Source organism: Lactuca sativa, chromosome 7, assembly GCF_002870075.4.
Source record: "Lactuca sativa cultivar Salinas chromosome 7, Lsat_Salinas_v11, whole genome shotgun sequence".
NCBI classification, from domain to species: Eukaryota; Viridiplantae; Streptophyta; class Magnoliopsida; order Asterales; family Asteraceae; genus Lactuca; species Lactuca sativa.
The window spans coordinates 197,822,958-197,895,046 of record NC_056629.2 but is presented as its reverse complement, the minus strand read 5'-3'; positions in this window follow the sequence as shown (position 1 = coordinate 197,895,046).

Sequence of the window (72,089 nt, the reverse complement as noted above, 5' to 3'; positions counted from 1 at the left end):
TCTCCATGGCTTGGTATTCGGATTCACAGCTACATCTTATAATGTTAGTTTTTTTTTCAAACTCCCAGACCCAATATTTGCACGAAAGAAGATCGTATACCCATAGGTGGAACGTCTGGTTTCAATAGAACTCGTTAAATTTGCATTTGAGTAACCAATGATCATAGATTTGGAGGACACAAAAATTGAAGACCATGATTGAGAGTGTCCATGATGTATCGCATGATCCTTTTTACTAAGGTGAGGTGTTCATGTGTAGGAGGGTGGAGGAACTGACCTGCTTGATTAACAATGTATAAGATCTCTGGATTGGTGATAGCCAAATACTAAAGAGCGCCAACAAACGATCAGTAGAGAGTTGAGTCATGAAATGGAGTTTTGTTTATAGAAAAAACATCGTTTGTGGCAAGTGGCATTCCAGCATGTTTAGAAACAAGAAGACCGGCCCGACATAGAACATCATGACCATACTTTGTTTTGTTTAGAAACAAACCATTGGAAGTGTAATGGTTTGTTGAAAGTGTAAGCCGCCTAAAGCTTAGTAGTAAGAAATTTCATATGCATTTTTTCGAACAATACAAGTTCTCGAACGAAATGGTGATCAATGTCGATATGTTTAGCTCTCTTGTGTGCTACCGGGTTTTCAGAAAGGAAGATGGCACTTAAGTTGTCACAAAGTGACATTAGGCGTTCAGTTGGCAATGCATTTAAGTCACGGAAAGGATGAGGAATCTATATGAGCTCGGCAGTGCTGTTCGCCATGGCTTGGTATTCGGATTCACAGCTACATGTTAAAAAGTGAGTTTTTTTTTGAAAACTCCCAGACCCAAGATTTGCACCAAAGAAGATCGTGTAGCCATAGGTGGAACGTCTGGTTTCAATATAACACGTTAAATCTGCATCAGAGTAACCAATGGGCATTGATTTGGAGGACACAAAATTTAAAGACCAAGATTGAGAGTGTCCTTAATGTATCGCGTGATCCTTTTTACTAAGGTAAGGTGTTCATGTGTTGGAGGGTGGAGGAAAAGACCTGCTTGATTAACAATGTATGAGATGTCCGGGTTGGTGATAACCAAATAATAAAGAGCATCAAAAAACGATCGGTAGAGGGTTGTGTCGTTCAAAGGAGTTTTGTTTATAGAAAAAACATCATTTGTGGCCAGTGGCGTTCCATCAGGTTTAGAAAAAAGAAGACCAGCCCGACATAGAATATCATGACCATACTTGGTTTGGTTTAGAAACTAACCATCGGAAGTGCAATGGCTTGTTGAAAGTGTAAGCCGCCTAAAGCTTGGTAGTAACAAATTTCATATGCAATTTTTCGGACAATACAAGTTCTCGAACGAAACGGTGATCAATGTCGATATGTTTAGCTCTCTTGTGTGCTACCGGGTCTTCACTAAGGAAGATGACGCTTAAGTTGTCACAAAGTAACAGTAGGCGTTTAGTTGGAAATGCATTTAAGTCACGGAAAGGATGAGGAATCCATGTGAACTCGACAGTGCTGTTCTCCATGGCTTGGTATTCGGATTCACAGCTACATCTTATAATGTTAGTTTTTTTTTCAAACTCCCAGACCCAATATTTGCACGAAAGAAGATCGTATACCCATAGGTGGAACGTCTGGTTTCAATAGAACTCGTTAAATTTGCATTTGAGTAACCAATGATCATAGATTTGGAGGACACAAAAATTGAAGACCATGATTGAGAGTGTCCTTAATGTATCACATGATCCTTTTTACTAAGGTGAGGTGTTCATGTGTTGGAGGGTGGAGGAACTGGCCTGCTTGATTAACAATGTATGAGATGTCCGGGTTGGTGATAACAAAATACTAAAGAGCGCCAACAAACGATCGGTAGAGGGTTGAGTCGTTCAAAGGAGTTTTGTTTATAGAAAAAACATCATTTGTGGCCAGTGGCATTCCAACAGGTTTTGAAAAAAGAAGACCGGCCCGACATAGAATATCATGACCATACTTGGTTTGGTTTAGAAACAAACCATCGGAGGTGCAATGGTTTGTTGAAAGTGTAAGCCGCCTAAAGCTTGGTAGTAACAAATTTCATATGCAATTTTTCGGACAACACAAGTTCTCGAATGAAATGGTGATCAATGTCGATATGTTTAGCTCTCTAGTCTGCTACCGGGTTTTCACTAAGGAAGATGGAGATTAAGTTGTCACAAAGTAACATTAGTTGTTCAGTTGGTAATGCATTTAAGTCACGTAAGGGATGAGGAATCCATGTGAGCTCGGCAGTGCTGTTCGCCATGGCTTGGTATTCAGATTCACAAATACATCGTAAAAAGGTAGGTTTTTTTTCAAACTCCAAGACCCAAGATTTGCACCAAAGAAGATCGTGTAGCCATAGGTGGAACGTCTGGTTTCAATATAACACGTTAAACCTGCATCTGAGTAACAAATGAGCATAGATTTGGAGGACACAAAAATTGAAGACCATGATTGAGAGTATCCATGATGTATCGCATGATCCTTTTTACTAAGGTGAGGTGTTCATGTGTAGGAGGGTGGAGGAACTGACCTGCTTGATTAACAATGTATGAGATCTCTGGATTGGTGATAGCCAAATACTAAAGAGCGCCAACAAACGATTAGTAGAGAGTTGAGTCGTGAAATGGAGTTTTGTTTATAGAAAAAACATCGTTTGTGGCAAGTGGCATTCCAGCATGTTTAGAAACAAGTAGACCGGCCCGACATAGAATATCATGACCATACTTTGTTTGGTTTAGAAACAAAACATTGGAAGTGTAATGGTTTGTTGAAAGTGTAAGCCGCCTAAAGCATAGTAGTAACAAATTTCATATGCATTTTTTCGAACAATACAAGTTCTCGAACGAAATGGTGATCAATGTCGATATGTTTAGCTCTCTTGTGTGCTACCGGGTTTTCAGTAAGGAAGATGGCGCTTAAGTTGTCACAAAGTGACATTAGGCGTTCAGTTGGCAATGCATTTAAGTCACGAAAAGGATGAGGAATCTATATGAGCTCGGCAGTGCTGTTCGCCATGGCTTGGTATTCGGATTCACAGCTACATGTTAAAAAGTGAGTTTTTTTTTAAAACTCCCAGATCCAAGATTTGCACCAAAGAAGATCGTGTAGCCATAGGTGGAACGTCTGGTTTCAATATAACACGTTAAATCTGCATCAGAGTAACCAATGGGCATTGATTTGGAAGACACAAAATTTAAAGACCAAGATTGAGAGTGTCCTTAATGTATCGCATGATCCTTTTTACTAAGGTAAGGTGTTCATGTGTTGGAGGGTGGAGGAACAGACATGCTTGATTAACAATGTATGAGTTGTCCGGGTTGGTGATAGCCAAATAATAAAGAGCATCAAAAAACGATCGGTAGAGGGTTGTGTCGTTCAAAGGAGTTTTGTTTATAGAAAAAACATCATTTGTGGCCAGTGGCGTTCCATCAGGTTTAGAAAAAAGAAGACCGGCCCGACATAGAATATCATGACCATACTTGGTTTGGTTTAGAAACTAACCATCAGAAGTGCAATGGCTTGTTGAAAGTGTAAGCCGCCTAAAGCTTGGTAGTAACAAATTTCATATGCAATTTTTCGAACAATACAAGTTCTCGAACGAAACGGTGATCAATGTCGATATGTTTAGCTCTCTTGTGTGCTACCGGGTTTTCACTAAGGAAGATGACGCTTAAGTTGTCACAAAGTAACAGTAGGCGTTTAGTTGGCAATGCATTTAAGTCACGGAAAGGATGAGGAATCCATGTGAACTCGGCAGTGCTGTTCTCCATGGCTTGGTATTCGGATTTACAGCTACATCTTATAATATTAGTTTTTTTTTCAAACTCCCAGACCCAATATTTGCACGAAAGAAGATCGTATACCCATAGGTGGAACGTCTGGTTTCAATAGAACTTGTTAAATTTGCATTTGAGTAACCAATGAGTAACAAATGAGCATAGATTTGGAGGACACAAAAATTGAAGACCATGATTGAGAGTGTCCTTGATGTATCGCATGATCCTTTTTACTAAGGTGAGGTGTTCATGTGTTGGAGGGTGGAGGAACTAGCCTGCTTGATTAACAATGTATGAGATGTCCGAGTTGGTGATAACAAAATACTAAAGAGCGCCAACAAACGATCGGTAGAGGGTTGAGTCGTTCAAAGGAGATTTGTTTATAGAAAAAACATCATTTGTGGCCAGTGGCATTCCAACAGGTTTAGAAAAAAGAAGACCGGCCCGACATAGAATATCATGACCATACTTGGTTTGGTTTAGAAACAAACCATCGGAGGTGCAATGGTTTGTTGAAAGTGTAAGCCGCCTAAAGCTTGGTAGTAACAAATTTCATATGCAATTTTTCGGACAACACAAGTTCTCGAACGCAATGGTGATCAATGTCGATATGTTTATCTCTCTTGTCTGCTACCGGGTTTGCACTAAGGAAGATGGCGATTAAGTTGTCACAAAGTAACATTAGTTGTTCAGTTGGTAATGCATTTAAGTCACGTAAGGGATGAGGAATCCATGTGAGCTCGGCAGTGTTGTTCGCCATGGCTTGGTATTCAGATTCACAACTACATCGTAAAAAGGTAGGTTTTTTTTTCAAACTCCAAGACCCAAGATTTGCACCAAAGAAGATCGTGTAGCCATAGGTGGAACGTCTGGTTTCAATATAACACGTTAAACCTGCATCTGAGTAACAAATGAGCATAGATTCTGAGGACACAAAAATTGAAGACCATGATTGAGAGTGTCCATGATGTATCGCATGATCCTTTTTACTAAGGTGAGGTGTTCATGTGTAGGAGGGTGGAGGAACTGACCTGCTTGATTAACAATGTATGAGATCTCTGGATTGGTGATAGCCAAATACTAAAGAGCGCCAACAAACGATCAGTAGAGAGTTGAGTCGTGAAATGGAGTTTTGTTTATAGAAAAAACATCGTTTGTGGCAAGTGGCATTCCAGCATGTTTAGAAACAAGTAGACCGGCCCGACATAGAATATCATGACCATACTTTGTTTGGTTTAGAAACAAAACATTGGAAGTGTAATGGTTTGTTGAAAGTGTAAGCCGCCTAAAGCATAGTAGTAACAAATTTCATATGCATTTTTTCGAACAATACAAGTTCTCGAACGAAATGGTGATCAATGTCGATATGTTTAGCTCTCTTGTGTGCTACCGGGTTTTCAGTAAGGAAGATGGCGCTTAAGTTGTCCCAAAGTGACATTAGGCGTTCAGTTGGCAATGCATTTAAGTCACCGAAAGGATGAGGAATCTATATGAGCTCGGCAGTGCTGTTCGCCATGGCTTGGTATTCGGATTCACAGCTACATGTTAAAAAGTGAGTTTCTTTTTTAAAACTCCCAGACCCAAGATTTGCACCAAAGAAGATCGTGTAGCCATAGGTGGAACGCCTGGTTTCAATATAACACGTTAAATCTGCATCTGAGTAACCAATGGGCATTGATTTGGAGGACACAAAATTTAAAGACCAAGTTTGAGAGTGTCCTTAATGTATCGCATGATCCTTTTTACTAAGGTAAGGTGTTCATGTGTTGGAGGGTGGAGGAACAGACCTGCTTGATTAACAATGTATGAGATGTCCGGGTTGGTGATAACCAAATAATAAAGAGCCTCAAAAAACGATCGGTAGAGGGTTGTGTCGTTCAAAGGAGTTTTGTTTATAGAAAAAACATCATTTGTGGCCAGTGGCGTTCCATCAGGTTTAGAAAAAAGAAGACCGGCCCGACATAGAATATCATGACCATACTTGGTTTGGTTTAGAAACTAACCATCGGAAGTGCAATGGCTTGTTGAAAGTGTAAGCCGCCTAAAGCTTGGTAGTAACAAATTTCATATGCAATTTTTCGGACAATACAAGTTCTCGAATGAAACGGTGATCAATGTCGATATGTTTAGCTCTCTTGTGTGCTACCGGGTTTTCACTAAGGAAGATGACGCTTAAGTTGTCACAAAGTAACAGTAGGCGTTTAGTTGGCAATGCATTTAAGTCACGGAAAGGATGAGCAATCCATGTGAACTCGGTAGTGTTGTTCTCCATGGCTTGGTATTCGGATTCACAGCTACATCTTATAAAGTTAGTTTTTTTTTTCAAACTCCTAGACCCAATATTTGCACAAAAGAAGATCGTGTACCCATAGGTAGAACGTCTGGTTTCAATAGAACGCGTTAAATTTGCATTTGAGTAACCAATGATCATAGATTTGGAGGACACAAAAATTGAAACCTTGATTGAGAGTGTCCTTGATGTATTGCATGATCCTTTTTACTAAGGTGAGGTGTTCATGTGTTGGAGGGTGGAGGAACTGACCTGCTTGATTACCAATGTATGAGATGTCCGGGTTGGTGATAAAAAAATACTAAAGAGCGCCAACAAACGATCGGTAGAGGGATGAGTTGTTCAACGGAGTTTTGTTTATAGAAAAAACATCATTTGTGGCCAGTGGCACTCCAACAGGTTTAGAAAAAAGAAGACCGGCCCGACATAGAATATCATGACCATACTTGGTTTGGTTTAGAAACAAACCATCGGAAGTGCAATGGTTTGTTGAAAGTGTAAGCCGCCTAAAGCTTGGTAGTAACAAATTTCATATGCAATTTTTCGGACAATACAAGTTCTTGGTCGAAATGATGATCAATATCGATATGTTTAGCTCTCTGGTGTGCTACCGGGTTTTCACTAAGGAAGATGGCGATTAGGTTGTCACAAAGTAATATTAGGCGTTCAGTTGGTAATGCATTTAAGTCACGTAAGGGAATCCATGTGAGCTCGGCAGTGCTGTTCGCCATGGCTTGGTATTCAGATTCAATACTACGTCTTAAAAAGGTAGGTTTTTTTTCAAACTCCAGGACCCAAGATTTGCACCAAAGAAGATCGTGTAGCCATAGGTGGAACGTCTGGTTTCAATATAACACGTTAAACGTGCATCTGAGTAACCAATGAGCATAGATTTGGAGGACACAAAAATTGAAGACCATGATTGAGAGTGTTCATGATGTATCGCATGATGCTTTTTACTAAGGTGAGGTGTTCATAGTAGTAACAAATTTTATATGCATTTTTTCGAACAATATAAGTTCTCGAACGAAATGGTGATCAATGTCGATATGTTTAGCTCTCTTGTGTGCTACCGGGTTTTCACTAAGGAAGATGGTGCTTAATTTGTCACAAAGTGACATTAGGCGTTCAGTTGGCAATGCATTTAAGTCACGGAAAGGATGAGGAATCCATGTGAGCTACATGTTAAAAAGTGAGTTTCTTTTTTCAAACTCCCAGACCCAATATTTGCACGAAAGAAGATCGTATACCCATAGGTGGAACGTCTGGTTTCAATAGAACTCGTTAAATTTGCATTTGAGTAACCAATGAGCATAGATTTGGAGGACACAAAAATTGAAGACCATGATTGAGAGTGTTCATGATGTATCGCATGATCCTTTTTACTAAGGTGAGGTGTTCATGTATAGGAGGGTGGAGGAACTGAACTGCTTGATTAACAATGTATGAGATGTCCGGATTGGTGATAGCCAAATACTAAAGAGCGCCAACAAACGATCGGTAGAGGGTTGAGTCGTGAAAAGGAGTTTTGTTTATAGAAAAAACATCGTTTGTGGCAAGTGGCATTCCAATAGGTTTAGAAACAAGAAGACCAGCCCGACTTAGAATATCATGACCATACTTTGTTTGCTTTAGAAACAAACCATTGGAAGTGTAATGGTTTGTTGAAAGTGTAAGACGCCTAAAGCTTAGTAGTAACAAATTTCATATGCATTTTTTCGAACAATACAAGTTCTCGAACGAAATGGTGATCAATCTCGATACGTTTAGCTCTCTTGTGTGCTACCGGGTTTTCACTAAGGAAGATGGCGCTTAAGCTATCACAAAGTGACATTAGGCGTTCAGTTGGCAATGCATTTATGTCACGGAAAGGATGAGGAATCCATGTCAGCTCGGCCGTGCTGTTCGCCATGGCTTGGTATTCGGATTCACAGCTACATCTTATAAAGTTAGTTTTTTTTTTCAAACTCCCAGACCCAATATTTGCACGAAAGAAGATCGTGTATCCATAGGTGGAACGTCTGGTTTCAATAGAAGACGTTAAATTTGCATTTGAGTTACTAATGAACATAGATTTGGAGGACACAAAAATTGAAGACCATGATTGAGAGTGTCCTTGATGTATCGCATGATCCTTTTTACTAAGGTTAGGTGTTCATGTGTTGGAGGGTGGAGGAACTGACCTGCTTGCTTAAGATTGTATGAGATGTCTGGGTTGGTGATAACCAAATAATAAAGAGAACCAACAAACGATCGGTAGAGGGTTTAGTCGTTCAAAGGAGTTTTGTTTATACAAAAAACATCATTTGTGGTCAGCGGCATTCCAACAGGTTTAGAAAAAAGAAGACCGGCCCGACATAGAATATCATGACCATACTTGGTTTGGTTTAGAAACAAACCATCGGAAGTTCAAAGGTTTATTGAAAGTGTAAGCCACTTAAAGCTTGGTAGTAACAAATTTCATATGCAATTTTTTGGACAATACAAGTTCTCGAACGAAATGGTGATCAATGTCGATATGTCTAGCTCTCTTGTGTTCTACCGGGTTTTCACTTAGGAAGATGGCGATTAAGTTGTCACAAAGTAACATTAGGCATTCAGTTGGTAATGCATTTAAGTCACGTCAGGGATGAGGAATCCATGTGATCTTGGCAATGCTGTTCGCCATGGCTTGGTATTCAGATCCACAACTACATCTTTAAAAGGTAGTTTTTTTTTTTCAAAATCCAAGACCCAAGATTTGCACCAAAGAAGATCATGTAGCCATAGGTGGAACGTCTGGTTTCATTATAACACGTTAAACCTGCATCTGAGTAACCAATGAGCATAGATTTGGAGGACACACAAATTGAAGACCATGATTGAGAGTGTCCTTGATGTATCGCATGATCCTTTTTTACTAAGGTCAGGTGTTCAGGTGGAGGAGTGTGGAGGAACTGACCTGCTTGAATTACGTTGTATGAGATGTCGAGATTGGTCATAGCCAAATAGTAAAGAGCGCCAACAAACGATCGGTAGAGGGTTGAGTCGTGAAAAGGAGTTATGTTTATAGAAAAAACATCGTTTCTGGAAAGAGGCATTCCAACAGGTATAGAAACAAGAAGACCGGCCCGACATAGAATATCATGACTATAATTGGTTTGGTTTAGAAACAAACCATTGGAAGTGTAATGGTTTGTTGAAAGTGTAAGCCGCCTAAAGCTTGGTAGTAAATATTTTCATATGCATTTTTTCAGACAATACAAGTTCTTGAACGAATGGTGATCAATGTCGATATGTTTAGCTCTCTTGTGTGCTACCGTGTTTTCACTAAGGAAGATGGCACTAAAGTTGTCTCAAAGTAACATTAGGCGTTCAGTTGGCAATGCATGTAAGTCACGGAAAGGATGAGGAATCCATGTGAGCTCGGCAGTGCTGTTCACCATGGCTTGGTATTCGGATTCACAACTACATCTTAAAAAGTTAGTTTTTTTTTCAAACTCCCAGACCCAAGATTTGCACCATCGAAGATCGTGTAGCCATAGGTGGAACGTCTGGTTTTAATATATCACGCTAAATCTGCATCTGAGTAACCAACGAGCATTGATTTGGAGGACACAAAAATTGAATACCATGATTGAGAGTGTCCTTGATGTATCGCATGGTCCTTTTTACTAAGGTGAGGTGTTCATGTGTTGGAGGGTGGAGGTACTGACCTGCTTGATTAACAATGTATGAGATGTCCGGGTTGGTGATAACCAAATACTAAAGAGCACCAACAAAGGATCGGTAGAGGGTTGAGTCGTTCAAAGGAGTTTTCTTTATAGAAAAAACATCATTTGTGGCCAGTGACATTCCAACAGGTTTAGAAAAAAGAAGACCAACCCGACATAGAATATCATGATGATACTTGGTTTGGTTTAGAAACAAACCATCGGAAGTGCAATGGTTTGTTGAAAGTGTAAGCCGCCTAAAGCTTGGTAGTAACGAATTTCATTTGCAATTTTTCGTATAATACAAGTTCTCGAACGAAATGGTGATCAATGTCGATATTTTTAGCTCTCTTGTGTAGGGTTTCAAAGCACTCCATGGATGATGGCAATGGGCCCCTTTGATGAATTCTAGGTTAAAAGCCCAAGACTTGTCTTTTCCCTATAAATATTTATGTATTATTCCCAATTAGGGTTAAGAGTGAGGCAAAATATAGCCGCCACGTGAGGTTTCTTATGTAGTGTTAGATTCTTTAGTCTATGTTGAAAGTGTAATTTATTCCTCATATTGAATAAATCGAGTGATCATTCGACATAATCTTCATTATTTGTGTTTGTTCTTATTTTCCGCATCTTGTTCATCAAATCACAATTAGGGTTTTAATCCCAACAAGTGGTATCAGAGCGGGTCTTTGAAGATCTATTGATTTTTGAAGAATCGGTTCTTGATTTGGTGATTTTCTGCACAAATTATTGAAGATTATTGGTGTTTTGGTGGTATGGAATCAAAATTCTGTTCAAGCTACTGTTCATGAAGATTTACAAAGCTCTTACTGTTCGTCGTGGTAATATGATCCAATTCTCTTTTTAATTCATTATTTTCCGTTGGATCTAATATGATTTTTGATCAAAATCTTTTGATTTAATAGATCTTTGTTTTACCCTAAGTCACGTGTTCCTACTGTTCACCGCTTGTATTTGGATATGAAACTCAATTTTTCCAATCGATATTAAGCCCAGTTTGTTACTGTTCATCGTTTTTTTCCTTGGGTCCAAATCGATTTTGTCCATTTGTTCAATCTGTTACTGGGTGTCTCAATTTTCGTTGACCTAAAGCTTTGACGATTGTTTCCTATTTTCTGTTCTTTAGTCCTCGTCGCATCCTTTATTCACAGAATCGAATCCATGAATAAAAAAAATCGTTATTATGAAGAATCGAAATCAAGCATTTTTTTACATCGATTATCGAATTCTAGTATTTCACTCTTGACTATTTGATTTTGAAGTTTGGTGTGTATCGTCTTCCGAATGGTGAAGATCTTCTAATCGGAATGAATATCTTGTTGTGATGAAACCAATCTTGTGATCGGATTTGGAATGATGCATTTGATGCTCAGAATGAGTCGATGTGGAAGGAACTAGAACTGAATTTGATATTGTGACTTATATTTGCAATCAGAATCAAGCCTTTGATTTGGAAATGTTTGTCTGCGTAAATGGCTTATTTGGAATGCAATCGGAACCAGAAGGATTGTGATGAAGAATGAAAGAATGATGAGTTCCTACGAACGAATGAAATCAAAATTGTTACTACAATCGGGAATGTAATCTGGGTGGTTGTGTGCTTATTCGCAATTGAAAGTCAAAGGCTCATTCAGAAAAGTCAAAATTGCTGTGAACCTCTCTTACCTGTGAAAGTCCGTAATTTCAGTAAAATGAATCATCTTGGATTCGGAGTTACTATTGATTCACGATCGGAATAGTGATCGATGTGAAAGGTATTGGAATCGGGACTTATGACAAAATCGATTGTTTGATGCAAACAATATCAGATTCGTAACTGGAATGGGCAATGGTCGAATTGTTGGCCAAAACGAAAAGTCAAAATTGTGACTGATTTGGAACGAATGTTCTTACCTGCAAAAATTATCGGTTTCGTAGCTCCCTCAAACATCAGCAAAAGTGAACCTGGAACGAACTTGAGGTTGTTTGTTAGTGGTTGGAGCGAAGGAAGGAAGGACCGAAAGCGAAAGGTGATTCGCCTGATCAAGCTTGTCTCATATGGAAACGAATGGAACCGAACGTTCGGTTGGGTTCGCTTCGGGTGTATAATTGACGATCTTGGAACGAACTTAGATTCAGTCGGTTGTGCTCGGAACGAAAGTAGATGAAACTAATTAAATTCGTATTTGTAGGTTCATCTGTGACCATTTGTTTAAAATCACCATTCCAGTCGCATCCTTTTATCAGGTGTCAAATGAAGAAGATAACTCAAAGTTTCACACTTGGTCCCTGCAACTTCAAGAACTTGACGATCTGGTCCTTATACTTTTCATGCCTTGGCAGTTTTGGACCATTTCCAGATTTTGTTACAAATAAAGGGGTATATTGATGCTGTATTACAATTCCAGCCCCTAAGTTTCTAGAAAGTGACAGTTTCTGTCCTATATTCAGAAAAGTTTACAAATTTAAGGGCCGGTGAACAGTTTTGATTCTTCAAAACAAGCATCTAGCAAATAAAAAGATCTGCAACGAGGAATATATGAAGCAATCCACGAATCTTGATTCTTCAATAGTCTTCAAACACGGGCTCTAGGATATATAAATCAAGTACTGAAGTAATGTCTTTAAACTTCATTTTCGAATGTAATCCCAAAAAATCTTCATGAAAACAAAACCCGCCATAAAAACCCATTTCAGAACAAAGAGACCGAATCACCTCTTGTCTTTGAAGAGCTCCCCCTCTAAGTCACAATGATCTTCAAATAAGCTAATGATATAAGCCATCAAAAAATATCATGTAACAACCCAAACTTTAAGATTCGTAACGCCACTTGATCGAGAAAATACAAGAAGTCAGAGATATAACAAGTCCTTCGCAGAGCTCGATAAAGAAATTCCGCTATAAAGGATACTTCTCTATAAAAGCTTTAGCAGAGCTCGATGAAGAACTTCCGCTGTAAAAGCTACCTTCATAATTCTACCACAAGCTTTATAAAAAATCATCAACTTTGAAAAGTCACAAATCCAATTTCGAATGGCCATACCAAATTCTCCCCCGATTTATAATCAAAAACATGATTATAAAGCCTTCAAATGGTCATGAGAATGATCTTGAATGGATAAAAAATTACCACGCTCCCCCGTGACAAAATGATATACACAATAATGTGTAAAATCCAAAAAAAGTCGTGAAAATTTGACGTTATCATGAAAAGCGACTTTCCGAACCGCCAAGACTTGATGGAATCTTTATTTTTCTGTTCACGAAAAAATGTGTGCGTTAAAGAATTCAAAACTGTTCATAGGCCCTTAAATTTGTAAACTTTTTCTGAATATAGGACAGAAACTGTCACTTTCCAGAAACTTAGGGGCTGGAATTGTAATACAACATCAATATACCCCTTTATTTGTAACGAAATCTGGAAATGGTCCAAAACTGCCAAGGCATGGAAAGTATAGGGACCAGATCGTCAAGTTCTTGAAGTTGCAGGGACCAAGTGTGAAACTTTGAGTTATCTTCTTCATTTGACACCTGATAAAAGGATGCGACTGGAATGGTGATTTTAAACAAATGGTCACAGACGAACCTACAAATACGAATTCAATTAGTTTCATCTACTTTCGTTCCGAGCACAACCGACTGAATCTAAGTTCGTTCCAAGATCGTCAATTATACACCCGAAGCGAACCCAACCGAACGTTCGGTTCCATTCGTTTCCATTTGAGACAAGCTTCATCAGGCGAATCACCTTTCGCTTTCGGTCCTTCCTTCGTTCGCTCCAACCACTAACAAACGACCTCAAGTTCGTTCCAGGTTCGCTTTTTCTGATGTTTGAGGGAGCTACGAAACCGATAATTTTTGCAGGTAAGAACATTCGTTCCAAATCAGTCACAATTTTGACTTTTCGTTTTGACCACCAATTCGACCATTGCCCATTCCAGTTACGAATCTGATTTTGTTTGCATCAAACAATCGATTTTGACATAAGCCCCGATTCCAATACCTTTCACATCGATCACAATTCCGATCGTGAATCAACAGTAACTCCGAATCCAAGATGATCCGTTTTACTGAAATTACGGACTTTCACAGGTAAGAGAGGTTCACAGCAGATTTGTGACTTTTCAAAGTTGATGATTTTTTATAAAGCTTGTGGTAGAATTATGAAGGTAGCTTTTACAACGGAAGTTCTTCATCGAGCTATGATAAAGCTTTTATAGAGAAGTATCCTTTATAGCGGAAGTTCTTTATCGAGCTCTGCTAAGGACTTGTTATATCTCCGACTTCTTGTATTTTCTCGATCAAGTGGCGTTACGAATCTTAAAGTTTGGGTTGTTACATGATATTTTTCGATGGCTTATATCATTAGCTTATTTGAAGATCATTGTGACTTGGAGGGGGAGCTCTTCAAAGACAAGAGGTGATTCGGTCTCTTTGTTCTGAAATGGGTTTTTATGGCGGGTTTGGTTTTCATGAAGATTCTTTGGGATTACATTCGAAAATGAAGTTTAAAGACATTACTTCAGTGCTTGATTTATATATCCTAGAGCCCATGTTTGAAGACTATTGAAGAATCAAGATTCGTGGATTGCTTCATATATTCCTCGTTGCAGATCTTTTTATTTGCTAGATGCTTGTTTTGAAAGTTAAAGCATTGTCATCCATTCCATACTTTGAGGGGGGAGAATTTAGGGTTTCAAAGCACTCCATGGATGATGGCAATGGGCCCCTTTGATGAATTCTAGGTTAAAAGCCCAAGACTTATCTTTTCCCTATAAATAGTCATGTATTATTCCCAATTAGGGTTAAGAGTGAGGCAAAATGTAGCTGCCACGTGAGGTTTCTTATGTAGTGTTAGATTCTTTAGTCTATGCTAAAAGTGTAATTTATTCCTCATATTGAATAAATCGAGTGATCATTCGACATAATCTTCATTATTTGTTTTTGTTCTTATTTTCCGCATCTTGTTCATCAAATCCCAATTAGGGTTTTAATCCCAACATCTTGTGTTCTACCGGGTTTTTCACTAAGGAAGACGGCGCTTAATTTGTCACAAAGTAACATTAGGCGTTCAGTTGGCAATGCATTTAAGTCACGTAAGGGATGATGAATCCATGTGAGCTCGGCAGCGCTGTTCGCCATCGCTTGGTATTCGGATTCTCAACTACATATTAAAAAGGCATATTTTTTTCAAACTCAAAGACCCAAGATTTGCACCAAAGAAGATCGTGTAGCCATAGGTGGACGTCTGGTTTCAATATAACACGTTAAATCTGCATCTGAGTAACCAATGATCATAGATTTGGAGGACACAACAATTGAAGACCATGATTGAGAGTGTCCTTGATGTATCGCATGATCCGTTTTACTAAGTTGAGGTGTTCATGTATTGGAGGGTGGAGGAACTGGCCTGCTTCATTAACAATGTATGAGATGTCCGGGTTGGTGATAACCAAATACTAAAGAGCGCCAACAAACAATCGGAAGAGGGTTGAGTCGTCAAAAAGAGTTTTGTTTATAGAAAATATATCGTTTGTGGCAAGTGGCATTCCAACAGGTTTACAAACAAGAAGACCGGCCTGACATAAAATATCATGACGATACTTGGTTTGGTTTAGAAACAAACCATCGGAAGTGTAATGCGTTCTTGAAAGTGTAAGCCGCCTAAAGCTTGGTAGTAACAAATTTCATATGCAATTTTTCATACAATACAAGTTCTCGAAGGAAATGGTCATCAATGTCGATATTTTTAGCTCTCTTGTGTGCTACCGGGTTTTCACTAAGGAAGATGGCACTTAGGTTTTCACAAAGTAACATTACGAATTTAGTTGGCAATGCATCAAAGTCACGTAAGGGATGAGGAATCCATGTGAGAACGACAGTGTTGTTCGCCATGGCTAGGTATTCAGATTCACAACTACATATTAAAAATGTAGGTTTTTTTTCAAACTCCAAGACCCAAGATTTGCACAAAAGAAGATTTTGTAGCCATAGGTGGAACGTCTGGTTTCAATATAACATGTTAAATCTGCATCTGAGTTGCCAATGATCATAGATTTAGAGGACACAAAAATTTAAGACCGTGATTGAGAGTTTCCTTGATGTATCGCATGATCCTTTTTACTAAGGTGAGGTGTTCATGTGTTGGAGGGTGGAGGAACTGACCTGCTTGATTAACAATGTATGAGATATTTGGGTTGGTGATAGCCAAATACTAAAGAGCACAAAGAAAAGATTGGTAGAGGGTTGAGTCGTGAAAAGGAGTTTTGTTTATAGAAACAACATCGTTTGTGGCAAGTGACATTCCAACAGGTTTAGAAACAAGAAGACCGGACTGACGTAGAATATCATGACCATACTTGGTTTGGTTTAGAAACAAACCATCGGAACTGTAATGGTTTGTTGAAAGTGTAAGCCGCCAAAAGCTTGGTAGTAAAAAATTTCATATGGAATTTTTCGGACAATACAAGTTCTCGAACGAAATGGTGATCAATGTCGATATGTTTGGCTTTCTTGTGTGCTACCGGGTTTTCACTAAGGAAGATGGCGATTAAGTTGTCACAAAGTAACATTAGGCGTTCAGTTGGTAATGCATTTAAGTAACGTAAGGGATGAGGAATCCATGTGAGCTCGACAGTGTTGTTCGCGATGGCTTGGTATTCAGATTCACAACTACATCTTAAAAAGGTAGGTTTTTTTTTCAAACTCCAAGACCCAAGATTTGCACCAAAGAAGATCATGTAGCCATAGGTGGAACGTCTCGTTTTATTATAACGCGTTAAACCTGCATCTGAGTAACCAATGAGCATAGATTTGGAGGACACAAAAATTGAAGACCATGATTGAGAGTGTCCTTGATGTATCGCATGATCCTTTTTACTAAGGTGAGGTGTTCAGGTGGACGAGGGTGGAGGAACTGACCTGCTTGATTAACAATGTATGAGATGTTGAGATTGGTGATAGCCAAATACTAAAGAGCGCCAACAAACGACTGGTAGAGGGTTGAGTCTTGAAAAGGAGTTTTGTTTATAGAAAAAACAATGTTTCTGGCAAGAGGCATTCCAATAGGTTTAGAAACAAGAAGACCGGCCCGATATAGAATATCATGACCATACTTGGTTTGGTTTAGAAACAAACCATTGGATGTGTAATGGTTTGTTGAAAGTGTAAGCCGCCTAAAGCTTGGTAGTAAATATTTTCATATGCATTTTTTCGGACAATACAAGTTCTCGAACGAAATGGTGATCAATGTCGATATGTTTAACCCTCTTGTGTGCAACCGGGTTTTCACTAAGGAAGATGGCACTTAAGTTGTCACAAAGTAACATTAGGCGTTCAGTTGGCAATGCATGTAAGTCACGGAATGGATGAGGAATCCATGTGAGCTCGGAAGTGCTGTTCGCCATGGCTTGGTATTCGGTTCACAACTACATCTTAAAAAGTTAGTTTTTTTTTCAAACTCCCAGACCCAAGATTTTCACCAAAGAAGATCGTGTAGACATATGAGGAACGTCTGATTTTAATATAACACGCTAAATCTGCATCTGAGTAACCAATGAGCATTGATTTGGAGGACACAAAAATTGAATACCATGATTGAGAGTGTCCTTGATGTATCGCATGATCCTTTTTACTAAGGTGAGGTGTTCATGTGTTGGAGGGTGGAGGTACTGACCGGCTTGATTAACAATGTATGAGATGTCCGAGTTGGTGATAACCAAATACTAAAGAGCACCAACAAAGGATCGGTAGAGGGTTGAGTTGTTCAAAGGAGTTTTCTTTGTAGAAAAAACATCATTTGTGGCCAGTGGCATTCCAACAGGTTTAGAAAAAAGAAGACCAGACCGACATAGAATAGCATGACCATACTTGGTTTGGTTTAGAAACAAACCATCGGAAGTGCAATGGTTTGTTGAAAGTGTAAGCCACCTAAAGCTTGGTAGTAACGAATTTCATTTGAAATTTTTCGTATAATACAAGTTCTCGAACGAAATGGTGATTAATATCGATATTTTTAGCTCTCTTGCGTGCTATCGAGTTTTTCACTAAGGAAGATGGAGCTTAAGTTGTCAAATAGTAACATTAGGCGTTCAGTTGGCAATGCATTTAAGACACGTATGGGATGATAAATCCATGTGAGCACGGCAGTGCTGTTCGCCATGGCTTGGTATTCGGATTGACAACTACATATTAAAAAGACAGTTTTTTTTCAAACTCGAAGACCCAAGATTTCCACCAAAGAAGATCGTGTAGCCATAGGTGGAACGTCTGGTTTCAATATAAAACGTTAAATTTTCATCCGAGTAACTAATGATCATAGATTTGGAGGACACAAAAATTGAAGACCATGATTGAGAGTTTCCTTGATGTATCGCATGATCCTTTTTAATAAGTTGAGGTGTTCATGTGTTGGAGGGTGGAGGAACTGACCTGCTTCATTAACAATGTATGTGATGTCCGGGTTGGTGATAGCCAAATACTAAAGAGTGCCAACAAACAATCGGAAGAGGGTTGAGTCGTCAAAAAGAGTTTTGTTTATAGAAAAAATATCGTTTGTGGCAAGTGGCATTCCAACAGGTTTACAAACAAGAAGACCGGCCAGACATAAAATATCATGACGATACTTGGTTTGGTTAGAAACAAACCATCGAAAGTGTAATGCGTTGTTGAAAGTGTAAGCCGCCTAAAGCTTGGCAGTAACAAATTTCATATGCAAATTTTCAGACAATACGAGTTCTCGAAGGAAATGGTCATCAATGTCAATATGTTTAGCTCTCTTGTGTGCTACCGGGTTTTCACTAAGGAAGATGGCACTTAAGTTGTCACAAAGTAACATTACGAATTCAGTTGGTAATGCATCAAAGTCACGTAAGGGATGAGGAATCAATGTGAGTTCGGCAGTGTTGTTCGCCTTGGCTAGGTATTCAGATTCACAAGTACATATTAAAAATGTAGGTTTTTTTTTTCAAACTCCAAGACCCAAGATTTGCACAAAAGAAGATCGTGTAGCCATAGGTGGAATGTCTGGTTTCAATATAACATGTTAAATCTGCATCTGAGTTGCAAATGATCATAGATTTAGAGGACACAAAAATTGAAGACCATGATTGAGAGTTTCCTTGATGTATCGCATGATCCTTTTTACGAAGGTGAGGTGTTCATTTGTTGGAGGGTGGAGGAACTGACCTGCTTGATTAACACTGTATGAGATATTTGGGTTAGTGATAGCCAAATACTAAAGAGCGCAAAGAAAAGATCGGTAGAGGGTTGAGTCGTGAAAAGGAGTTTGGTTTATAGAAACAGCATCGTTTGTGGCAAGTGACATTCCAACAGGTTTAGAAACAAGAGGACCGGACTGACATAGAATATCATGACCATACTTGGTTTGGTTTAGAAACAAACCATCGGAAGTGTAATGGTTTGTTGAAAGTGTAAGCCGCCAAAAGCTTGGTAGTAAAAAATTTCATATGCAATTTTTCGGACAATACAAGTTCTCGAACGAAATGGTGATCAATGTCGATATGTTTGGCTCTCTTATGTGCTACCGGGTTTTCACTAAGGAAGATGGCGATTAAGTTGTCACAAAGTAACATTAGGCGTTCAGTTGGTAATGCATTTAAGTAATGTAAGGGATGAGGAATCCATGTGAGCTCAACAGTGTTGTTCGCCATGGCTTCGTATTCAGATTCACAACTACATCTTAAAAAGGTAGGTTTTTTTTTCAAACTCCAAGACCCATGATTTGCACCAAAGAAGATCATGTAGCCATAGGTGGAACGTCTGGTTTTATTATAACGCGTTAAACCTGCATCTGAGTAACCAATGAGCATAGATTTGGAGGACACAAAAATTGAAGACCATACTTGGTTTGGTTTAGAAACAAACCATTGGATGTGTAATGGTTTGTTGAAAGTGTAAGCCGCCTAAAGCTTGGTAGTAAATATTTTCATATGCATTTTTTCGGACAATACAAGTTCTCGAACGAAATGGTGATCAATGTCGATATGTTTAACTGTCTTGTGTGCTACCGGATTTTCACTACGGAAGATGGAACTTAAGTTGTCACAAAGTAACATTAGGCATTCAGTTGGCAATGCATGTAAGTCACGGAAAGGATGAGGAATCCATGTGAGCTCGGAAGTGCTGTTCGCCATGGCTTGGTATTCGGATTCACAACTACATCTTAAAAAGTTAGTTTTTTTTCAAACTCCCAGACCCAAGATTTGCACCAAAGAAGATCGTATAAACATAGGAGGAACGTCTGGTTTTAATATAACACGCTAAATCTGCATCTGGGTAACCAATGAGCATTGATATGGAGGACACAAAAATTGAATACCATGATTGAGAGTGTCCTTGATGTATCGCATGGTCCTTTTTACTAAGGTGAGGTGTTCATGTGTTGGAGGGTCGAGGTACTGACCTGCTTGATTAACAATGTATAAGATGTCCTAGTTGGTGATAACCAAATACTAAAGAGAACCAACAAAGGATCGGTAGAGGGTTGAGTCGTTCAAAGGAGTTTTCTTTATAGAAAAAACATCATTTGTGGCCAGTGGCATTCCAACAGGTTTAGAAAAAAGAAGACCAGACCGACATAGAATATCATGACCATACTTGGTTTGGTTTAGAAACAAACCATCGGAAGTGCAATGGTTTGTTGAAAGTGTAAGCCACCTAAAGCTTGGTAGTAACTAATTTCATTTGCAATTTTTCGTATAATACAAGTTCTCGAACGAAATGGTGATCAATGTCGATATTTTTAGCTCTCTTGCGTGCTATCGGGTTTTTCACTAAGGAAGATGGAGCTTAAGTTGTCAAAAAGTAACATTAGGCGTTCAGTTGGCAATTGATTTAAGACACGTAAGGGATGATGAATCCATGTGAGCTCGGCAGTGCTGTTCGCCATGGCTTGGTATTCGGATTGACAACTACATATTAAAAAGACAGTTTTTTTTTTCAAACTCGAAGACCCAAGATTTGGACCAAAGAAGATCGTGTAGCCATCGGTGGACGTCTGGTTTCAATATAACACGTTAAACCTGCATCTGAGTAACCAATGATCATAGATTTGGAGGACACAAAAATTGAAGACCATGATTGAGAGTGTCCTTGATGTATCGCATGATCCTTTTTACTGAGTTGAGGTGTTCATGTATTGGAGGGTGGAGGAACTGAGCTGCTTCATTAACAACGTATGAGATGTCCGGGTTGGTGATAGCCAAATACTAAAGAGTGCCAACAAACAATCGGAAGAGGGTTGAGTCGTCAAAAAGAGTTTTGTTTATAGAAAAAATATTGTTTGTGGCAAGTGGCATTCCAACAGGTTTACAAACAAGAAGACCGGCTTGACATAAAATATCATGACGATACTTGGTTTGGTTTAGAAACAAACCATCGGAAGTGTAATGTGTTGTTGAAAGTGTAAGCCGCCTAAAGCTTGGCAGTAACAAATTTCATATGCAATTTTTCAGACAATACAAGTTCTCGAAGGAAATGGTCATCAATGTCAATATGTTTAGCTCTCTTGTGTGCTACCGGGTTTTCACTAAGGAAGATGGCACTTAAGTTGTCACAAAGTAACATTACGAATTCAGTTGGCAATGCATCAAAGTCACGTAAGGGATGAGGAATCCATGTGAGCTCGGCAGTGTTATTCGCCTTGGCTAGGTATTCAGATTCACAACTACATATTAAAAATGTAGGTTTTTTTTCAAACTCCAAGACCCAAGATTTGCACAAAAGAAGATCGTGTAGCCATAGGTGGAACGTCTGGTTTCAATATAACATGTTAAATCTGCATCTGAGTTGCCAATGATCATAGATTTAGAGGACACAAAAATTGAAGACCATGATTGAGAGTTTCCTTGATGTATCGCATGATCCTTTTTACGAAGGTGAGGTGTTCATTTGTTGGAGGGTGGAGGAACTGACCTGCTTGATTAACACTGTATGAGATATTTGGGTTGGTGATAGCCAAATACTAAAGAGCGCAAAGAAAAGATCGGTAGAGGGTTGAGTCGTGAAAAGGAGTTTTGTTTATAGAAACAGCATCGTTTGTGGCAAGTGACATTCCAACAGGTTTAGAAACAAGAAGACCGGAATGACATAGAATATCATGACCATACTTGGTTTGGTTTAGAAACAAACCATCGGAAGTGTAATGGTTTGTTGAAAGTGTAAGCCGCCAAAAGCTTGGTAGTAAAAAATTTCATATGCAATTTTTCGGACAATACAAGTTCTCGAACGAAATGGTGATCAATGTCGATATGTTTGGCTCTCTTGTGTGCTACCGGGTTTTCACTAAGGAAGATGGCGATTAAGTTGTCACAAAGTAACATTAGGCGTTCAGTTGGTAATGCATTTAAGTAACGTAAGGGATGAGGAATCCATGTGAGCTCGACAGTGTTGTTCGCCATGGCTTGGTATTCAGATTCACAACTACATCTTAAACAGGTAGGTTTTTTTTTTCAAACTCCAAGACCCAAGATTTGCACCAAAGAAGATCATGTAGCCGTAGGTGGAACGACTGGTTTTATTATAACACGTTAAACCTGCATCTGAGTAACCAATGAGCATAGATTTGGAGGACACAAAAATTGAAGACCATGATGGAGAGTGTCCTTGATGTATCGCATGATCCTTATTACTAAGGTGAGGTGTTCAGGTGGAGGAGGGTGGAGGAACTTACCTGCTTGATTAACAATGTATGAGATGTCGAGATTGGTGATAGCCAAATACTAAAGAGTGCCAACAAACGATCGGTAGAGGGTTGGGTCATGAAAAGGAGTTTTGTTTATAGAAAAAACATTGTTTCTGGCAAGAGGCATTCCAATAGGTTTAGAAACAAGAAGACCGGCCCGACATAGAATATCATGACCATACTTGGTTTGGTTTAGAAACAAACCATTGGATGTGTAATGGTTTGTTGAAAGTGTAAGCCGCCTAAAGCTTGGTAGTAAATATTTTCATATGCATTTTTTCGGACAATACAACTTCTCGAACGAAATGGTGATCAATGTCGATATGTTTAGCTCTCTTGTGTGCTACCGGGTTTTCACTAAGGAAGATGGCACTTAAGTTGTCACAAAGTAACATTAGGCGTTCAGTTGGCAATGCATGTAAGTCACGGAAAGGATGAGGAATCCATGTGAGCTCGGCAGTGTTGTTCGCCATGGCCATGTATTCGATTCACAGCTACATCTTAAAAAGTTAGTTTTTTTTTTTCAAACTCCCAGACCCAAGATTTGCACCAAAGAAGATTGTGTAGCCATAGGTGGAATGTCTGGTTTTAATATAACACGCTAAATCTGCATCTGAGTAACCAATGAGCATTGATTTGGAGGACACAAAAATTGAAGACCATGATTGAGAGTGTCCTTGATGTATCGCATGATCCTTTTTACTAAAGTGAGGTGTTCATGTGTTGGAGGGTGGAGGTACTGACCTGCTCGATTAGCAATGTATGAGATGTCCGGGTCGGTGATAACCAAATACTAAAGAGCACCAACAAAGGATCTGTAGAGGGTTGAGTTGTTTAAAGGAGTTTTGTTTATAGGAAAAACATCATTTATGGCTAGTGGCATTCCAACGGGTTTAGAAAAAAGAAGACAAGCCCAACATAGAATATCATGACCATACTTGGTTTGGTTTAGAAACAAACCATCGGAAGTGCAATGGTTTGTTGAAAGTGTAAGCCACCTAAAGCTTGGTGGTAACGAATTTCATTTGCAATTTTTCGTATAATACAAGTTCTCAAACAAAATGGTGATCAATGTCGATATTTTTAGCTCTCTTGCATGATATCGGGTTTTTCACTAAGGAAGATGGAGCTTAAGTTGTCAAAAAGTAACATTAGGCGTTCAGTTGGCAATGCATTTAAGACACGTATGGGATGATAAATCCATGTGAGCTCGGCAGTGCTGTTCGCCATGGCTTGGTATTCGGATTGACAACTACATATTAAAAAGACAGTTTTTTTTCAAACTCGAAGACCCAAGATTTCCACCAAAGAAGATCGTGTAGCCATAGGTGGAACGTCTGGTTTCAATATAAAACGTTAAATTTTCATCCGAGTAACTAATGATCATAGATTTGGAGGACACAAAAATTGAAGACCATGATTGAGAGTTTCCTTGATGTATCGCATGATCCTTTTTACGAAGGTGAGGTGTTCATTTGTTGGAGGGTGGAGGAATTGACCTGCTTGATTAACACTGTATGAGATATTTGGGTTGGTGATCGCCAAATACTAAAGAGCGCAAAGAAAAGATCGGTAGAGGGTTGAGTCGTGAAAAGGAGTTTTGTTTATAGAAACAGCATCGTTTGTGGCAAGTGACATTCCAACAGGTTTAGAAACAAGAAGACCGGACTGACATAGAATATCATGACCATACTTGGTTTGGTTTAGAAACAAACCATCGGAAGTGTAGTGGTTTGTTAAAAGTGTAAGCCGCCAAAAGCTTGGTAGTAAAAAATTTCATATGCAATTTTTCGGACAATACAAGTTCTCGAACGAAATGGTGATCAATGTCGATATGTTTGGCTCTCTTGTGTGCTACCGGGTTTTCACTAAGGAAGATGGCGATTAAGTTGTCACAAAGTAACATTAGGCGTTCAGTTGGTAATGCATTTAAGTAACGTAAGGGATGAGGAATCCATGTGAGCTCGACAGTGTTGTTCGCCATGGCTTGGTATTCAGATTCACAACTACATCTTAAAAAGGTAGGTTTTTTTTTCAAACTCCAAGACCCAAGATTTGCACCAAAGAAGATCATGTAGCCGTAGGTGGAACGATTGGTTTTATTATAACACGTTAACCTGCATCTGAGTAACCAATGAGCATAGATTTGGAGGACACAAAAATTGAAGACCATGATTGAGAGTGTGCTTGATGTATCGCATGATCCTTATTACTAAGGTGAGGTGTTCAGGTGGAGGAGGGTGGAGGAACTTACCTGCTTGATTAACAATGTATCAGATGTCGAGATTGGTGATAGCCAAATACTAAAGAGCGCCAACAAACGGTCGGTAGAGGGTTGGGTCATGAAAAGGAGTTTTGTTTATAGAAAAAACATTGTTTCTGGCAAGAGGCATTCCAATAGGTTTAGAAACAAGAAGACCGGCCCGACATAGAATATCATGACCATACTTGGTTTGGTTTAGAAACAAACCATTGGATGTGTAATGGTTTGTTGAAAGTGTAAGCCGCCTAAAGCTTGGTAGTAAATATTTTCATATGCATTTTTTCGGACAATACAACTTCTCGAACGAAATGGTTATCAACGTCGATATGTTTAGCTCTCTTGTGTGCTACCGGGTTTTCACTAAGGAAGATGGCACTTAAGTTGTCACAAAGTAACATTAGGCGTTCAGTTGGTAATGCATGTAAGTCAAGGAAAGGATGAGGAATCCATGTGAGCTCGGCAGTGTTGTTCGCCATGGCCATGTATTCGATTCACAGCTACATCTTAAAAAGTTAGTTTTTTTTTCAAACTCCCAGACCCAAGATTTGCACCAAAGAAGATCGTGTAGCCATAGCTGGAACGTCTGGTTTTAATATAACACGCTAAATCTGCATCTGAGTAACCAATGAGCATTGATTTGGAGGACACAAAAATTGAAGACCATGATTGAGAGTGTCCTTGATGTATCGCATGATCCATTTTACTAAAGTGAGGTGTTCATGTGTTGGAGGGTGGAGGTACTGACCTGCTTGATTAGCGATGTATGAGATGTCCGGGTTGGTGATAACCAAATACTAAAGAGCACCAACAAAGGATCTGTAGAGGGTTGAGTTGTTTAAAGGAGTTTTGTTTGTAGAAAAAACATCATTTATGGCTCGTGGCATTCCAACGGGTTTAGAAAAAAGAAGACCAGCCCAACATAGAATATCATGACCATACTTGGTTTGGTTTAGAAACAAACCATCGGAAGTGCAATGATTGGTTGAAAGTGTAAGCCACCTAAAGCTTGGTAGTAACGAATTTCATTTGCAATTTTTCGTATAATACAAGTTCTCGAACGAAATGGTGATCAATGTCGATATTTTTAGCTCTCTTGCATGATATCGGGTTTTTCACTAAGGAAGATGGAGCCTAAGTTGTCAAAAAGTAACATTAGGCGTTCAGTTGGCAATGCATTTAAGACACGTATGGGATGATAAATCCATGTGAGCTCGGCAGTGCTGTTTGCCATGGCTTGGTATTCGGATTGACAACTACATATTAAAAAGACAGTTTTTTTTCAAACTCGAAAACCCAAGATTTCCACCAAAGAAGATCGTGTAGCCATAGGTGGAACGTCTCGTTTCAATATAAAACGTTAAATTTTCATCCGAGTAACAAATGATCATAGATTTGGAGGACACAAAAATTGAAGACCATGATTGAGAGTTTCCTTGATGTATCGCATGATCCTTTTTAATAAGTTGAGGTCTTCATGTGTTGGAGGGTGGAGGAACTGACCTGCTTCATTAACAATGTATGAGATGTCCGGGTTGGTGATAGCCAAATACTAAAGAGCGCCAACAAACAATCGAAAGAGGGTTGAGTCGTCAAAAGGAGTTTTGTTTATAGAAAAAACATCGTTTGTGGCAAGTGACGTTCCAAGAGGTTTAGAAACAAGAAGACTGGATTGACATAGAATATCATGACCATGCTTGGTTTGGTTTAGAAACAAACCATCGGAAGTGTAATGGTTTGTTGAAAATGTAAGCCGCCTAAAGCTTGGTAGTAACAAATTTCATATGAAAATTTTCGGACAATACAAGTTCTCGAACGAAATGGTGATCAATGTCGATATGTTTAGCTCTCTTGTGTGATACCAGGTTTTCACTAAGGAAGATGGCGATTAAGTTGTAACCAAGTAACATTAGGCGTTTAGTTGGCAATGCATTTAAGTCACGTAAGGGATGAGGAATCCATGTAAGCTCGGCAGTGCTGTTCGCCATCGCTTGGTATTCAGATTCACAACTACATCTTAAAAAGGTAGGTTTTTTTTTCCAAACTCGAAGACCCAATATTTGCACCAAAGAAGATCGTGTAGCCATAGGTGGAACGTCTGGTTTCAATATATCATGTGAAACCTGCATCTGAGTAACCAATGAGCATAGATTTGGAGGACACTGTAAGTCCCTAATCTGCTTGTGTATCAATCAGATCCGTTTGATGGTGCAGAATCCCAATCAAACGGATGATGTCAGATCAAATAGAAGAGAAGGAGAAGAAGAAATCAATGAATCTATGATGTATTCAATGAAATGATTGAAGCTCCATACGCATAGTTCACACACACTCTTCTCTCTCTAGTTTCTCTCACACCTTAGAATGCATACACTTAAGCTCCTTGGTGTTCATCACTTTTTTCCTCACACCCCTCACTCCTATATATATACACACGGGAAACATGGGCCGTAAACAGGGTTGACGGCCGTAAACCTATTTACGGCCGTAAACACCCCCGTGGCCAGAAACTTGACCGTAAACACATAAGATAATACATAAAAATATAATTTCCTAGAAAAGCAAAGTATAAACCATAATATTGACCCAACAATCTCCCGATTGGTTTATAGCTTTCTTTTCTTTTCTTAAATGACCCAACAAGCTCCCCTTAAGAAGTAGCTGGGTTTTCTTGTTAATCTTCATTGGGAACTTGGCTTCAGCATTAATCTTCAAATTCTTCACGACTTCAACATGAACTTGATTAGTCTTCAATGAATGACTTCATATTGAGAGGTTGGGCTTTTCTTTAGGGTTTGGCTTTGAACGCACGTCGGGTGAGGAGGCTTGACGTACTGATTCTTGAAAGATAGCACTTTCAGCTTGAGAATCTTCAGAGAGAACATCAGAGAGAACTGAAGTTCTAGATCACTTTAGCAGGTACAAAGATAGCAGCAGACTGATTGAGGAGGCTTCAATGCAATCCGTCACATAATCTTCAATTGCAACTTCACCTTGCTTCTGGGGTTGAAAGATTTAATGTCGAAAGAATAATCTTCATTTCTTGCTCGTTTGAATGTGAATTCTTCGGTGCTCACGGACGAGGCTTTGGCTCAGAAATCTTCAACACAAACTCCATGAGTCTTATCTATACCTAAAATCAGTTTTCAAGACAAAACAAAACTAAAAAGAAAACTTAGCACACAAATTAAAATAGAAACAAAAATATTTTTGGATTTGTTAATTATTTATTTTTTTGATTTTTTTTTATTTTTGAATTTTTTTGATTTTTTTTCATTATTTTTAATTTTTAATTCTCCCCTAATACTTAAATTAGAAGAAACTATGACAAATTTAACAAAAATAAAAATGATATCTAACTTTAAGAGTGATTTGGGATCAAAGTTTTTAGACAGCCTAAATCCACTTGTCGGTACTTTCTATCTTCACGTCTTTTTCTGGTCGATCGCCTGTATTGTTGTCCACTTAAACACGAAAAATTGTGACAGATTCAGGACATACTATTTGTTACAAGACAAGGTAAACTTAAGTTCCTAAAAATTATATCTGATCCTAATTCCTTAGATATTATATCTTAAGGACCATTCATCTGACGACGACCAGGGATATTGTTGTCCACCTAAATTGAGCAGCGATATCTATAGACAATCTTTGAATGTTCAATTTTAATTTTATTGGAACATGTTTCCTGCTTCCTGATATGCCCCAGCCATCAAGAACTTCCAGAGTACTCCTTACACCGGGTGAGCAGACAATCATTCATAGGGAGAACAGATTCAAAATGCTATTACTTATTATTTCAGAGGGGTTGAGAAGTAGAAGGTTGCATATGCTGTGTACCAGGTCGGATTGGAAGTCACGCAAAGGAGACAACATATGACTAACAAACAGAAAGAAAGAAAACGATTTTCTACAGAGCTAATTTACCGGAATTTACCAGTCGCCCTATCCAACTGGAATTAAGGACATATCTGCACATCGAGAAAAAGTTAAAACACGGTTCCAAGTACAGGTTCATTTAATCTGACGAGTGGATTCCCATATATATCTCCCTGCTCAACCTATCCAAGTGTCGTATTGTTAGGCTAAATGTATCTAACTAGGTCAAGATTTGTCAAGTCTATAAATTTCCTAAGTTCAACTCTGCCTAGTCATGTCCATTTATAATCTTTCGTGTCTACCGACGCATCAAACCAGAGCATAGACCCTTCAACTTTCGGTACGTTACGCAGACTTAGATTGCCTGTTATCACTAGATAATATCACTTCCCAATACATCTCCCTCAAGCACATTTCATAACCAACATATTTTTTTGATTTTTTGATTTTCTAATGTTTTTGGATTTTTTAAATTTTCAAAATTTTCTAATTTTTGTTTTGTTTTGATTTCTCCCCTAAATTTGTGCATAGGAGAGAAACGAAAGTAAATGCGCAAATTTAAACTATCCTAAAACAAAAATTAGTCTTTAAAGCGAATCAGCTTAGGAAAAACTCAGGAGTATAGAGAAGAAACTCAAACCGTAAGTCACCGATTGAATTTGCATCCAAAAGGTCTGAGAACAGCACGCGTAATCTCAGAACAGATCTGAAAATTCTTCATGTCGTTAAGCACTAACCCCTTGAGTGATCTCTTCCTTTCTTCCTTTCCTGCAAAAAGACACATACTCTCTAACAAAGGTCTGAATGTTGTACAGTTGAGAGATGTACCCAATCATGTGCCTGGAACAGCTACTACCAACAAACCGAAGTCTGATGATATGCCTCCATAGCTGCTCCGACATAGAGCGGGATCAATTGGTCTTTGGGACCCAGTCCATTTTGAAACTGGGTCGACCTTTGTCATCCTTGCACGGTACTCTCTCCCATGACATATCCTGTTTATCACAAACAAAAGATGAAGAAATATTAGAGGCATTAGCTGATTTGGGAGAGTAAGCCTTTGGAACCCATTTGTAGTTGGGTTTAACCCATTTCTATTTCGATCAGATGGGTGGCTCAATACTTTCTTTTGATCTCGATGTCGGCCGTTGAGATGACTTTGATTTTGGCTTCGCAGGAGCATCTCCTAGATTTCGCTTCTTGGCCGACATTCCCTTCTTGACTTTGGGATTTTGATTCTTGTCCTTTGGAGTTTGATTCTTGGCCTTGGGAGTTGAATTCTTGGCCTTCTTGGCATTCCAGTCGTCAATGTCTGATCATGATCTCGAGGGGTTTCTTTTGAAGTATCTCCCTCTTGGAGCGTTCTCCCATCCTTGTGCATAGTAGGGAACGTATGCGCGATTTGGACAATTTCTGGCAATGTGTCCAGGTGTTCCACATTAAAAACATGTCTTTTTCATCACTGTGAAGTTGTTTCTTCCTGCCCCTGGTGGCGTATCCTTTCCTTGACTCTTATTGTTCCCACAAGCACAATTGTAGGAGGCACTCTGTTTCGTTGGAATTGGTGGCCTGTATTTCTCAACAACAGGTTGATCAGAAACAGCTGAGTTCGAAGCAATAGATTCATAGTTCAAGGAGATGTTGGTTTGTTCAATGGTTTTCTCCTTGTTCTCATGTTCTGCTACTTTACCTGCACATGAAGTAGAAATATTAGTATTTTCTACATTAATAAATCCTCCTGACACAAATCCATCTCGTTTGCCATATCGAAGATGTGGCTCCCTGTTAGTTTCGTCCTGTGTCATAGGGATGGATGTGTAGTTATGATTATAAGGAGGAGGTACACTATCATACCCTAGACCCTTGTTTTGATTTTCTTTGAATTTTAATTGGGTTTCATATAAGGACTCGACTGTCTGACTTTACGCAGTATAATTTTGAAACTGACATCTGTTTTTCCACACTTAATTTTTAAAGCGTCAAGTTCTTCAGTTACAGCAGCAAGTTGTCTCTTAATATAGTCACAGTTGTTGCTATACTCTTCCTGAAGCTTCCTAAAGTCTTTGTTTTTTGCTTCTAATTCAGCCTTTAGGGGTTTCTGTCCTTTCTTGAGTTGATATCCTTTATATCTCAGGTCCTCAACTTCCCTTTTTAATAAATCAATTTGTTCCCGAAGAAATTTAATCGTATCTTCACATGATTGAGAACATGAAACTTCACATGAATGAGAACACGACACTTCATTGACCGGAAGGTTTGTGGAACTCATTGTTTTTCAACAATTCAAAGCGTTAAGTTCTTCAATTATATCAGCCAGACTAAGACGATTGAGATCTTCTGTCTTCTTGATGTCAGCCACGTCCATATCCCACGATTTCGGAAGTGCATTCAGTAGCTTTTTGTTTATCTCAGATTTGGTCAAGACGATCCCAACTATATTCATCTCAGTAGAGAGTGTGGTAAATCGTTGCAACTGAGCTTCCAGGGTTTCTCCAGGGATATAATCGAACATGTTGAATTTTTGTCTTAAAATCTTCTGACAACTCTCTTTAATGTTTTCAATTTCCTCGTAAACTTCAAAAACTATTTAAAAGCACAACTAGAATTTAAAAGTCAAACATAAATTTAAAAATGCCCTTTGACTATAAACCTCAAAAGTCAACTTTAAAAGTCAAATTTAAAAGGCCAAACTCAAAAGTCAAACTTGAAAAGTCAAACCGAAAAGCTAAATTTGAAAATTTAAAAGTCAAACGAGAAAGTCAAAGTTCAAAGTCAAAGTTTTAAGTAAAAAGTCAAAAGTAAATTTCAAAAATTAAAAATTAAAATTTTTGGTTGAAAAAGAGATGTAAAAATGAAAGAAATTGATTTTTGGGGTTAAAAGTGTTAAAATGCGAAATTTGGTGCGACTGGAAGTGGTTTTATGTTAAAATCGAAAGGTATGTAACAAGTTGTTGGTTGGTTCAACTGATAAGATGTGTTGTTGATGAACTAGAGGTCGCGGGTTGTATCCCCGGCACCCCCAATTACGCCTCTGATTTTTTAATGTGCGAAGACAAAGACTGTAGCTTGCTGAACGAGATGCGAGACCGAGGCTCCGAGGCGCGAGCCAATGCGAGATGCTAGTCCGAAGTCCGAAGGCGAGGACCTGGTGTGAGGATGCTAAACGAGGTGAGGTGCGATGTGCTGATGCGAAGCTTGGCTTGCTGCTGCTGAGAAGTGTATAAAGTTTAAACAATCAAACTGCTAAACAAGATCCCTTGTAGCTCAACTGGTTAAGGCACAATTTTTGAAGTGTTGGAGGTCTCGAGTTCGAACCATGGCACCTCAAAATCCTCTTTCTTTTTATAATAAAGAACTGTTGATGCGAGGACGAGGAAACAAACACGTTTCCGGCCGTAAACTCCGGCGACCGTAAACACTTTTACAACCGTAAACCCTTCAAAGACCGTAAACTCTCCAAAAATCGCTGTTCTTGACGAAAAACAACGTTTTTCACCTTTTTGCTCCAAAAGTCGATCAAAAAACTCGTTTTTAGAAAAAACGTGAAGAACAACCCCCCCCCCCCCCCTTATTTTTCCGAGATCTATCCGAAAACGCAAAAAATTCTTCAAAATAAGATCAAATAAGCTCCAGATCTGAAAAAAAAATCGATTGATACAACCAAACTCTGATACCAATTGTAAATCCTAATCTGCTTGTGTATCAATCAGATCCGTTTGATGGTGCGGAATCCCAATCAAACGGATGATGTAAGATCAAATAGAAGAGAAGGAGAAGAAGAAAATGATGAATCTATGATGTATTCAATGAAATGATTCAAGCTCCATACACATTGTTCACACACACTCTTCTCTCTCTAGTTTCTCTCACACCTTAGAATGCACACACTTAAGCTCCATGGTGTTCATCACTTTTTTCTTCACACCCCTCACCCCTATATATATACACACGGGAAACATGGGCCGTAAACATCCCCTTGGCCATAAACATGACCATAAACACATAAGATATTACATAAAAATACAATTTCCTAGAAAAGCAAAGTATAAACCATAATATTGACCCAACAGACACAAAAATTGAAGACCATAATTGAGAGTGTCCTTGATTTATCGCATGATCGTTTTTACTAAGGTGAGGTGTTCATGTGTAGGGGGTGGAGAAACTGGCCTGCTTGATTAACAATGTATGAGATGTCCAGGTTAGTGATAGCCAAATACTAAAGAGCTCCATCAAATGATCAATAGAGGTTTGAGTCGTGAAAAGGAGTTTTGTTTATAGAAAAAACATCGTTTGTGGCAAGTGGCTTTCCAACAGGTTTAGAAACAAGAAGACCGGCCTGACATAGAATATCATGACCATACTTGGTTTGGTTTACAAACAAACAATCGGAAGTGTAATGGTTTTTTGAAAGTGTAAGCAACCTAAAGCTTGGTAGTAACAAATTTCATATGGAATTTTTCGGACAATACAAGTTCTCGAACGAAATGGTGATCAATGTCGATATGTTTACCTCTCTTGTGTGCTACCGGGTTTTCACTAAGGAAGATGGCGCTTAAGTTGTGACAAAGTAACATTAGGCGTTCAGTTGGCAATGCATTTAAGTCATGGAAAGGATGAGGAATCCATGTGAGCTCGACAGTGCTGTTCGCCATGGCTTGGTATTTGGATTCACAGCTACATCTTAAAAAGTTAGGTTTTTTTTTCAAACTCCTAGACCCAAGATTTGCACCAAAGAAGATCGTGTAGCCATAGGTGGAACGTCTGGTTTCAATATAACACGTTAAATCTGCATCTGAGTAACCAATGATCATAGATTTGGAGGATACAAAAATTGAAGACCATGATTGAGAGTGTCCTTGATGTATCGCTTGATCCTTTTTACTAAGTTGAGGTGCTCATGTGTTGGAGGGTGGAGGATGTCACACCCCCGAACCAGACGGCGGAAACATCCGGAGGCTGTTGTGACTCAATTGAATACCATCACAATGAATATACATGAAACATAACATCATTCATCACCAAGCATTTGAATATTACAACTGATAGTGTTTACATCCATTACATTGTTCCAAAATATTACATGCCCAAAAATAAATTCTTCATTGTTAATTAAACAACCGCAAAACATCATAGAGTACAATTCTTCCTTCACTTTACCTGTTACCTGAGAATACAAGTATTTTGAAAAACGTCAACATATGAAATGTTGGTGAGTTCATAAGTAATGTTTGAAATCCAATGTGTTGTAATGTTTTGAAAACCACCAGAAAATCCGATATTTTCTGAAAATAGTATAGTGTAAAAAGTGTGAAGATCCGTAAGTATGCTTGTTTGTTTTCTATAGATGTAAGCGTACGATTTGTAAAACTCGGTATGTAGTTCGTAGGTGTATTAGTTGAAAACCCTAGGAAAACCCGACATTTTCCTATCACTTTACTTTAATTAGTTTATGTGTTGTTATTTCGTTACGATAGGGGTATTCGTTGAGCTCCGGAGGCGTTGGATTAGTAGTAGATGGTGAATTGTTGTAACGTACATTAATGAAAACGACCAGTTGGCAACCGTACAAACGACCCCTTAGGCGTCGCTTGCACTTATTCACGTAACCCAACCCCCCCCCCCCCCCCCCCCGGACTCATGTAGCCCCACGACCGAGGGGAAAAAGAAGGGGCGAAGCCCCCGGTATTTCCCTACGTCGTTCAAGGCCATAGAGAATGCGAAGGGCCCTTAGCCCAACACGCAATAGTGAGTTCTCGACTTCGCTAGCAGTACCGAAGGACCATTGGGGACCAGCAGCACGTTTGCCATTGAAAGTCCTTTTACACGGAATTAAGTCGTATTAGACCCAACTACATGTAAGTAAATTTCCTTCGGGCCTAAAGATCATGTCGTTGGGCTAGCTAGGCCCGACAAGCATGATTTGAAACTTTTGGGCCCAAGGACGGAGTGTCGACGTCTAGTGTATTTCCACGAGTGTTTAGAGTTTCCGAGAGTTCCATGTGTGTATTGAGTGTCGTAGTGTTAGTAGTTTCAGATTTGTTATTGATTCGAGACCGAATCAATTTGTTCAATAACGATTTTTGGTATTATAGGTGTATTGAAATCTGCTGATAGTCGAGTTACTAGCGTTTCATCGTGTCGGGTTCATTGCTTAAGACATTAATCTTTTACATTTTTCAGACCCTTCTTTCTAGATGAATTTACACTTTTTGACCTTATATAAATAATTTATATTTTAGTCCTTAAGTCATTATTCTTGACACTTTAGTATCAAAAGTTGTAGAAAAAGTATTTTTCAGCTCAAAGCTTTTTGAAAAACAGTTTTAGTCCCTCAAAATGAAACTTTTTCGGCTGGAACCTTCATTTTCGCAAATTTTACACTTTTGGCCCAAATTGGAAAATTTTTGCAACTTTGGTCCTTTTTAATTATGAAAAGCATTTTTAACCTTTGAAAAGGACTTGGAACACTAGTAGTCCACTGTTTTACGGAAAAACACAGTTTCAGCCCCTCAAATTGGAAAATTTCGCATATTGGGCCCTATTGGGCTGAAAATGTCATTTTTAGCCCATTAAGCGTGAAATTTATATTTTTTATCCTCCAAAAGAGTATATTTCCAGAAAATACTTTATTGAAACTGTTTTGACTCATCTCACCCATCAGAATTCGTAATATGTCATTTTGGGCCCTTTAACTTTATATTTTTAACATTTTGTGTCCAAAAATGAGTTTTTAGCCCAAAGAAGATGTTATTAAGCCACTTAGCTATTTTTCTTGGAATAATTTGTATGTAGAAATATAATTGATGCTAGTATCATTTAACATAAAGTATATCTCGATTTTTAGGGGCTTATGACTAGATCCCACATCATAATCACATAAAAACACACATATAAGCATAGAAATCATACAAGGCATACAAATACATATAGATCTACACTTTCACTTGTATTTCCCCCACAAAACTTATAAAACAGAAAAATAGGGAGTATGAAGCTCACCTTAGGGTGTGGTTTTGGTTTTTGGAGAAAAGATGGAAGAAATGAAGTGATTGTTGGCCTTAGCACCCTTTTCTTGAAGATCTCGAGTTTGAGGGGTTCTAAGACACAAGTTTATGATTTCATGAGAGTTAAGAAGAGATTTTAGATAGATCAAGGAACCTAGATCATAGAATTTAGTATAACCTTACCTTGGATGGTATTTTTGTGAAAAAACTCCTTGGAATGCACTTAAACCTAGAAAATTTTAGGAGAGGGAAGGAGGAGATGTTCTTCACAACTTAGGGAGGATGAAATGAATTTTGTGAGTGTATATGTGTGTGTTCGGCCGAGAATGAGCGAGAGGAAGAAGAAGAGACCTTGAGGTGATGTATGCATGGAAGTATGAGACATGTTGCATGTGTTGGATTAATGTCTAAGTCCATAACTATAATTGGTAAGACTTGACCCGACCCGGCATGGTCCATTTGGGTTGCATACCATCATGCACTTGGATAGACTATAATGAGAGGAATAAGACACTTATGGTTATTAATATATTATAAGTTCTAGTATATTAATAATAAGAATAATAAGATTATTTAATTAGTATTGATCAAGAATTAATCTAGGATTAATTAAGTGATCAAAAGAAGACTAATTAAATATATGGGTTGATTGTGTAAATCATCCATACTTGTATAGTCGGCTAATGCTCCATGGATAATCAAGTTGGGCTAAAACCCATAGGATGGTCCATGGATGCTCCATGGTGTATTTGTACCCATGGATCCAAGGAAATGGAAAGCCATGACAATTAAGAGTTTACCCTAATTGTGTAACTATATAAGCATCTTATTATTGAGGAAAAATCGGCCACTAGTGTGGGTGAAGAAAGGGCTAGCCGATTTTGGTGAGTGTAGAATTCTCTCAAGTCATTCTAAGTGTTTTGATGATTGTGATTCCATTTGAGGTGTCACACTTGGGGCACTAGGCACTCAAGCTTCATGAAGACATTCTACACCAAAGAGGTATGTATTCTATCTTGCTATAGTCATTGTTTTGTATGCTAGATTAGGATAATACCTTGGAAGTTCTTATTTGCATGTATAATAGAGAAAACATAGATCCAAGGTATTTAGGGTTGCATGTACACTTAGGAAGTGTTAGAATGCTCAAAACCCAACAGTGGTATCAGAGCCACGGGTTGTTTTCTGTTATATTGATGCAAATATTTTATTTTCAAAGTTGAAAAAAAAAAGAAAAAAACATGAAGTTCGTCAAATTTTAAGATAATTACTTGTTCTTGTGAAAAACTAATTATTTGTAAAATTTGAATAATTTGCTTTATGAGTTGAATTAGGTCAAATTTAATAAAAGATAAAATAATATGATTATTTTATTAGTTTTAAAAGTTTGATCTAAAGAGTTTTATTTTTTGAAACCTCCATAAGTTATGGATATGAAAAGGTTTAAAAAAAAAAAAAATTGATTCAAAGTTTTTTTGGAGTTACAAAATTTGGTGTTAATGTTTTAAAGGATTCCATAACTTAAGAATAAGTTATGGATCACCAAAAGTTTTTTGTGTTACCTTGTTTTATGAGTAAATTTAGATTAATGAATAAAATTATGTGATAGTTGGTTTTAATCCAAATTAATCTAAGAATTGATTCTAAAATGTGTTTTTGTAACTTGTCCTCAAGTTATATGAAAAGTCACATTTAAGAATCATAAAACTCATAAAAATTGGCAAAGGTTACAAAATGAAGAGTCTAGTTCTAATTAAATGGTTTTATGACTCCATAACTTGTCCTCAAGTTATGGAGGACCAAGAGTCTCTTCATTTAATAAAATAAAATAAAATAAAATAAAAAAAAGGTGTAACCTTAATTAATTCCATAAGTTATAAAATAAAGAAAAAGTTAATTCTTTTATTAGTTTAAAGTCTTCCATAACTTGTCCTCAAGTTATGGAACTTGAAGAGTTTTTGGATTAAAACTACTTTAAACACATAAGTTATGGAATTAATTAGTTTTGAATAGTTTCAAAACTTGCCCTCAAGTTTTGGAATTTGTAAAGTTTTCACTTATGAATACTTTAATTCCAAGTTAGCCCTTAGAATTTTAAAAGTTAAAATTCAACCCTTATACTTTATAATATTATAAGTTAATAATATATATATGTATAAGAGTAAAGTCAGTCTTACCGCTAGTACGCCTCATTCACGAAGCCGGTCTATAAGGTGGGTATAAGGTTGTTGCCTATAAAATGGCAACTTAATGGGTGTCCACTCTCACCCACCGCTTGCTTGACTGGTGGAGGGTCGTTAGCCGAACGGGTTTGACAGGACTAGAATTCTCCCTTCATTAAAAGTATTAATGATAATACTAAGTAACTAAACTCTTAATAATACCCAATCTTAGTTACTTAGGAAAAATGTGAATAAGGTGCTAACCCATGAAATTACACTTTACACTTTGTCTAAGTCGTTAGTGGAGCGTGTGTGGTTAACCGGCACACTAACTTGGACTTAACAAGGTAGGTAAAGGGTGACTTAATATTTATCATAGTATCAATGGAGCGTGTGTGGTTAACCGGCACATCGATTGAGGGGTAATTTATTAAGGGTACCAAGTGATTTGCATGGTTACCTCACACCTTGTTTTGTGATCCTCGGCATCCCAGTCACAAAACCTGAAGGGCACACTCGAGATTGAAACATGCCTTTGAAAAGTTCAATGAATCTCAAAGATCTAGGAGTTTCAAAACCAATTAAAACCTAATAATTCGTTTCGTTTATCTTGGTGGAAATTGGTGAATCGTCATTCACCTACCTTCAAATATTTTATAGCTTGGATTACGGCATACCTCTTCTAAGTTATAAAATAGTTTGTTGGGTCCTACCCTTAATATTTCATATTGGGTGTCATATTAAGGACTTTAAATCAACTATCTTGAATATCTCCCAAAAGATGTCTGTAATAGACAACTATGAACTTCCCAAATCTAGTGAAACAAGGTTTCCTAATGAAGATGATGTCCCATGGATATCATACTTCTTTCTCCTCCTCCAATTATTCTCCCTAACCCACAAGTTCTTGAAAAGTTTAAGGTCACTCAAGCCCTATTGGCAAGGCAAGGTCTAGGTGTGGTCACATCTTGGAGATGTAGTCACATATTGACAAGCCGGGAGAGTTGGGTGTCAAATTCATGAGAAAGTTGGTGGTTCAATCACTTTCTAAGTCACATAGTGAGTTCCTTTGGGACACCTATGAAACAGACTATGACAAGACCCTTAATGATCTTATCTATTTGTTAAGATCAACTTCCTTAATACTTGATGGACATTGACAATAGTGACACCGGAAATCCAGTAAAGCATTCTCTTCCCAATGGAAAGGGATCGGCCATAGTCAATTCGGTTGACCAAATGGTAAAGAGAAAAGCTAAGTCTGTGATAGTCCTGTGTGTCTTTATCAAAGGATCCATATGTTTATATTGCCAAAGAAAGGGGCATTGGTTACAAGCTGCCAAATTTATCTAAGGATGTTAAAGTCAATAAGTTTGACTCTACTTCAGGTAAATTCCACTATCTAACTCTGTTAAGTTTCTATTCTGAGATTCTTGATACATGATGTGACTGGGTCACATGGTGATGTTTTAAGAATCAAAGAAAAGGTGAAGAAACTTAAAGAAAGAATATGTTGAATCTGATGGCGTAGATGGATTTCTAACGCATTGTTTGAATATCGGATTCTTGAGCTACTTCTTAGGAGTTATGAGATATTGCTTAGGAATAGATAACAACAAGTTTTCATATGGATTGTAAGGATAATTTCTCCGTAAAGTTTTAAAATAAAAGAAAATTTTTGATTTTATTTATTTTACAATATCCTTACAATGGCATTTGAGGAAAAATTGTTGCTTATAAGATTCCATTAACAGCAAGAGTGGAAATATGAAATTGATTCTTTCATTTGTGGTAATGTCTATATTTACCAAATAAGGAAAGATTCTCATCACCCAAGTTTCAATTGGACCGGAACTTGGAATCATGCAAGTTGTATAGCATGATGAATGAGAACTTTCAAGTTTTGGAAAATTAAGACTAATTACTTGTTCACATGGATGTGTGAGTCAAGTAAAGGACTTAGGGATCGAGTACACATTCTTGTGCACTGATTAAGTCCACCACAAAAGATCGATAAGAAGAATCAAATTAGGCAGAAGGATAAAAGTTTCTCAAATCTGAAAAGATGGGAGAGTACTTTAGTATCAGTTTTATGATCATCTTAATGATTAAGAAACCATATCACGATTAGTTCTCTAAGGAAATCTTAGTGCATTCTTATGACTAAGAAGAGGGATCTTGAATTGTTGAAATGGTTAAATCAAGAAGATGAGTCATACTTCGTTCCAATACAAGTCTTAGAGTCATACTCCAAGATTGTAACTTGAGTGACATGTCTTGAAGAAGGTTTAAAACACTTGTCAAATGTAAGAGTAAAAGTTTTCTACTCTTGTACATTTGAAATTGGTAAGTTGTGATGTTTTGGATAAAACAAAGACCAACTTAGGCCAATTGTGTGAAGTGTTTGTCTTGATTAGAATCCGCACTATCTCTTGAATATCTGACAAGAAAGTCTTATATGTCAAGAGGACAGTGGGAGTCTTAAAGGTCTTGAAAGTCTCAAGAAATAATCAAGAATAAAACCTGAAGTTCTTCACTAGCACACGACTTGAGGTTTATAACCTATCGTGTTGACATATCTGTGCCCATTCCAGTTAAAGTTGGCTTTGCATATGAGTTCTTAGAGTTCTCAGTTTGTTGCATAACAACTTGGAAGCAATGGCAGGCCCTTGAGCTGCCAGGTGGCAAGAAGTTAAGATTGAGTTCAATCCATATGGTTTTGGATTTGTCATTATCTTTGTCTTGTGATTATGGTTTTGACAAATTCATATGGGTAGGAACTCATACACCATTAAATCTAAGTGTCATAAGGTTTCTCTCCGATTCATGAAAATGATGGTGAGGAAACACTTTCACTAAGTAGATTTTATCTAGATAGCAATTGTGATATTTGCATTCTCAAAGTCGTTAGTGGAGCGTGTGTGGTTAACCGGCACACTAACATGGACTTGTGAGAAATGGCAAATGCCTAAGCAATTGAGACCATGATTACGGTATCCCTTTTCATGGTTCTTGAAATTGCTTAGACACACAGGTGAGCTATCTACGGAAAGGGTGTATGAATCTAAATTTCAGACTGTCCAGCTGATTTCTGAGTACATGTCAAAGCTAGTGGGAGCATAAGTGTTATGCTAATAATCATCATGTTAGCGGGAGCATGATAATTATGATAAGTATTGCAAGTTAGCAATGTTAATTATAGAAAACAAAAGTTTCAATTGGGAAAAAGTTGTTTTGCTATAATTAAGGGAGAGGAAATTATGCTTCATCTCAAATCTATAAGCTTAGATCGTGAGGTTTTAATCATTTAGTCAAGGATATATATGAATTTCATGTTGGAATGGCTCAACATAAGGAAATTCTGTATATGGGTCCATTATTTGCGTTCTAAAATTCGATTATGATTACGGCATCCCTTTTCATAATCTGAATTATGAGAACTTGGCAAATTGAAATGGAAATATTATAGCAAAAGACTGGTTTAGTCTTTATGTAAGACATCATGAATCGTGTCCCATATGCTGCGGATATAGGATCGATTACATGTGCTATATTCATCCGTTCTAAAATTTTCCAAATGCCTGGGGCATTAAGAAGGGAAAAGGTTTAGAACTGGATATGACTAAAAGGATTAAACAATTGTCGAGGACAATCTAAGGTTTACCAAAGATTGGTTGCTCAAGGACAATTGGAAGTATAGTGATAATTCTGGAAGGACCATATTGACATAGTCTGTAAGGAGGCAACTCTTGTTCAGAAGTGATAGTCAAAATGGAATCTGGAAATGTTTCAAAGTTAGAATTTTCAATCTGTTTAAGATTAGGAAACTTAATGCAAGAAGGATGTTTCCAAGGAGTTGATCTCCTTTGGAATACTCTGTAATGATTGTTGCCAAGTCTTTATGACTTTGTGCATAATCATTACGAGAGGATCAATGCATATAAGTTTAGAATCTAACAGATTTCAGTAAATGGCATGAATTTGGAATTCTTGCATTTGCGGTAAGGATTTGGGAGTGTGAAAAGAGAATCATTGAAGTTATGTTCAATTGATCTAGTTCACAAAGTAAGGATCATAGACAAACATAGTATGCATACTTGGTGTGTGGCATGACTAGTGTTTAAGAAAACATAGTGTACATGCTTGGAGCATGGGACAACTATTGTTTTAAATTCAAGAATAAAGTTGATAGTTGAAACAGTATACAATGAATAATGAGTAATCATATGGTGATAAATAAAAGGTGTTTTATTTATGTTCAAAGAGTTGATACCATATTGGATTCAATTATTATTGTGTTTCACTTTGCATGTTTTGACTTCCTGAATAAACTAGGTTATTCTTCCAGAATGACTAAGTTATTCAAACCATCCACAGTCGGTCATATGTTGGAAGTAGATATGAATTAAGACTGTCATGGGTTGGCTTGTAGAGGTCTAAGGTGTTGGACAAAGGGCTACAACACTCATGAGTGCTCATAAGTTCTGAGTATTGGATTCAACCCGCGCTCATTGGAATCACTTCATGGATTTTATCACGAGTGATCATGAGACGATAATATCTTATATTCTTCAAACCTAGAGATATGAGTTGTTACTATGAGTTGATAGTACATTGATTGCACGAAACCGCATTTGGTAACTCTGTGCTATAAAACGTGCTTTCGTGTATGATTCAACAAGTAGTAGAACAAGCCATATGAGTCGAAGTTTATCCGTTCCTTTTACCTTCGGGATAAAAGCGATATCTGTGGGCCCCTCGATGATTTGATGATGACAAATGGAAGTGCTCGGCCGGGCCAGGACTGATTTGATTTGTTCAATTAGTCAGTCGTCATAAATCGGAAATCGGGAAACAACAAATGGACAGAGAGAATGATTATAATCCATGTCTCAGTCCATATGATATCTAGAATGGAGGAATATATGATCCCTTATCTAATGGACAAGTCACTGATAAAGGTCAGAGTTCATCTACAAGGTCAGAGTTCGACAGAAGCTTTTGAGAGCTACGATTGCCAGTTGGTTCCTGAAGTCATACGCAATAATAGTTTTAGACTTATCCAAGTGGGAGACTGTTGGATTAATGTCTAAGTCCATAACTATAATTGGTAAGACTTGACCCGACCCGGCATGGTCCATTTGGGTTGCATACCATCATGCACTTGGATAGACTATAATGAGAGGAATAAGACACTTATGGTTATTAATATATTATAAGTTCTAGTATATTAATAATAAGAATAATAAGATTATTTAATTAGTATTGATCAAGAATTAATCTAGGATTAATTAAGTGATCAAAAGAAGACTAATTAAATATATGGGTTGATTGTGTAAATCATCCATACTTGTATAGTGGGCTAATGCTCCATGGATAATCAAGTTGGGCTAAAACCCATAGGATGGTCCATGGATGCTCCATGGTGTATTTGTACCCATGGATCCAAGGAAATGGAAAGCCATGACAATTAAGAGTTTACCCTAATTGTGTAACTATATAAGCATCTTATTATTGAGGAAAAATCGGCCACTAGTGTGGGTGAAGAAAGGGCTAGCCGATTTTGGTGAGTGTAGAATTCTCTCAAGTCATTCTAAGTGTTTTGATGATTGTGATTCCATTTGAGGTGTCACACTTGGGGCACTAGGCACTCAAGCTTCATGAAGACATTCTACACCAAAGAGGTATGTATTCTATCTTGCTATAGTCATTGTTTTGTATGCTAGATTAGGATAATACCTTGGAAGTTCTTATTTGCATGTATAATAGAGAAAACATAGATCCAAGGTATTTAGGGTTGCATGTACACTTAGGAAGTGTTAGAATGCTCAAAACCCAACAGCATGGAGAACCAAGAGGTAATAATGAGGTGGCATGATGAAGTCAACTCTTCATCTTTGGTCTTGGGCTTTTAAGCCGAAATTTTAAAAGGAAAGGAAAGTTTTGGGCTTTAATGCCCCTAAGCCCAATATTAGAGTTAGTTTGGATGATTATAAGATATAAGTGTGATTTTTTTTTATACTTTGTTGGGCTTGTTTAAGTTAATTATGGCCCATAATGTTTCATGAAGTTGATTTATTCCATTCTAGGCCTAATGTGGCCCAAATTGTTGGAATAAATGAAAGTAGGTTCAATTAGAGCCCATTAAAAGGTTCTAAACCCATGATAGTCAAATTGGAAGCTTATTGGTCCATTGAGTCCAATAAGGAAGTCCTAGTCCAAAATGGACCTAAACAAAAACTTCTAGGGTTTCCAATTGCTTGTTGACTATTTGTAGTGCTTGTATGGTGTATTAGATTGCAATTTTTGATGTCATAAAGTAAGCATCATACATGCTCTTAAGTTTTTGATTCAACATTTTACTTGAGTATAGTGATTACAAGACACAAAATTTCTAGTTGTGACATCATCCCCCCGTTAGAGGGAATTTCGTCCCGAAATTCTGTTTGAAAGCTAGATTTGAGAATGCTAGAATAGGTGAGGGTACTTTTGCTTCATTTGGTCTTCGCGTTCCCACGTGAATTCTGGCCCACACTTTGCGTTCCACTGTACTTTCACGATCGGGATGCGACTTTGCTTAGTACGCTTCACCTCCCTGTCCATGATTTCGATTGGTTCTTCAACGAACAGGAGATTCTCGTTGATTTCGATCTCGTAAAGGGGAATGACGAGTGTTTCATGTGATAGACACTTCTTTAGATTAGAGACATGGAACACGGGGTGAACACTGTTTAGCTCTGTGGGTAGCTGCAACTTATACGCCACTGGACCTATTCGGGCGACGATCTCGAAAGGTCCAATGTATCGTGGGTTCAGTTTTCCCCGTTTTCCGAAACGTATAACCCCTTTCCAGGGTGAGACTTTCAACAGTACTCGATCACCGACCTGAAACTCTAAGGAATTTCGCCGTTTATCGGCGTAGCTCTTTTGTTGGTCATGCGATGCTTGTAATCGAGCCTTGATTTGGACGATCTTTTTCGTGGTTTCGCGAATGATCTCCGGTCCCGTTAGTGCTTTGTGCGATGTATGTGTTTTTGCTAGTTGGGTATCACCCACCTCAGCCCAACATAACGGTGATCTACATTTACGCCCGTACAGTGCTTCGAAAGGAGCCACCTTGATGCTCGAATGATAACTATTATTATACGAGAATTCGATTAAAGGTAGGTGGGTATCCCAAGACTTCCCAAAGTCTATCACGCATGCGCGGAGCATGTCTTCGAGCGCTTGGATGGTTCGTTCGCTTTGACCTTCCGTTTGCGGATGATAACCGGTGCTCATGTCGAGATGAGTTCCCATTGCCTTATGGAGTGATTGCCAAAAACGTGAAGTGAACCTACTGTCCCTATCCGATATAATAGATATTGGCACTCCGTGGGGTCTCACGATTTCTCGAACGTATAAACGCGTCAATCTCTCCATCTTGTAGGATTCTTTGATTGGCAGGAAATGGGCAGATTTCGTCAGTCGGTCGATTATTACCCATATGGTGTCTAGTCCATCCGACGTTTTGGGTAGCTTGGTCATGAAATCCATAGAAATCCCCTCCCATTTCCACTCAGGATTTACCGGTTGCTGTAATAACCCTGAGGGCTTTTGGTATTCCACCTTTACCTTGGCACACGTAAGGCACTTACTAACGTAGGTAGCAATTTCCGCCTTCATGTTAGGCCACCAATAGTGTTGTTTAATATCCAAATACATCTTGTCTGAACCAGGATGAATGGAGTATCGCGTTTTGTGGGCTTCCTTCATAACTACCTCCCTAAATCCTCCAATTTTAGGGACCCAAATACGGTTCATGAAGTAGTATGCCGCATTCTCCTTTGCCTCTAGGTTCTTCTCCATCCTGCGCAATGCTTCGCTTGCCCTGTTTTCCGCTTTCATTGCCTCCGACTGGGCTACCGCAATTTGAGTGGCTAAGTGAGATTGGATAGTTATAGAGAGAGTTTTTGTACGACGATTTGAGTACTCCTTCCGACTTAATGCATCGGCTACCACGTTGGCCTTGCCCGGGTGGTACTTGATTTCACACTCGTAATCGTTCAACAATTCAACCCATCTTCGTTGCCTCATGTTCAACTCTTTCTGGTTCAAGATGTGCTGGAGACTTTTGTGGTCCGTGAAGACGGTGCACTTTGTACCGTACAGGTAGTGCCTCTAAATTTTCAGGGCGAAGACCACGACTCCCAATTCCAGGTCATTGGTCGTATAATTTACTTCGTGCGTCTTTAGTTGGCGATATGCATAAGCTATCACCCTTCCATGCTGCATGAGAACACAACCGAAGCCCTGATTTGACACGTCACGGTAGACCACGAAATCTTCCGTTCCCTCCGGTAGCGATAGTACCGGGGCGCTACAGAGAGCTTGTTTCAGGGTTCGGAATGCGGCTTCTTTTTTGTCCATCCATTTGAATGGTACGCCCTTTTGTGTAAGCGCGGTAAGTGGCTTGGCGATCTTAGAGAAGTTTTGAATGAATCTCCTATAGTAGCCTGCTAGACCCAAGAACTGACGGATTTCCGTAGGTGTTGTCGGGATTGCCCATCCTTCAACAACTTTGACTTTTGAGGGATCCACATGAATTCCATCTTGGCTAACTACATGACCTAGGAAGTTCACACTCCAGAGCTAGAACTCACACTTGGAGAGTTTGGCGTACATCTTTTCCGATCGCAGAGTTTCTAGGACTTGTCGGAGGTGTTGGCCATGCTCTTCTTCACTTCGGGAATAGATGAGAATATCATCAATGAAGACGATGACAAAGTTGTCGAGGAATGGTCGACAGATTTGGTTCATTAGGTCCATAAATGCGGCAGGGGCATTTGTTAGACCGAAGGGCATTACGACAAATTCATAATGTCCGTAGCGAGTTCCGAAAGCGGTTTTTGGAATATCCTCTTCCCGGACTTTGAGTTGGTGATATCCGGATCGTAGATCTATCTTAGAAAAATAACTAGCTCCTTGGAGCTGGTCAAATAGATCATCGATTCGTGGGAGTAGGTAGCGATTTTTAACAGTGAGTTTATTTATCTCTCTTTAATCAATGCACATTCTAAAAGATTCGTCCTTTTTTTGACAAAGAGGACTGGAGCTCCCCACGGCGAGTAACTAGGGCGGATGAATCCCTTGTCCAAGAGTTCGCTGAGTTGGCTGGACAATTCCTGCATTTCAGCATGAACTAGCCGATAGTGTGATTTAGCGAGAGGAGTTGCTCCTGGAACGAGGTCAATTCGAAACTCCACTTGCCTCTCCGGGGGGTACTCCGGGAAGATCCTCAGGAAACACGTCTGGAAATTCACATGCTATGGGAATGTCTTGAACGTTAACCTCTTCCTTGGTTTTATCCAGTATGTGAGCCAGGAACGCCAAATTTTCCTTTCGTAGATATTTTTGTGCCTTGATGCACGAGACGAGGAGGAGGTTCATGCTAGGTTTGTCTCCGTAAATTACTAGGGTTTCATGATTGGGGAGGCGAAGGCGAACGGCCTTCTCGTGACACATAATTTCAGCATGGTGGGGGCTTAACCAGTCCATGCCAATAATCACATCGAAACTCCTAAATGACACGGACATTAAGTCTATCCGAAAGACGTGTTGATTTAGGGTTAGGGTACATCCGATGTAGATTTCCCCGGTGAATTCGGTTTTCCCATTGGCCATTTCCACCGTAAAGGTTTCATTGAGCTTCTGGGGTGGTTGTTTTAATAAATGCTTAAACTTATTACTTACGAAGCTTCGTTCCGCTCCGGTTTCAAACAGGATGTATGCATAATTGTGGTTTAGGAGAAACGTACCGGTCACAACTGCGGGGTCCTGAACCGCCTCTCCTTGACCCATGGTCAGCATCCTTCCTGTTCCTCTGTTCCCGGGATTGTTGTTGTTAGCGCAGTCTCGGCGGAAGTGCCCAGTATGCATAATTGTGGTTTAGGAGAAACTAACATTAGGCATTCAGTTGGCAATGCATGTAAGTCACGGAAAGGATAAGGAATCCATGTGAGCTCGGTAGTGTTGTTCGCCATGGCTTGGTATTCGGATTCACAGCTACATCTTAAAAAGTTAGTTTTTTTTTCAAACTCCCAGACCCAAGATTTGCACCAAAGAAGATCGTGTAGCCATAGGTGGAACGTCTGGTTTCAATATACCATGCTAAATCTGCATTTGAGTAACCAATGAGCAATGATTTCGAGGACACAAAAATTGAAGACCATGATTGAGAGCGTCCTTGATATCACATGATCCTTTTTACTAAGGTGAGGTGTTCATGTGTTGGAGGGTGGAGGAACTGACCTGCTTGATTAACCATGTATGAGATGTCCGGGTTGGTGATAACCAAATACTAAAGAGCGCAAAGAAATGATCGGTAGAGAGTTGAGTCGTTCAAAGGAGTTTTGTTTATAGAAAAAACATCATTTGTGGCCAGTGGTATTCCAACAAGTTTAGAAAAAAGAAGACCGGCCTGACATAGAATATCATGACCATACTTGGTTTGGTTTAGAAACAAACCATCGGAAGTGCAATGGTTTGTTGAAAGTGTAAGCCGCCTAATGCTTGGTAGTAACGAATTTCATTTGCAATTTTTTGTACAATACAAGTTCCCGAACGAAATGGTGATCAATGTCGATATTTTTATCTCTCTTGTGTGCTACCTAGATTTTCACTAAGGAAGATGGCGCTTAAGTTGTCACAAAGTAACATTAGGCGTTCAGTTGGCAATCAATTTAAGTCACGTAAGGGTTGAGGAATCCATGTGAGCTCGGCAGTGCTGTTCGCCATGGCTTGGTATTCCAATTCACAACTACATCTTAAAAAGTAGGTTTTTTTTCAAACTCCAAGACCCAAGATTTGCACCAAAGAAGATCGTGTAGCCATAGGTGGAATGTCTAATTTCAATATAACACGTTAAACCTGCATCTGAGTAACCAATGAGTATAGATTTGGAGGACACAAAAATTGAAGACCATGATTGAGAGTGTCCTTGATGTATCGCATGATCCTTTTTACTAAGGTGAGGTGTTCATATGTATGAGGGTGGAGGAACAGACCTGCTTGATTAACAATGTATGAGATGTCCAGGTTGGTGATAGCCAAATACTAAAGAGCGCCAACAAACGATTCACAACTACATATTAAAAAGGTAGTTTTTTTTTCAAACTCGAAGACCCAAGATTTTCACCAAAGAAGATCATGTAGCCAAAGGTGGAAAGTTTGGTTTCAATATAACACATTAAATCTACATCTGAGTAACCAATGATCATGGATTTGGAGGACACAAAAATTGAAGACCATGATTGAGAGTGTCCTTGATGTATCGCATGATCCGTTTTACTAAGTTGAGGTGTTCATGTGTTGGAGGGTGGAGGAACTGACCTGCTTCATTAACAATGTATGAGATGTCCGGGTTGGTGATAGCCAAATACTAAAGAGCGCCAACAAACAATCAGAAGAGGGTTGAGTCGTGAAAAGGAGTTTTGTTTATAGAAAAAACATTGTTTGTGGCAAGTGGCATTCCAACAGGTTTAGAAACAAGAAGACCGGCCTGACATAAAATATCATGACCATACTTGGTTTGGTTTAGAAACAAACCATCAGAAGTGTAATGCATTGTTGAAAGTGTAAGCTGCCTAAAGCTTGGTAGTAACAAATTTCATATGCACTTTTTCAGACAATACAAGTTCTCGAACGAAATGGTGATCAATGTTGATATGTTTAGCTCTCTTGTGTGCTACCGGGTTTTCACTAAGGAAGATGGCGCTTAAGTTGTCACAAAGTAATATTAGGCATTCAGTTGGCAATGCATCAAAGTCACGTAAGGGATAAGGAATCCATGTGAGCTCGGCAGTGCTGTTCGCCATGGCTTGCTATTCGGATTCACAACTACATCTTAAAAAGGTAGGTTTTTTTTTTCAAACTCCAAGACCCAAGATTTGCACCAAAGAAGATCGTGTAGCCATAGGTGGAACGCCAGGTTTCAATATAACATGTTAAATCTGCATCTGAGTAGCCAATGATCATAGATTTAGAGGACACAAAAATTGAAGACCATGATTGAGAGTGTCCTTGATGTATCGCATGATCCTTTTTACTAAGGTGAGGTGTTCATGTGTTGGAGGGTGTAGGAACTGACCTGCTTGATTAAAATTGTATGAGATATTCGGGTTGGTGATAGCCAAATACTAAAGAGCACAAACAAAAGATTGGTAGAGGGTTGAGTCGTGACAAGGAGTTTTGTTTATAGAAAAAACATCATTTTTGGCAAGTGACATTCCAACAGATTTAGAATCAAGAAGACCAGACTGACATAGAATATCATGACCATACTTGGTTTGGTTTAGAAAAAAACCATCGGAAGTGTAATGGTTTGTTGAAAGTGTAAGCCGCCTAAAGCTTGGTAGTAATAAATTTCATATGAAATTTTTCGGACAATACAAGTTGTCGAACGAAATGGTGATCAATGTCGATTTGTTTAGCTCTCTTGTGTGCTACCGGGTTTTCACTAAGGAATATGGCGATTAAGTTGTCACAAAGTAACATTAGGCGTTTAGTTGGCAATGAATTTAAGTCACGTAAGGGTTGAGGAATCCATGTGAGCTCGGCAGTGCTGTTCGCCATGGCTTGGTATTCCAATTCACAACTACATCTTAAAAAGTAGGTTTTTTTTCAAACTCCAAGACCCAAGATTTGCACCAAAGAAGATCGTGTAGCCATAGGTGGAATGTCTAATTTCAATATAACACGTTAAACCTGCATCTGAGTAACCAATGAGTATAGATTTGGAGGACACAAAAATTGAAGACCATGATTGAGAGTGTCCTTGATGTATCGCATGATCCCTTTTAATAAGGTGAGGTGTTCATGTGTAGGAGGGTGGAGGAACGGACCTGCTTGATTAACAATGTATGAGATGTCCAGGTTGGTGATAGCCAAATACTAAAGAGCGCCAACAAACGATTGGTAGAGGGTTGAGTGGTGAAAAGGAGTTTTGTTTATAGAAAAAACATCGTTTGTGGCAAGTGGCATTCCAACAGGATTAGAAACAAGAAGACCGGCCCGAAATAGAATATCATGACCATACTTGGTTTGGTTTAGAAACAAACCATCGGAAGTGTAATGGTATGTTGAAAGTGAAGCCGCCTAAAGCTTGGTAGTAACAAATTTCATATGCAATTTTTCGGACAATACAAGTTCTCGAACGAAATGGTGATCAATGTCGATATCTTTAGCTGTCTTGTGTGCTACCAGGTTTTCACTAAGGAAGATGGCGCTTAAATTGTCACAAAGTAACATTTGGCGTTCAGTTGGCAATGCATTTAAGTCACGGAAAGGATGAGGAATCCTTGTGAGCACGACAGTGCTGTTCGACATTGCTTGGTATTTGGATTCACAACTACATCTTAAAAAGTTTGTTTTTTTTTTCAAACTCCTAGACCCAAGATTTGCACCAAATAAGATCGATTAGCCATAGGTGGAACGTCTGGATTGAATATAACACGCTAAATCTGCATCTGAGTAATCAATGATCATGGATTTGGAGGACACAAAAATTGAAGACCATAATTGAGAGTATCCTTGATATATCACATGATCTTTTTTACTAAGGTGAGGTGTTCATGTGTTGGCGGGTGGAGGAACTGACCTACTTGAATAACAATGTATAAGATGTCCGGGTTGGTGATAGCCAAATACTAAAGAGCGCCAACAAATGATCGGTAGAGGGTTGAGTCGTGAAAAGGAGTTTTGTTTATAGAAAAAACATCATTTGTGGCAAATGGCATTCCAATAGGTTTAGAAACAAGAAGACCGGACTGACATAGAATAACATGACCATACTTATTTTGGTTTAAAAACAAACCATCGAAAGTGTAATGGTTTGTTGAAAGTGTAAGCTGGCTAAAGCTTGGTAGTAAAAAATTTCATATGCAATTTTTTGGACAATACAAGTTCTCGAACGAAATGGTGATCAATGTCGTTATGTTTAGCTCTCTTGTGTGCTACCGAGTTTTCACTAAGGAAGATGGCGATTAAGTTGTCACAAAGTAACATTAGTGGTTCAGTTGGCAATGCATTTGTGTCACGTAAAGGATGAGGAATCCATGTGAGCTCTGTAGTGCTGTACGCCATGGCTTGTTATTTGGATTCACAACTACATCTTAAAAAGGTAGGTTTTTTTTAAACTCCAAGACCCAAGATTTGCACCAAAGAAGATCGTGTAGCCATAGGTGGAACATTTGGTTTTAATATAAAACGTTAAACCTACATCTGAGTAACCAATGAGCATAGATTTGGAGGACACAAAAATTGAAGACCATGATTGAGAGTGTCCTTGATGTATCGCATGATCCTTTTTACTAAGGTGAGGTGTTCATGTGTTGGAGGGTGGAGGAACTGACCTGCTTGATTAACAATGTATGAGATGTCCAGGTTGGTGATAGCCAAATACTAAAGAGCGCAAACAAACGATTGGTAGAGAGTTAAGTCGTGAAAAGGAGTTTTGTTTATAGAAAAAACATTGTTTGTGGCTAGTGGCATTCCAACAAGTTTAGAAACAAGAAGACCGGCACGACATAGAATATCATGACCATACTTTGTTTGGTTTAGAAACAAACCATTGGAAGTGTAATGGTTTGTTGAAAGTGTAAGCCGCCTAAAGCTTGGTAGTAACAAATTTCATATGCATTTTTTCGAACAATACAAGTTCTCAAACGAAATGGTGATCACTGTCGATATGTTTACCTCTCTTGTGTGCTATCGGGTTTTCACTAAGATGGCGCTTAAGTTGTCACAAAGTAACATTAGGCATTCAGTTTGCAATGCATTTAAGTCATGAAAAGGATGAGGAATCCATGTGAGCTCGGCATTGCTGTTCGCAATGGCTTGGTATTCGGATTCACAGCTACATCTTTAAAAGTTAGTTTTTTTTTTCAAACTCCCAGACCCGATATTTGCACGAAAGAAGATCGTTTAGGCATAGGTGGAACGTTTGGTTTCAATATAACACGTTAAATTTGCATTTGAGTAACCAATGATCATAGATTTGGAGGACATAAAAATTGATGACCATGATTGAGAGTGTCCTTGATGTATCGCATGATCCTTTTTACTAAGGTGAGGTGTTCATGTGTTAGAGGGTGGAGGAACTGACCTGCTTGATTAACAATGTATGAGATGTCCGGGTTGGTCATAACCAAATACTAAAGAGCGCCAACAAACGATCGGTAGAGGGTTGAGTCATGAAAAAGAGTTTTGTTTATAGAAAAAACATCGTTTGTGGCAAGTGGTATTCTAACGGGTTTAGAAACAAAAAGACCAGCCCGACATAGAATATCATGACCATACATGGTTTGGTTTAGAAACAAACCATTGGAAGTGTAATGGTTTGTTGAAAGTGTAAGCAGCCTAAAGCTTGGTAGTAACAAATTTCATTTGCATTTTTTCGGACAATACAAGTTTTCGAACGAAATGGTGATCAATGTCGATATGGTTACCTCTCTTGTGTGCTACCGGGTTTTCACTAAGGAAGATGGCACTTAAGTTGTCACAAAGTAACATTAGGCGTTCTGTTGGTGATATGTGCATAATTGGTTCATATTAAGTATACATATTTGTTCATTTATTAGCTAAATTATTGCATATTATGGACAAAAGGTACCTAAAAGTGTTTAAATTATGTTTTTCAGTCCAAAGATGAAGCTCGGAAGCGAAAGGAAGCGGGTGAAACAGTTAGAAGATCAAGGATGAAATAAAGAAGAAAAACACTAAAAATGGCACTGACTCGGCGAGTCAGATTGACTACTCGGCGAGTCCAATCGAAGAATCGAGAAGATCATGACTCGGGATCCCAGAGAGTTATCACAATACGGGGAATGTGAGAGGGACTCGACGAGTCACCACCTGACTCGATGAGTCGATTCGTATATATATAGATAACTCCTCAGAACGATAGAGGAGAGTTCTGGAAGGATTCAGGAGAGTTTAGCTACGATTGAGAAGGCAGAAAAACCCTAGAAGACGACGAAAGAAGCTAGAATTCAATCACGGAGAGTAATTGAGGCAAAATTTCATCATTCCACTTATTCTTTTGTTTTATCATTATGGTTAAGCAATTTGACTTTGTTTGTTTGCTATTATTTACTTCAATTATGAGTTAAAACCTTTAGACTTCTGTTTGGGGATACAAAGTTGACAATATGGTTTGATTGATTGGTAGGATTAATTCTAAGTTGGTGAATTTTTGTTATTTTAGCTTGCTAAAGAACCTTGTGTGCGAATAATAATTAATTTTCTATTAATAGGAAGATAATTGATTAGCATGAACATCTATTGATTATTAACCTCATATGCTATGTGATCACTATACCATATGTCTAGGATTAATGAATATGAAACTAGAATTAATAAGAAAATTGAGTAAATCCATGTGCAAGCTTGTAAGATGACCATCAAACAAGAAGTTAATTAAAAGAATAAATTAGTTAACTATTGCAAGTCTAACTTAACCAGAATAATTAATCTAGTGAATTTAATTAAATTAGACAATTGGCCACTGTTTAAGTTAGTTTATTTGCTAAGGATTAGGGTAGTGAATACGAATCTAATCATTTGAATCGGTAACCAACAAAAGAATTAATCCATTGCACTATTACCTTGAAATCAACCATAGAACCAACCAAGTTGAACTAAAAAGAAGTTCCTTTCCAATTATTGAATCTAGTTAAGTCTTTATTTTCTAGTTCTTAAATTAGTAATAGTTAGTAAGTTTCTAGTCTTGTAAAACTAGATAAAACCCCTACTTATTAATTAACTTAGGTAAAATTAGTTTTTAATTTTAATTTGTCGTTCCCTGTGATCGATACCCTGCTTATTTAGCTATACCACAATTGATAGGTTCACTGCCTTTTGTGTGTTATTTGATAATTAAAAGTAGGTTTAAAACAAAGTGAGTTTGCACACATCAAGTTTTTGGCGCCGTTGTCGGGGAACAGTTCTAAAATTAATATTAAATTCTAGTTTAATCGACCCTTTGTGTGGGATTTATCTTACACAAAGTTATTTACAAAGTAATTCAGTAAGTAGAATTAGTTTCAATAAAATTCTGTTTTTAGGATAACTAGAAATTTTTTTCAGTTTTTGCCTTGAACTCGCTGAGTGCATTCGAGCAGACTCGGCGAGTACATCGCTGTTTCAGTTTTAATTTTTTACTTAATTTTTGTTATTTTTACGCATTTTGTTTCTTTTTTTTTTGTTTGTTTACAGTTGTTTCATGACTCGAGGATCTGATACACCTCTGGTCCCCCCTCTTGAAGACCCGGGATCCGCGCTAATAAGGAGCAAAGGAAAAGCCATTGGAGAAATCACATCTTCAAAGAACTCACCACTCAAAAACTTAAAGTCCGTTTTCAGCAAGAAGAAGAGCAGCAAATCAGGAGCATCCAGTGCCTCGTTGACAGTTGAAGAACCAATTCAAGAAGATATCGAGTATGAGACCGAGGAAGAAGAAGAGCATACTTACGAGCACGAAACCGATTCCGAAGAAGAGTTAGCTATCACAATGGCTAACATTGATGAAGTCCCCATGGGGGAATGGAAGAAAAGGATGCGTGATGACACCGGGCCGGGACTTGTGCAACCCGCAATTCCCGCGACCGCTACTTTCGAACTAAAAGGCCATATTCTCGCCCAACTCAAGGAGATTCCTTTTTACGGGAAGGATCACGAAGACGCTTACAAGCACTTGGACGAAGTGAATGATGTGGCCGATTACTTCAACGTACCGAATGTTCCACGCGAGACCCAGCTTCTTCGCATGCTTCCCGTCACATTTAAAGGAGCTGCAAAGGATTGGTTAAAGTCACTTCCTCCCAGATCGGTCACCACATGGGCCAAGATGAAAGAAGAGTTCATAGACCATTTCTGGTCGCCCTCCAAGATAGCCAAGCTAAAGAAAGCCATTGTCAACTTCGAGCAACAACCTGGAGAATCTCTTTATGAAGCTTGGGAAAGGTACAAGAGCCTACTTGGAAATTGCCCACACCATGACCTTAATAGCCAACAAGAGGTCTCCATCTTCTATGATAGGGTCAATGTCACCACCAGGCAATTGCTTGATTCTCAAGGCCCGCTCACAAAGAAGGCGCCCCCGGTAATTTAAGAATTAATTGAAAAAATCTCTAAGCACTCTAGAGAATACCACAATCCGAGAAACGAAGTAAGTCGGGGGTAGTGAACACGGCAAATGATAGCATGGCGGCGGTGATAGCTAAGCTTGATAGTCTAGATCGAAGAATGACAAAAATGGATCAAACAATCCATGCTATTAGAGTAGGATGCGAAAATTGTAGAGGGCCCCATCTCACCAAAGATTGTGATGTGGATGAGAATGGAAATAAGAAAGCTCAAGTCTTCTATTCAAGTGGCGATCGATATGATGAAAATTAGCGGAAACCTAAGAAGGAATGGCTCCCATACGAAGAGTATAAGAAGGCAAAGGAGGAGAAATACAAGCAGAAGGAGAGGGGACTATACCAAAAGGAAGAACCGGTAGAAAAGAAAGCCGATTTTGAAGAGTTATTCACTAGATTCATAGCCGCGTCCGAAAAAAGACACAATGATCACGATGCTGCCATACACGAGACCAGAAACATGCTAAGGAATCAGCAAGCATCAATTCTCAACATTGAGAAACAGCTGGGCAGCTTGCACATCAAGTGAATGATAGAAGACCGGGTCAACTTCCAAGTAACACCGAACCTAATCCAAGAACGGAGAATGTGAGTGTAATAACCTCCAGCAGTGAAGAAACATTTACAGAAGCACTGTTAATCTCCAAGAAGAAGGCAAAAAAGGTAGAAGAATCGGACCCAACAAAACCCGATCCGACTCGCCGAGTCACTCCGTTGGACTCGACGAGTCCATGCGTAAATGATAAAACTGTCAGTTCTTTGAAGCCCTATAATCCTCCTCTGCCATACCCAATCCAAGCCATACCTGCAGAAAAAGTAGAAGCATACAGAACCTTCATGAAGCATGTTAAAGCTTTAGAAGTTAATGTGCCATTTGTGGAAACAATGCTCCAAACACCTAAGTACTTCAACTTGCTTAGGGGCCTTTTTGCTGCTAGGAAAGATTTGGCTGAAGTCGCGGAAATATTGATGAGTGAGCTACCTAAAAAGAAGGGTGATACGGGAAATATTGTGATTCCGTGCCAATTTGGTAATGAAGTTTTCACCCGAGCATTAGCTGATTCGGGGGCAAGCATCAATCTGATGCCTTTTTCATTCTTTAAGAAGTTGAATTTACCAGAACCAAGGCCGATGAATATGAAGTTTCATTTGGCGGACAAGACGATAATTCATCCACAAGGCGTTTGTGAGGATCTCCTTATAAAAGTTGACAAGTTTATTTTTCCAGTAGACTTCATGGTGGTTGATATGGAAGAAGACCCCGAGATTCCAATTATTTTGGGGAGATCATTCTTGAACACCACGTGTGCTTTAATTGATATATGTGAGTCTACATTGACATTAAGGGTGGGTGATGAGTTTGTAATGTTTAAAGCTATTCCAGAAGCCAAGCAAGAGGAGGAAAAGAATGATGAAATCTCATTTATCCAATTGGATGATGCGATATTACAAAAAGAGCTTGCACTTTTGCTAAAATAAGATCCAAGCAAGTTTTTGATACACTCTGAAGAAGATGGTGATGTTAACAAGGACTTGGAGGAGCTAGAAAAGCTACTGGAAAGAGCCAACTCAGAAAACACCCAAGAATTGATGGAACCCGAACAGACTCGCCGAGTCACTTTAATGGACTCGAAGAGTCCAGTCGAATTTGACAAAGACTTGGCCGACTTAGATCTGTTTGTTACTAGTTCTTCACATACCTTGGATTTAGATATTATTCATGGTTCTTTAGAAGAACAAACAACAGAAGGAGGAATGGGAATGAAAGTTCAATACGCCGATGTAACATGTCTTGATACGATTCCGTTTGAAGATGGGTTGAGCACAGGAAAGGATGAAGAGACAAAGGAAAGGAGGGTGGAAGCTGATCAACCATTCACTACTAAACCTAAAGCACGAACCATCACGAAAAATGAAGTAATTAAAGTTAAAGAGAAGGAGGTGCAAGAGAAGGTGTAAAAGAATGGGGTAAAGAAGAAAAAGAGGAAAAGGGAAGCCCAAGCAGCTGAGGATGATGCTGTGAAAAGAAAAGAGATGCATTGAAAAGGGCTTACAAGAAGAAGATTCATGCTTACAAGACCAAGTACAAACCACAAAAAGTTAGGCGTGCGCTCCCAATGCTCGAAGATGACGAAACGTAGATGGGAAGGAGTCTAGCTAATGACTCCTTAAAAAGAAGCGCTTGACAGGAGGCAACCTGTTGTTTAGAGTTTGCTTTCTTTTACTTCTTTTTACATTTTTGGTTTTGTTTGATTATTTTTTTTCCGAATCATCGAACATGTCTGCTTGACAATATGCATGGACTAAGTGTGGGGTGAAATGAAGATTCTTTTCTAAACAAATGATAATATTTTTAAAATTTTTTTTAATGGTTTGCAAGACACTTGCCGAGTCTGACCATGACTCGACGAGTCCATTTAGAATTCAGAAGGATGTATCATCGCGACCAAACTCGCCGAGTCTGACGCTGACTCGACGAGTCGGTCTTATTCACAGAAAAAATAATATTAACTTTTACAATCGGTAATTAGGGTTTTCACCCTAAAGTTTTTAGTTTTCTTTCACACACACTCGTCGTGCCTCCTTTTCTCTCCAATTTCTCAAGCATTCATCTTTTTCCTTCAATTATTCTTCGAATCTTTAAAGTACCATCTAAAAAGGTAATCAATTTCTTCTTGTTTTCTGTTAAGAACATGAGTATAAGGCTGTCTATGATAGAAATTACATCAAAAAAACCCGTTTTTGAAAAGTAGTAAATTTATAGGGTTTTGATTTTTCATGAATTATGTTGTTTTGAATGCTTATTCTGGCCTTAATACCTTAATAATATGTGCGTAGACAAAACCCTTGACGTAATTTCCAGGTTCCATTGTCCAATTTCCATTGACCCGCCGACTGACTCGTGCAGTTCTTGCGACTCGCCGAGTCGGCCATGGACTCGTCGAGTCGAGTCGGGGACCATCTGCTTGATACGTTTTAATCTGTGTTTTCTGGGTTTTGCATTTTTGTTTTGCAGGAATCATGTTCAGAAGGGGGCAAAGTTCCAGTGGCCACCAAGGGGACTTTCCTTGGTTGAATTTCCCACAAATCGAGTCCGCTTCAACATTGCGGAAGTGGAAGAAGAAGTTGGCTGACATAAAGAAGAAAGAGATCTACGTGCCCAACCGGATAGATTGGGATTGGTTGCAAAGTGTACGCTATGAGGATGAGTTAGCTCCTTATCTTTTAATGGAGTTTCATCATGAAGGCAAAACAATGATTTGCGACGGGTGGAGCCGGGTCTTTCGTATTCAAGAGCCGGTTTATTTGGAGCTGTGTTTGGAGTTCTTCTCCACGGTATCTTTCACCGGGGGAGTGAATGTTTATCACCCGTCAAGCTTTAGTTTCTGCCTTGGGGGAGAATTTCATCAATGCTCTGTGGTGGATCTTGCCTTTCGATTGGGAATTTATGACCTGCCCTTAGTCTCAACAGATATCTTTCGAGATTTTTTGGCACAAACCCACATGGTGTTTCCCGATGGAGTTACTAGCGCGGGCTGGTGGAATACAATTGGTAATAAGGTCTATATTCCGAACTCAGCACAAGAAGGGAGCATTCGATCCCCAACACACCGCCTCATTCATCGTCTCATTTCATCCACCATCAACCAAAGGAAGGATGATGACAAGGTTTCTAACCTTGATGTCTTCTATTTATGGAGCATTATCACACCCGGCGTTTTTTGCAATATTCCTTGGTGTCTAGCTTCATATCTCTCAGAGGGTGCGGTCAAGGATCGCAAAACTTCTCGAATCAATGGTGGGATGTTTGTCACCCGGTTAGCCAACTCATTCGGGTTGATGAACCGTGGTGCATGGAACTTCATGACGATGATCCCTATACCTCCATTCAATCCAATTCTTTTCCGGAGGGCTAGGATTATTGAAGATTATGGTGGCGGTCATTATGCTATCCCGCATGATGATCCGGTTGTTGGTCCCGAAGCACCAGGAAGAAGGGTTAGATCAAGGAGAGAGCGGGATGTGGAGGAAGAACCACCGGTGATTCCGGTTGATAATGAAGAAGTACCAATGGATTGGTACAATGTGGAGATGAGGCGGCTACAAGATCAAATGGCGCGGAGCTTGAATTTTAGTAACCAATCACATATCCGACTTTTCAACCACTTTAACATTCCGCACATCGATGGTGGTAACTTTCCATATATTCCATCATGGGAAGAGGTGATAAGTGCAAGAAGAAGTGGTGCGGGAGGAAGTGGAGCAGGGCTAGATGATCATGATGATGATGAGGATTAGTTTCATTGCGATTTTTTTTAAACAATCTTTTTATTTTTGTGTTTGTTTTTATTTGGTTTGTTTAATGTTTTTAAAACTTGCTTTTGATGTTTATTTGATGTTTGATGCTTTGACAATTTTTCAGAATTGAATTAGGAGTGCTAGCTTCAAAAGGGTTTAGAATCATAGAATCAAAGTGAGAAAGAGAGTCAAGAAAGAGGAGCGTTAGAGTTAAAGTATTGAGTCCGGTCCTTAGAGATGTCGGCAAGGGAGTCTAGAAGTGAATAGAAAGTATAGAGAGTTTATTGGAAGCTGGATCAGATGCAGAATGCTATTATTTTCATTCAGTGACCAACTCGTCGAGTGCATTAAGCTGACTCGACGAGTCGCCCTTAATTCTCAAAATCCGAAGATTTCCCGAAGTAACTCGACGAGTCACATATCCGACTCGACGAGTCATCAGTTTTTAACCGAAGGGGACTGCTGATTTGATGCTGATAAGAGAACCACTTGACCATTTATTCTTCCTATATTGATTCCTGAAGATCTTACACTGTTTTTCCACGTATTTGGAGCGACCCACACGATACTTGACACCGAAGGCATGGATGAGATGTTACCATGTCTAAAGTCAATTGAAGTTGAAGCTAAAATGAAAGTGACCAACCTATCCACTGCTATCCCAGGGGAGTTTGTTCCAATTCCCTCTTTATTCTCCTTTTATGTTTTTATCATGCATAATATGCAATGAGGGCATTGCATAAAATAAGTGTGGGGTAGGGGGTTGGTTACATATTAGAAAATTTAGATTCTTAATTTAGGTTAATTTTAAAATTATGTTGCATATTAAAAGTATTACTTAGGATTTAATTTAGAAAATTTTGGTAAAAGTGAAATTAGGATCCCATGTTAGAGTTGTCTTGATAATTGCATGAAGACCCAAATGTTTAGTTGAGCCTATATACGTTCTAGTGCATTTGTGGCTTCCTTATTCCAGTGAAATCATGGGACAAAAACACGACCCTGCTCAGCTTGAAGGATGCAATATGTTTAGCAGCCTAAACCTGAAATGTATCCAGGAAGATTGTTATCGTTAGCCAATAAAGGTTTAGATTGAGCGCCCCTGCTTAAGCATGTAGGATTTGAGTGAAAAAAGTGAGGTACATGTAAAAAAAAAGAGAATTACTAGAAAAGTTGTAAGAATTTTGGAGCAATCAAAGTGAAAATCAAAAGATCAAAATTCCGAAGAAATTCAAAAAGTTGAAGATACCAAAAATCAAACAATAAAGGTGGTGAATTCAAAGAGATCAAAGATCAAATTACCAAAGGAAGTGAAGAATTCAAAAAAGCTCCATAGTGGTATCGAAAAAGTTGTAATTATAGATTATGTATGCTTGGGTTGCTCAATTAAAAACACCTTGAGGGTAAGAGGTTTTCTGCGGATGGATTCGGAGGGTTGCATAGAATGAGCATAGTTCGGGATGAGTGGGCAAGCGTTTATGAGGATTGTGAGTATTTGGAGTATGGGAGGTCTTTAGGAAAAAATTTAGACACAAATGCATGCGTTGCGGTCTTGGCATAATGGCTGGGTTAGATTGGAGTTGTCGTATGTGATTCTAATATGTTTAAAATTTAGTTTTTCTTGGGGGCACGCAAAAGACAAGTGTGGGGTATTTTGATATGTGCATAATTGGTTCATATTAAGTATACATATTTATTCATTTATTAGATAAATTATTGCATATTATGGACAAAAGGTACCTAAAAGTGTTTAAATTATGTTTTTCAGTCCAAAGATGAAGCTCGGAAGCGAAAGGAAGCGGGAGAAACAGTTAGAAGATCGAGGATGAAATAAAGAAGAAAAACACTAAAAATGGCACTGACTCGGCGAGTCAGATTGACTACTCGGCGAGTCCAATCGAAGAATCGAGAAGATCATGACTCGGGATCCCAGAGAGTTATCACAATACGGGGAATGTGAGAGGGACTCGACGAGTCACCACCTGACTCGATGAGTCGATTCGTATATATATAGATAACTCCTCAGAACGATAGAGGAGAGTTCTGGAAGGATTCAGGAGAGTTTAGCTACGATTGAGAAGGCAGAAAAACCCTAGAAGACGACGAAAGAAGCTAGAATTCAATCACGGAGAGTAATTGAGGCAAAATTTCATCATTCCACTTATTCTTTTGTTTTATCATTATGGTTAAGCAATTTGACTTTGTTTGTTTGCTGTTATTTACTTCAATTATGAGTTAAAACCTTTAGACTTCTGTTTGGGGATACAAAGTTGACAATATGGTTTGATTGATTGGTAGGATTAATTCTAAGTTGGTGAATTTTTGTTATTTTAGCTTGCTAAAGAACCTTGTGTGCGAATAATAATTAATTTTCTGTTAATAGGAAGATAATTGATTAGCATGAACATCTATTGATTATTAACCTCATATGCTATGTGATCACTATACCATATGTCTAGGATTAATGAATATGAAACTAGAATTAATAAGAAAATTGAGTAAATCCATGTGCAAGCTTGTAAGATGACCATCAAACAAGAAGTTAATTAAAAGAATAAATTAGTTAACTATTGCAAGTCTAACTTAACCAGAATAATTAATCTAGTGAATTTAATTAAATTAGACAATTGGCCACTGTTTAAGTTAGTTTATTTGCTAAGGATTAGGGTAGTGAATACGAATCTAATCATTTGAATCGGTAACCAACGAAAGAATTAATCCATTGCACTATTACCTTGAAATCAACCATAGAACCAACCAAGTTGAACTAAAAAGAAGTTCCTTTCCAATTATTGAATCTAGTTAAGTCTTTATTTTCTAGTTCTTAAATTAGTAATAGTTAGTAAGTTTCTAGTGTTGTAAAACTAGATAAAACCCCTACTTATTAATTAACTTAGATAAAATTAGTTTTTAATTTTAATTTGCCGTTCCCTGTGATCGATACCCTGCTTATTTAGCTATACCACAATTGATAGGTTCACTGCCTTTTGTGTGTTATTTGATAATTAAAAGTAGGTTTAAAACAAAGTGAGTTTGCACACATCAAGTTTTTGGCGCCGTTGTCGGGGAACAGTTCTAAAATTAATATTAAATTCTAGTTTAATCGATCCTTTGTGTGGGATTTACCTTACACAAAGTTATTTACAAAGTAATTCAGTAAGTAGAATTAGTTTCAATAAAATTCTGTTTTTAGGATAACTAGAATTTTTTTTCAGTTTTTGCCTTGAACTCGCTGAGTGCATTCGAGCAGACTCGGCGAGTACATCGTTGTTTCAATTTTAATTTTTTATTTAATTTTTGTTATTTTTACGCATTTTGTTTCTTTTTTTTTGTTTGTTTACAGTTGTTTCATGACTCGAGGATCTGATACACCTCTGGTCCCCCCTCTTGAAGACCCGGGATCCGCGCTAATAAGGAGCAAAGGAAAAGCCGTTGGAGAAATCACATCTTCAAAGAACTCACCACTCAAAAACTTAAAGTCCGTTTTCAGCAAGAAGAAGAGCAACAAATCAGGAGCATCCAGTGCCTCGTTGACAGTTGAAGAACCAATTCAAGAAGATATCGAGTATGAGACCGAGGAAGAAGAAGAGCATACTTACGAGCACGAAACCGATTCCGAAGAAGAGTTAGCTATCACAATGCCTAACATTGATGAAGTCCCCATTGTCAACTTCGAGCAAGATGAAAGAAGAGTTCATAGACCATTTCTGGTCGGTCACCACATGGGCCAAGATGAAAGAAGAGTTCATAGACCATTTCTGGTCGCCCTCCAAGATAGCCAAGCTAAAGAAAGCCATTGTCAACTTCGAGCAACAACCTGGAGAATCTCTTTATGAAGCTTGGGAAAGGTACAAGAGCCTACTTGGAAATTGCCCACACCATGACCTTAATAGCCAACAAGGGGTCTCCATCTTCTATGATAGGGTCAATGTCACCACCAGGCAATTGCTTGATTCTCAAGGCCCGCTCACAAAGAAGGCGCCCCCGGTAATTTAAGAATTAACTGAAAAATTCTCTAAGCACTCTAGAGAATACCACAATCCGAGAAACGAAGTAAGTCGGGGGTAGTGAACACGGCAAATGATAGCATGGCGGCGGTGATAGCTAAGCTTGATAGTCTAGATCGAAGAATGACAAAAATGGATCAAACAATCCATGCTATTAGAGTAGGATGCGAAAATTGTAGAGGGCCCCATCTCACCAAAGATTGTGATGTGGATGAGAATGGAAATAAGAAAGCTCAAGTCTTCTATTCAAGTGGCGATCGATATGATGAAAATTAGCGGAAACCTAAGAAGGAATGGCTCCCATACGAAGAGTATAAGAAGGCAAAGGAGGAGAAATACAAGCAGAAGGAGAGGGGACTATACCAAAAGGAAGAACCGGTAGAAAAGAAAGCCGATTTTGAAGAGTTATTCACTAGATTCATAGCCGCGTCCGAAAAAAGACACAATGATCACGATGCTGCCATACACGAGACCAGAAACATGCTGAGGAATCAGCAAGCATCAATTCTCAACATTGAGAAACAGCTGGGGCAGCTAGCACATCAAGTGAATGATAGAAGACCGGGTCAACTTCCAAGTAACACCGAACCTAATCCAAGAACGGAGAATGTAAGTGTAATAACCTCCAACAGTGAAGAAACATTTACAGAAGCAATGTTAATCTCCAAGAAGAAGGCAGAAAAGGTAGAAGAATCGGACCCAACAAAACCCGATCCGACTCGCCGAGTCACTCCGTTGGACTCGACGAGTCCATGCGTAAATGATAAAACTGTCAGTTCTTAGAAGCCCTATAATCCTCCTCTGCCATACCCAATCCAAGCCATACCTGCAGAAAAAGTAGAAGCATACAGAACCTTCATGAAGCATGTTAAAGCTTTAGAAGTTAATGTGCCATTTATGGAAACAATGCTCCAAACACCTAAGTACTTCAACTTGCTTAGGGGCCTTTTTGCTGCTAGGAAAGATTTGGCTGAAGTCGCGGAAATATTGATGAGTGAGCTACCTGAAAAGAAGGGTGATACGGGAAATATTGTGATTCCGTGCCAATTTGGTAATGAAGTTTTCACCCGAGCATTAGCTGATTCGGGGGCAAGCATCAATCTGATGCCTTTTTCATTCTTTAAGAAGTTGAATTTACCAGAACCAAGGCCGGTGAATATGAAGTTTCATTTGGCGGACAAGACGATAATTCATCCACAAGGCGTTTGTGAGGATCTCCTTATAAAAGTTGACAAGTTTATTTTTCCATTAGACTTCATGGTGGTTGATATGGAAGAACACCCCGAGATTCCAATTATTTTGGGGAGATCATTCTTGAACACCACGTGTGCTTTAATTGATATATGTGAGTCTACATTGACATTAAGGGTGGGTGATGAGTCTGTAATGTTTAAAGCTATTCCAGAAGCCAAGCAAGAGGAGGAAAAGAATGATGAAATCTCATTTATCCAATTGGATGATGAGATATTACAAAAAGAGCTTGCACTTTTGCTAAAAGAAGATCCAAGCAAGTTTTTGATACACTCTGAAGAAGATGGTGATGCTAACAAGGACTTGGAGGAGCTAGAAAAGCTACTGGAAAGAGCCAACTCAGAAAACACCCAAGAATTGATGGAACCCGAACAGACTCGCCGAGTCACTTTAATGGACTCGAAGAGTCCAGTCGAATTTGACAAAGACTTGGCCGACTTAGATCTGTTTGTTACTAGTTCTTCACATACCTTGGATTTAGATATTATTCATGGTTCTTTAGAAGAACAAACAACAGAAGGAGGAATGGGAATGAAAGTTCATGTGTTGAAGACCATGATTGAGAGCGTCCTTGATATCACATAATCCTTTTTACTAAGGTGAGGTGTTCATGTGTTGGAGGGTGGAGGAACTGACCTGCTTGATTAACAATGTATGAGATATCCAGGTTGGTGATAACCAAATACTAAAGAGCGCCAAGAAACGATCTGTAGAGGGTTGAGTCATTCAAAGGAGTTTTGTTTATAGAAAAAACATCATTTGTGGCTAGTGGCATTCCAACAGGTTTAGAAAAAAGAAGACCGGCCTGACATAGAATATCATGACCATACTTGGTTTGGTTTAGAAACAAACCATCGGAAGTGCAATGGTTTGTTGAAAGTGTAAGCCGCATAATGCTTGGTAGTAACGAATTTCATTTTCAATTTTTCGTACAATACAAGTTCTCGAACGAAATGGTGATCAATGTCGATATTTTTATCTCTCTTGTGTGCTGCCGGGTTTTTCACTAAGGAAGATGGCGCTTAAGTTGTCACAAAGTAACATTAGGCGTTCAGCTGGCAATGCATTTATGTCACGGAAGGGATGATGAATCCACGTGAGCTCGGCAGTGCTGTTCGCCATGGCTTGGTATTCGGATTCACAACTACATCTTAAAAAGGTAGTTTTTTTTTTCAAACTCCAAGACCCAAGATTTGCACCAAAGAAGATCTTGTAGCCATAGGTGGAACGCCAGGTTTCAATATAACATGTTAAATCTGAATATGAGTAGCCAATGATCATAGAATTAGAGGACACAAAAATTGAATACCATGATTGAGAGTGTCCTTGATGTATCGCATGATCCTTTTTACTAAGGTGAGGTGTTCATGTTTTGGAGGGTGGAGGAACTGACCTGCTTGATTAAAATTGTATAAGATATTCGGGTTGGTTATAGCCAAATACTAAAGAGCGCAAACAAAAGATTGGTAGAGGGTTGAGTCGTGACAAGGAGTTTTGTTTATAGAAAAAACATCGTTTATGGCAAGTGACATTCCAACAGATTTAGAAACAAGAAGACCAGACTGACATAGAATATCTTGACCATACTTGGTTTGGTTTAGAAACAAACCATCGGAAGTGTAATGGTTTGTTGAAAGTGTAAGCCGCCTAAAGCTTGGTAGTAACAAATTTCATATGAAAATTCTCGGACAATACAAGTTCTCGAATGAAATGGTGATCAACGTCGATATGTTTAGCTCTATTGTGCGCTACCGGGTTTTCACTAAGCAATATGGCGATTAAATTGTCACAAAGTAACATTAGGCGTTCAGTTGGCAATGCATTTAAGTCACGTAAGGGTTGAGGAATCCATGTGAGCTCGGCAGTGCTGTTCGCCATGGCTTGGTATTCCAATTCACAACTACATCTTAAAAAGTAGGTTTTTTTTTCAAACTCCAAGACCCAAGATTTGAACCAAAGAAGATCGTGTAGCCATAGGTTGAATGACTAATTTCAATATAACACATTAAACCTGCTTCTGAGTAACCAATGAGTGTAGATTTGGAGGACACAAAAATTGAAGACCATGATTGAGAGTGTCCTTGATGTATCGCATGATCCTTTTTACTAAGGTGAGGTGTTCATGTGTAGGAGGGTGGAGGAACGGACCTGCTTGATTAACAATGTATGAGATGTCTAGGTTGGTGATAAGCAAATACTAAAGAGCACCAACAAACGATCGGTAGAGGGATAAGTCGTGAAAAGGAGTTTTGTTTATACAAAAAAACATCGTTTGTGGCAAGTGGCATTCCAACAGGTTTAGAAACAAGAAGACCGGCCCGATATAGAATATCATGACCATACTTTGTTTGGTTTAGAAACAAACCATTGGAAGTGTAATGGTATGTTGAAAGTGAAGCCGCCTAAAGCTTGGTAGTAACAAATTTCATATGCAATTTTTCAGAAAATACAAGTTCTCGAACGAAATGGTGATCAATGTCGATATCTTTAGCTCTCTTGTGTGCTACCAGGTTTTCACTAAGGAAGATGGCGCTTAAATTGTCCCAAAGTAACATTAGGCGTTCAGTTGGCAATGCATTTAAGTCACGGAAAGGATGAGGAATCCATGTGAGCACGACAGTGCTGTTCGCCATTGCTTGGTATTTGGATTCACAACTACATCTTAAAAAGTTTGTTTTTTTTTCAAACTCCTAGACCCAAGATTTTCACCAAATAAGAACGTGTAGCCATAGGTGGAACATCTGGATTTAATATAACACGTTAAATCTGCATCTGAGTAATCAATGAGCATAGATTTGGAGGACACAAAAATTGAAAACCATGATTGAGAGTGTCCTTGATGTATCACATGATCTTTTTTACTAAGGTGAGGTGTTCATGTGTTGGAGGGTGGAGGAACTGACCTACTTGATTAACAATCTATGAGATGTCCGGGTTGGTGATAGCCAAATAATAAAGAGCGCCAACAAATTATCGGTAGAGGGTTGAGTCGTGAAAAGGAGTTTTGTTTATAGAAAAAACATCGTTTGTGCCAAGTGGCATTCCAACAAGTTTAGAAACAAGAAGACCGGCCCGACATAGAATATCATGACCATACTTTGTTTGGTTTAGAAACAAACCATTGGAAGTGTAATGGTTTGTTGAAAGTGTAAGCCGCCTAAAGATTGTTAGTAACAAATTTCCTATGCATTTTTTCGAACAATACAAGTTCTCAAACGAAATGGTGATCAGCGTCGATATGTTTAGCTCTCTTGTGTGCTACCGGGTTTTCACTAAGGAAGATGGCGCTTAAGTTGTCACAATGTAACATTAGGCGTTCAGTTGGCAATGCATTTAAGTCGCGGAAATGATGAGGAATCCATGTGAGCTCGGCAGTGCTGTTCGCAATGGATTGGTATTCGGATTCACAGCTACATCTTAAAAAGTTAGTTTTTTTTCAAACTCCCAGACCCAATATTTGCACGAAAGAAGATAATGTAGCCATAGGTGGAACGTCTGGTTTCAATATAACACGTTAAATTTTCATTTGAGTAACCAATGATCATAGATTTGGAGGATATAAAAATTGAAGACCATGATTGCGAGTGTCCTTGATGTATCTCATGATCCCTTTTACTAAGGTGAGGTGTTCATGTGTTAGAGGGTGGAGGAACTGACCTGCTTGATTAACAATGTATGAGATGTCCGGGTTGGTGATAACCAAATACTAAAGAGCGCCAACAAATGATCGGTAGAGTTTTGAGTCGTGAAAAGGAGTTTTGTTTATAGATAAAACATCATTTGTGGCCAGTTGCATTCCAACAGGTTTAGAAAAAAGAAGACCGGCCCGACATAGAATATCATGACCACACTTGGTTTGATTTAGAAACAAACCATCAGAAGTGCAATGGTTTGTTGAAAGTGTAAGCCGCCTAAAGCTTGGTAGTAACAGATTTCATATGCAATTTTTTGGACAATACAAGTTCTCGAACGAAACGTTGATCAATGTCGATATGTTTAGCTCTCTTGTGTGCTACCGGGTTTTCACTAAGGAAGATAGCGATTAAGTTGTCACAAAGTAACATTAGGCGTTCAGTTGGCAATGTATTTAAGTCACGTAAGGGATGAGTAATCCATGTGAGCTCGGCAATGCTGTTCGCCATGGCTTGGTATTCAGATTCACAACTACATCTTAAAAAGGTAGTGTTTTTTCAAACTCCAAGACCCAAGATTTGCAACAAAGAAGATCGTGTAGCCATAGGTGGAACGTCTGGTTTCAATATAACACGTTAAACCTGCATCTGAGTAACCAATGAGCATAGATTTGGAGGACACAAAAATTGTAGACCATGATTGAGAGTGTCCATGATGTATTGCGTGATCCTTTTTACTAAGGTGAGGTGTTCATGTGTAAGAGGGTGGAGGAACTGATCTGCTTGATTAACAATGTATGAGATGTCCGGATTGGTGATAGCCAAATACTAAAGAGTGCCAACAAACGATTTGTCGAGGGTTGAGTCGTGAAAAGGAGTTTTGTTTATAGAAAAAACATCGTTTGTGGCAAGTGGCATTCCAACAGGTTTAGAAACAAGAAGACCGGCCCGACATAGAATATCATGACCATACTTTGTTTGTTTAGAAACAAACAATTGGAAGTGTAATGGCTTATTATTCCGATTCACAGCTACATCTTAAAAAGTGAGTTTCTTTTTTCAAACTCCCAGACCCAAGATTTGCACCAAAGAAGATCGTGTAGCCATAGGTGGAACGTCTAGTTTCAATATAACACGTTAAATATGCAGCTGAGTAACCAATGAGCATTGATTTGGAGAACACAAAAATTGAAGACCATGATTGAGAGTGTCCTTGATGTATCGCATGATCCTTTTTACTAAGGTAAGGTGTTCATGTGTTGGAGGGTGGAGGAACTCACCTGCTTGATTACCAATGTATGAGATGTCCGGGTTGGTGATAACCAAATAATAAAGAGTGCCAACAAATGATCGGTAGAGGGTTGAGTCGTGAAAAGGAGTTTTGTTTATAGAAAAAACATCATTTGTGGCCAGTGGCATTCCAACAGGTTTATAAAAAAGAAGACCGGCTTGACATAGAATATCATGACCATACTTGGTTTGGTTGAGAAACAAACCGTCGGAAGTGCAATGGTTTTTGAAAGTGTAAGCTGCCTAAAGCTTGGTAGTAACAAATTTCATATGCAATTTTTCGGAGAATACAAGTTCTCGAACGAAATGGTGATCAATGTCGATATGTTTAGCTCTCATGTGTGCTACCAGGTTTTCACTAAGGAAGATGGCGATTAAGTTGACACAAAGTAACATTAGGCGTTCAGTTGCAATGCATTTAAGTCAAGTAAGGGAGGAGGAATCCATGTGATCTCGACAGTGCTGTTCGCCATGGCTTGGTATTCAGATTCACAACTACATATTAAAAAGGTAGGTTTTGTTTTCAAACTCCAAGACCCAAGATTTGCACTAAAGAAGATCATGTAGCCATAGGTGGAACGTCTGGTTTCATTATAACACGTTAAACCTGCATCTGAGTAACCAATGAGCATAGATTTGGAGGACACAAAAATTGAAGACCATGATTGAGAGTGTCCTTGATGTATCGCATGATCCTTTTTACTAAGGTGAGGTGTTCATGTGTAGTAGGGTGGAGGAACTGACGTGCTTGATTAACAATGTATGAGATGTCCAGGTTGGTGATAGCCAAATACTAAAGAGCACCAACAAACGATCGGTAGAGTGTTGAGTCGTGAAAAGGAGTTTTGTTTATAGAAAAAACATCGTTTCTGGCAAGTGGCATTCCAACAGGTTTAGAAACAAGAAGACCCGCCCGACATAGAATATCATGACCATACTTGGTTTGGTTTAGAAACAAACCATTGGAAGTGTAATGGTTTGTTGAAAGTGTAAGCTGCCTAAAGCTTCGTAGTAACAAATTTCATATGCATTTTTTCGGACAATACAAGTTCTCGAACGAAATGGTGATCAATGTCGATATGTTTAGCTCTCTTGTGTGCTACCGGGTTTTCACTAAGGAAGATGGTGATGAGTTTGAGAAACTCTTTGATCGTTTAGATCTTATAACAGATAAATCATGAAAGCGAAAAACAGCACTATAAGACACAAGAATGAATCTAAATATGTCGAATGATTCAATTGATTCAATCCTCAGCAGAGCTCGATTAAGAACTTCCGCTGTAGAGGATATTAGGGTTACAAAAGATAAAGATCAAAATACTTGAAAAAATAATTTCCAAATCTTAAGTACTAGGATGCATGCAAGCACCTATAAATACAAAACCCTACAAAATAACTCACGGATGGACAGGCCCATACCGGAGACTAAATGGACTAAATAGCGAGCCCAAGACACAACACCTTCTGGACCTAACAATCTCCCCATTTGTGTCAATTGGAGCGAGACGTGGGATGAGAGCAAGGATGGTCTGTCTGAAGCGAATGTACCACTGGATAATATCATCGAAGTACTTCTTGTCGTCGGCTGAATTCTGCTTGCATCGATGAATGACACTTAGAACATGTTCCAAGCAAGAAGTGGTGTAAA